The sequence below is a fragment of the Drosophila miranda genome, chromosome XR (genome assembly GCF_003369915.1).
Source record: "Drosophila miranda strain MSH22 chromosome XR, D.miranda_PacBio2.1, whole genome shotgun sequence".
NCBI lineage: Eukaryota > Metazoa > Arthropoda > Insecta > Diptera > Drosophilidae > Drosophila > Drosophila miranda.
In genome coordinates, this window is record NC_046674.1 from 20,225,208 (window position 1) to 20,292,051 (window position 66,844).

General features: G+C 44.3%; 11 protein-coding genes, 1 long non-coding RNA gene and 1 other non-coding gene across 18 annotated transcripts; 6 read left to right on the forward strand and 7 right to left on the reverse strand.

Moving 5' to 3' along the window:
• Window positions 1–569: 569 nt before the first annotated feature.
• Window positions 570–13,950, reverse strand: LOC108153586 (mucin-5AC). Its single transcript, XM_017283665.2, has 5 exons — window positions 13,796–13,950; window positions 11,512–11,564; window positions 1,817–2,019; window positions 1,439–1,742; window positions 570–1,144 (listed from the first exon to the last, which is right to left on the reverse strand). The coding sequence occupies exons 2-5, from the start codon at window positions 11,512–11,514 to the stop codon at window positions 704–706; spliced, it is 951 nt and encodes a 316-aa protein (XP_017139154.1). The 5' UTR covers window positions 11,515–11,564; window positions 13,796–13,950; the 3' UTR covers window positions 570–703.
• Window positions 13,951–16,945: 2,995 nt separating this feature from the next.
• On the forward strand, window positions 16,946–18,309 carry LOC117186078. Its single transcript, XR_004471252.1, has 2 exons — window positions 16,946–17,373; window positions 17,483–18,309. It is a non-coding gene; the product is annotated as an uncharacterized LOC117186078 (long non-coding RNA).
• Window positions 18,158–21,592, reverse strand: LOC108153025 (bromodomain-containing protein DDB_G0280777). Of its 3 annotated transcripts, none has more exons than XM_017282779.2 (4): window positions 21,315–21,591; window positions 20,980–21,114; window positions 18,835–19,491; window positions 18,158–18,781 (listed from the first exon to the last, which is right to left on the reverse strand). In XM_017282779.2, exons 1-4 carry the CDS (start codon window positions 21,430–21,432, stop codon window positions 18,378–18,380), a joined length of 1,314 nt encoding a protein of 437 aa, XP_017138268.1. In that variant the 5' UTR covers window positions 21,433–21,591; the 3' UTR covers window positions 18,158–18,377. The 3 variants fall into 3 exon arrangements, with proteins under 3 accessions (XP_017138268.1, XP_017138269.1, XP_033242063.1); XM_017282780.2 differs by lacking the exons at window positions 18,158–18,781; window positions 18,835–19,491 and adding exons at window positions 19,586–20,095; window positions 20,159–20,767 and having other exon boundaries at window positions 21,315–21,592; XM_033386172.1 differs by lacking the exons at window positions 18,158–18,781; window positions 18,835–19,491; window positions 20,980–21,114; window positions 21,315–21,591 and adding exons at window positions 19,586–20,095; window positions 20,159–20,767; window positions 20,831–20,936.
• Window positions 21,593–21,731: 139 nt separating this feature from the next.
• Window positions 21,732–22,394, forward strand: LOC117186077 (protein JTB). The gene has a single exon (XM_033386173.1). The coding sequence runs from the start codon at window positions 21,796–21,798 to the stop codon at window positions 22,252–22,254; it is 459 nt and encodes a 152-aa protein (XP_033242064.1). The 5' UTR covers window positions 21,732–21,795; the 3' UTR covers window positions 22,255–22,394.
• LOC117186076 (patj homolog) lies at window positions 22,297–25,498 on the reverse strand. Of its 2 annotated transcripts, none has more exons than XM_033386171.1 (2): window positions 23,776–25,498; window positions 22,297–23,717 (listed from the first exon to the last, which is right to left on the reverse strand). In XM_033386171.1, the coding sequence occupies exons 1-2, from the start codon at window positions 25,240–25,242 to the stop codon at window positions 22,638–22,640; spliced, it is 2,547 nt and encodes an 848-aa protein (XP_033242062.1). In that variant the 5' UTR covers window positions 25,243–25,498; the 3' UTR covers window positions 22,297–22,637. The 2 variants fall into 2 exon arrangements, with proteins under 2 accessions (XP_033242062.1, XP_033242061.1); XM_033386170.1 differs by having other exon boundaries at window positions 22,297–23,720; window positions 23,776–25,497.
• Window positions 25,499–25,685: 187 nt separating this feature from the next.
• Window positions 25,686–26,347, forward strand: LOC108152610 (protein JTB). Its single transcript, XM_017282075.2, has one exon. It carries the CDS (start codon window positions 25,749–25,751, stop codon window positions 26,205–26,207), a length of 459 nt encoding a protein of 152 aa, XP_017137564.1. The 5' UTR covers window positions 25,686–25,748; the 3' UTR covers window positions 26,208–26,347.
• Window positions 26,250–29,650, reverse strand: LOC108152609 (patj homolog). Of its 2 annotated transcripts, none has more exons than XM_017282072.2 (2): window positions 27,729–29,650; window positions 26,250–27,670 (listed from the first exon to the last, which is right to left on the reverse strand). In XM_017282072.2, the coding sequence occupies exons 1-2, from the start codon at window positions 29,286–29,288 to the stop codon at window positions 26,591–26,593; spliced, it is 2,640 nt and encodes an 879-aa protein (XP_017137561.2). In that variant the 5' UTR covers window positions 29,289–29,650; the 3' UTR covers window positions 26,250–26,590. The 2 variants fall into 2 exon arrangements, with proteins under 2 accessions (XP_017137561.2, XP_033242059.1); XM_033386168.1 differs by having other exon boundaries at window positions 26,250–27,673; window positions 27,729–29,649.
• An 898-nt stretch (window positions 29,651–30,548) lies between these two features.
• On the reverse strand, window positions 30,549–31,811 carry LOC108153071 (dnaJ homolog subfamily B member 13). The gene is made up of 2 exons (XM_017282852.2): window positions 30,803–31,811; window positions 30,549–30,736 (listed from the first exon to the last, which is right to left on the reverse strand). The coding sequence occupies exons 1-2, from the start codon at window positions 31,785–31,787 to the stop codon at window positions 30,621–30,623; spliced, it is 1,101 nt and encodes a 366-aa protein (XP_017138341.1). The 5' UTR covers window positions 31,788–31,811; the 3' UTR covers window positions 30,549–30,620.
• Window positions 31,812–31,869: 58 nt separating this feature from the next.
• LOC108153070 (hsp90 co-chaperone Cdc37) lies at window positions 31,870–33,517 on the reverse strand. Its single transcript, XM_017282850.2, has 4 exons — window positions 33,368–33,517; window positions 33,095–33,298; window positions 32,380–33,039; window positions 31,870–32,309 (listed from the first exon to the last, which is right to left on the reverse strand). The coding sequence occupies exons 1-4, from the start codon at window positions 33,398–33,400 to the stop codon at window positions 32,034–32,036; spliced, it is 1,173 nt and encodes a 390-aa protein (XP_017138339.1). The 5' UTR covers window positions 33,401–33,517; the 3' UTR covers window positions 31,870–32,033.
• Window positions 33,518–34,031: 514 nt separating this feature from the next.
• Window positions 34,032–35,765, forward strand: LOC108165300 (gustatory and odorant receptor 63a). The gene is made up of 3 exons (XM_033387046.1): window positions 34,032–34,330; window positions 34,387–34,536; window positions 34,590–35,765. The coding sequence occupies exons 1-3, from the start codon at window positions 34,091–34,093 to the stop codon at window positions 35,712–35,714; spliced, it is 1,515 nt and encodes a 504-aa protein (XP_033242937.1). The 5' UTR covers window positions 34,032–34,090; the 3' UTR covers window positions 35,715–35,765.
• Window positions 35,766–35,815: 50 nt separating this feature from the next.
• On the reverse strand, window positions 35,816–37,768 carry LOC108153072. Its single transcript, XM_017282853.2, has 4 exons — window positions 37,460–37,768; window positions 36,592–36,973; window positions 36,384–36,520; window positions 35,816–36,321 (listed from the first exon to the last, which is right to left on the reverse strand). The coding sequence occupies exons 1-4, from the start codon at window positions 37,577–37,579 to the stop codon at window positions 36,232–36,234; spliced, it is 729 nt and encodes a 242-aa protein (XP_017138342.1). The 5' UTR covers window positions 37,580–37,768; the 3' UTR covers window positions 35,816–36,231.
• LOC117186866 lies at window positions 37,127–37,362 on the forward strand. Its single transcript, XR_004471738.1, has one exon. It is a non-coding gene; the product is annotated as a U11 spliceosomal RNA (small nuclear RNA).
• A 5,968-nt stretch (window positions 37,769–43,736) lies between the features above and the next one.
• On the forward strand, window positions 43,737–46,155 carry LOC108165511. Of its 2 annotated transcripts, none has more exons than XR_001775968.2 (5): window positions 43,737–43,930; window positions 45,313–45,444; window positions 45,528–45,572; window positions 45,628–45,840; window positions 45,917–46,155. XR_001775968.2 is itself a non-coding variant. In XM_017301567.2 (5 exons), the coding sequence occupies exons 1-5, from the start codon at window positions 43,846–43,848 to the stop codon at window positions 45,995–45,997; spliced, it is 546 nt and encodes a 181-aa protein (XP_017157056.1). In that variant the 5' UTR covers window positions 43,739–43,845; the 3' UTR covers window positions 45,998–46,155. The 2 variants fall into 2 exon arrangements, 1 of the variants encoding a protein (XP_017157056.1); XM_017301567.2 differs by having other exon boundaries at window positions 43,739–43,930; window positions 45,313–45,434.
• The last annotated feature ends 20,689 nt before the right edge of the window (window positions 46,156–66,844 follow it).

Consider the following 66,844-nt stretch of genomic DNA (forward strand, 5'->3'; position numbering starts at 1 on the left):
TTCCTTTGTCGAGTTTCGTGTGCCAGAGGCTATGAAAAGTCGCTCAAGAAAGTGCCAATCAGTGGCCCGGGCTCCGTTAGTCCATTTGACAGCTCACCTTGTCCCGTTTGACCTTTTTGTTTGACCCCTGTAGGCAATTAAAAGACACTTTAGGCGCCATATCCCTCACGCTCTCTGTTGTGTGTTTCCACACATGCCCCCGACTCTAGTTCGTTGCCTAAGTCTTTTGTTTTTCGCCGAAAGATTGTACCCGGTAACAGTTGATTATAGCATAAGGCTATATTGTATTGGTGGAAGTTTATGTGATAGGGGAAAATAGAGTTTACGAGTCCATTTATTTCGATTCGTTGCAGCTCTTTCTGTCTGTCTTTCTGTATGGACTCCTAGATCGCTGAGAATTTAAAAATTCAACGATACGGAACTTAGTCACATTTATCCCAAAGGGTTATATTCATTCTCTTGTCAGACTTCTCATTATAAGAGGGTTTCTTAAAGAGTTCGCTAGCATTCTTTCTTTAGTGTTTTTAGTTGAGTATTACCCCATTAGCAGGTAGTTTATAGTCGAAAGGATTTCTTCATTTAAGTTTTATTACGGGGTGTTTTTCTTTATTAATAGTTATTTACAACATTTTGGGTAAGACTTAAGCTTAACTTTTGTTTCGTGTAGTTTTCCTCTGTTTTATATTGTTGGCCCGCCCATCGCTCAACTGGTCTGTAACGAGTTTTGCAGCTCCTGCTCCTGCTTCTTGGCCAGCTTCTCCTTCTGCCTCTCCATCTCCAGGTGCAGCTGATGGAGTCTCTTCTGCTTGGTGAGCTTCCTCAGGTGAGCGCTCTTCTCGTGTGCCACCTTGTAATTGGCAATTGTTGTGGGCTGTATTGCCGATGTCGATGTGGTGTCTGCGGTGTCTGATGTGGCAGATGTTGGGCTGGGGCTTGGGCTTGGGCTGGGGCTGGGGCTGGGTGCTGCTGCTGGTGCTGGCGTTGTGGTACTCGTAGTTGTAGATGAAGTGGATGTTGTTGAGGAACTGGTAGGCAGAGCCTGATCTTTGTGCTTGTGCTGCTGCTGGGCGGCCTCTTCTTCGAGCTGCTTCTCGAGCTGCGCCTGCCACTCCAAGGCCTTCTCCTCCACTGGCAGCTGCTGCAACTGCAACGATATGATGTATGCGATTATGACATGGACATGGACATGGACATGATTGCAGATGATTGTGAAAGGGACAGTGAGCGGGATGTGTACGAGTAGGAGTGGTTTGTTTTTTGGCAGAAAAGCATTTACAAAAGCAGTTTTTCTCGGGGGGTTTGTGTTTTGTGAGGATTGGCTTTAATCTCTTGTACAATTTCTATATAGATCTAAATGCATATCAGGTAGGTGTAAAGTATATATCGGTATTATATATCAGTAGCGGAGATACCGCTTGCGGCTCTCGTATTGCCTTACATAGTTCCAAGGATACGCATGCTTGGCCGCCTTCTCGTAGGCCTTGTACTTCTTGGTCTTCGCATTGTACTTGCCCTGCAGCTTGTCGGGCAACACAATGGCCGTGTACTTGATGCCCACGCCGGGGACATACTGTGCCGCCAATCCTGGCACCGAAGTGACTCCTGCACTGTACACGGAGCTGGCCAGCTGTCCATAGTTGATGGAGTTGCCCCTGGGCGGCAGATTGTTGTAGTTGGGTGGGGCATAGGGTCCGGCGGGTATGGCCCAGGTGCGAGGACGGGATGGCGGTGGCAAGACGTACCTATGCGAAATGGAAGAGTGAAAGGCAACAGATCAAAAGGTGAGCCTCTCCTCCCGAAACCCCTTTACACTTACACATAGGGATTGGGATTGGGTGTGTCATTGCTTTGATCCTCCCAGACAGGCGCCGGTTCGCGGTACGGCTTCTGCGGGGGCAGTGGCGTGGTTCGTGGCGGCAGCGGCGCTATCGGTCCCGTGTTCGTGCCCCAGTCCACCCGGATGGCCTGCGTCTGGAGGCCGAGGCTGGCGACTGTGACTAGCAGCAGGCATGGAGTGAGCTGCAAAACGAGTATCGGGTTTTTGGGGTTACAAAGGAGAGTCTTCATCTTCGACTACAAAGTGCTTTGCATTATCGTGTTTGACAAATTATTACACGGCTGCGAACAAACGGCCTTCAAAGGTGGCCCCCGCCCCCAATTCATCTCAATTTGCGTGTTGTTTGTTGTATGTTTTCGTATATAAAACTCACTTCACCTTATCAAATCAAATCGAAACCAAATCGATATTAATTAAAAAAGCTTTATATAGTCGCATGGCAAATTGTGAGACAGAGATTCAGATACTCGTACAAACACAGTCTGGACTTGAACTCGATTCGAGTTGAATCTCGTATGTAATAATGACAATTACATCAAGTAATTCCCCGCGTCTATAGGCCCCAATCTCCATCCAAAACAATGTCAAGTGTTAAATTGCTGCAGCTGTTTGTATAAATAGAGAGCCTCATTGTTGTCATGTTGAATTGTTGTTTGAAAAAAAGTTGAAAAAGTGCTGAAATGTTCCAAGAAAATGGATACTCCATTGCCTTGCACTTTGGCCGCCTGGCCTGCCTGTTTGGCCTATGAATTATAATTATTTATACATATTTATGGCCACTGTTTGTTGGTTTAATTGAATCTTTTCTCGAATCATTTGCTCGCATAATAGATTTATTGTTGATTAATTACATTCAATTCAATTCCAGTTTAATGCGATTCGTTATTGTTTGACACTTTTTCTGCTCTTTCTGCTCTTTCTGCGATTCTCAAATCGATTACAATGGACAACGCTGCAGAATGCGACATTATTTATTATTCTGCACTGCCTTGTAGTTATTTTTATTGCCGACTGGGTGTTTGCTTAACTAATGACCCATTAGGAAGTGTCTATGGGGCGAGAGCCGTACCGCGTCGCGCCGCGCCGCGCCGCGTATTGGAACCGCCAACAAAACGCACCCGAAACGAGGCGGGCGAGGAGCGGGTTAAACCTTTACTTCAAAGATTGGTCAATAGTTGTGTCATAGCTGGCATTTACTGCCCGCTAAGGAGGATAGGCATCTGGCAACAAATTTGTCAGCACAAGTAAATGCCAAAAATGGTATCAATAACAGAGATTTATAGATTCCTCTATTGAATAGCTGGAAAACGATTGAGGATTGTTTTCGCGGGAAGCCATGGGAGTGGTTTTCGCGCCATGAGATAGATTCAAAAATGGATAAATACATTGAAATATGAGTAGATTTCGCTATGATTGACTTGTAAGGAGTAGGTACATACATATATGGCGCATGGTATGAACACTTTCCTTGTCAAGGTCTTAAATAGATAGATTGATAAAGAAGTAGATAAATGGAAAAAACATAGGGTGTGTATCATGTCATCATTTGGATAGAAGGGCAGAGTGGTTTTGAAATATCTGATGGAAAGATACATACTCGCGTGTAAATACATGGAAAGGTACAATTATTCATCTAAAGGTTTTCCCATATAGAAGTAGGCAAGTGGCTAACATTCTTGTCAAATGATTTACGACACTTACATTGTAGGTTGGGTTAGATTACTATATATGTAGCAGCCATGGTAGAATCAGGTACATAGACTATTTCCTTATTAAGGAATTTACGAGAAAGAACTTGGGGGTTGGGTCTTGGCTATATTTATAAAGATTTATCGATTACTCAATTGTTTCCCTGGAAAGTGTGCATAACTTTAAGCTCTCTTTTCATCATGCAAATCGTAATCGAAACGCCATCTCCATTTGTATGCCTCCCGACATGCAAGCCAACCGAAATGCTTATATTACACAAGATTCCATTCCAACCGTTTGCCAGTCTTGTTTTGACTGCAACTTTTTTATGATATCTTATGAGAGACAGCAAAAAACTCGCTTCACCAATCGGTTAAGTAGAGTAACCCCCCAAAAAAAACAAGCAGCCAGAAAATAATTGTCATGAGCTGTGCATCGATCGTCGATCGTCAAATTGTGGCCTTGATATCAGCATGCTTTTATGATTGCACACACGAATGACACACAGACAGACAGATAGAGCCGATCGGAGCCCGGACAAGTACGGGTATTGCTGCAACTCAACCCGCATTGGCAATATGCCAATACTCGGTGCTCATGCAGTGTGCATAGCAAATAAATACTTGTCAATGCAAAATCGTCAATCAATTAGCCAAATCGGGGGGATGGCCGAGCCCCAGACCGTCGACAGGCTTACAGTCGACTCTTCTGTCGGTGTCGGAGCATAATTGCTGGCATTAGTCGTGGCACGATCCAGCCAGCATTGAGGTTAGGCTCTGGGACGGGGATGACGTCAAAATTCGATTCATGTGCCACCAAATCTGCGTGATCATAGTTGTCAAAAGAAATATGTATGTACATTTGTATGAATGTGTTCGAATACCAGCTCTTGCTAGTATTCAGTGTGATCTCAACGAGGCTTTGGCATAAACCTTTTAATGGCTCCAGTTTGACAAGACCTGTTATTAAGTAGCATGAGATGCCATAAACTCGAATTTGTGTAACAATGGTCGCCCTGTTGGTCTTTGGTCGTTGGTCGTTGATCGTTGATCGTGTCACTTCCGACAGACATAATGGGATCGACCCTGAACTTGAGAGAACACCATAATATACATACATATGTACATACCCCCATAGGAAGCCGCCAAAACAGTCAAGCGTGTTGGTAGTTTTCTTCTGGCATTTTTCGGCACAGGTATCTTTACGGCTTAATGGCTCCAAGAATTGCGCCGTTTGCAAAATTGTTTGCAGTTGAATGAACTGCCGGAATGGCAGAGCAGACTCCCCTCTTGTGGGACGCCTTAATTGGATGGGCCACTCCTTCCGCTCCGCTCCGTTTTGATCTTGATCTCGTTCTTGATCTGAGGCGGACCGAAATTCTGCTCACTAATTAAAAACAATCAATAAAACCCCCAAGTAATCGTATTCGTAATCGTCGCTCGTACCACACGCTCCATTACAGCCCCGGCATTACACCGCATTATCATTATCTTTGATTAACGCAGTTTAGTACGAAAATAATCATTTATTATCAAATGACTGGGCCGGCAACTGCTAGCTGCAGTTGTGGTTATGGTTATGCCTTGTCTATGGGTTTTTTTGCTTTGTTCCTTTTTGTTTTCCGATCAAAGCTCAAATTAAGTGCTTAGTCAAAAAATATTTTTTGCGAAATTTTGGTGCAGCCCGAAATGTACTTTTTGGGTCAAGCTTAGATTTAATTTAATGTGGAAAGAAAAGCAGCCTCCTTAGCCAGCTGTTTGGTTTTTTGGCCGCTTGGTGTGTCTGCTGTGGTGTGGTTAACCACCGCTAAGCAGCTGTTGCTGTTGCTGTGGCTGAGGCTGTGCCCCTCGGACAAATCGCTTGAGATCTCCCGTGCAGCCTCTCGTGCGGGTCTCCTAGTAAATCTCTTTTATTGCACAACATTATCAGAGATACTTGCGGTGCGAGTAGTCTCGCCGAGTCGTTCAAAAACAAAAGCCAGACAAAATTTAACGCTTGCATTTGGCGTGTTCAAATTGTAATTCGATAATAAGTATGCCATAATCATTTTTTAAACGCCTTAATTGAAATAATTTATATTGGCTTATGGGGCTTATGGGGGTACCCCAATCGACCTACTCCCCTATCCTCTATCGCCAAACCATCGAGGGATACTATACTAGACTGCTTGTGGGTCGTGCGGGCTGTAAAACTGCAATTTAATTATGAATATGGCTATCGTACTTCTATTGGGGAATTTTCGGGGCAGATCGTTATGAGCCTTCATTTGTGAATTGCAATTTTCGCAATGCGGGTAAAAGTTGCAAACAACAATCCACTGTGGATATGATAAATGGTTATTCCCTGAAATTATCACTCGCACAATGTGTGTGGGGGCGATGAAAGTAAGTCAATGATTCGGCTATTGAGGAACTGGGAATTGGGGTTAACGGGGTTCACAGACACCAAAGACCAACAGTGACAGCGATCTGATTGATGGAAGAAAAGCAGCGTTAAGTAAAGGGCAAAGCACCTCATTCATCAATCAAAATGCTTTCAACAGACTACACTCGCATGGGGGGAGAAGGTGGGGAGAATGGGAAGGTAATGAATGTACATTTGAGAGTAAGGGATCTTAACTGGATTACTCAAGTTATAAGCGGATTACTTTATTGTTTGATCCAATGATCTTCTTTATATTACAGCTTTTATAGTGGCATTAAAACAGTTAAAACTATCTATGAAGAATATCATATATTGATTTGGACCATGGATGATTAAAAAAAGATGACCATAAGAAGCTGAACATGAATAATCAAAAGGAGTTATTCCTAGGAAGCTTAGCTAAAGCCGATGATGAAATCGAGATTGATTGAAATAATTGATTCCATTTCAATGTCCAATGGAATGATATGCTTCCTGTCTACTGATCATCTTCAAGCCCATAAATATACTGGGGTTTTTCAGGAAAACACACATCTGTGTAACATCCGTTTCATATGCTTGTTATTCTGTTTGAACAAGAACCATCAGATTGCAGATTGTAAGCCATGGCATGGTAATAACATGGCACTATATCAAACAAAGTCAGAGCTATGATGGTGGGTGTGCTCTGCCGAACGCGTCAACGGGAAAATATCATCCATAAATCTGGCTTTCCACTTACGCGAGTCTGAGTCCGAGTCCGACTCCGAGTGTCTCATGTCCGAACTTAATCGTAAATTTTACATCTTAATGGGTTCTGGTGCAGAACGTGAGAAGACATCCGGCAGATCACTGAACTGGGTCCAACTACAGAGCCGGGTATGCCTGACTGACCGCCGGTCTGTCTCCGGCTGACCTTCGCTCGAATCGAGAATCATAAATAAAGGGTTTAAGAATAGCAGCACTCGCGTAGCAGCAACTGGAGAATGACTTCATCTGCCTGAAGTCGAACAGCCGAAGCGTGTCACGTAATTAGCTGCTTTATTACAACGCTGACTGGGCCATCTGGCCGCTGGCTCATTTGCATATAAAGTGCTTGCCTAGCCTCCCCGACTCAGATTCAGATTCAGATTCACTCTCGGATTTAGATTCAGTTTCAGTTTTTCCAGAGATACATACTCGTACATATATCCATCTTCATCAGCCGGTGCGGTGCCGGAGAAGTTCAAGGCTTGGCAAATTGTCGCTCACTCAATGCAATAACCGCAGCAAACCATCCATCAATTAACTCGCAACGACCTTGATAAATCAGAGAACAAACAACCAAACAACATGGCACATTGCCAGTAGCCCCTGCCGCCTCCCTTTCGCGCCACCCTCGGAGCGAATTAAAAAGCTGGCGTTAAATTTGAACATGGCTCTTTGACGCCAGACCATTATTTCTGGTGGCTCCATCCCCTCCCCTTGATGTAGTTTCGTTTTACTTTTTGGCTGCGCTCATTTGTCACAGCGCAAACTTGTTTCAATTTTTGATGTTTTCGCCAGCTTTGAGCATTTGTTCGCCAACATTTTGCTTGCACTACTCTTTATTTTTGTATACCCTTGCAAGGGTATATGTGGAGGCAGAGAGTCTGTTTTCTGTCTGTTCCAAGCAATTAAGTCTCTGATTTCTAAGATTTCTAGAAGACCTATCTTGGGGCTTCCGGAAGAGTTTTCATACAAAACATGGACCTGCAAAGCTTAGACCCCAAAAGTCTATCATTAGACTCGCTTTTCATTGCATTGCTTTTGCGTTGAAAGTACAAAGTACCCGTGCACAACAAAATACCAAAAATAATATTCAATTCAAGCTTCCTCATCAGTCAGAAGCCATGCAGTTCAACCAGGCCTAACCTTGTGCGGGAGAACGTACAGATCCGCGCACACAAGCCTCTTTGATCTGTCCGTGGATCAGCGAATTGGTGGCTCAGTGGATTGCTGGTGCTTCGGTGGATCGTTGGATCGTTGGAAGATGTGTCTTGAATTATGATAGTTGATTGGCAGCGATTTGTCTTGGCTTTGGTGAAGGTGCCGTGTTCGTGTTTTGAGGCTTTCCAAAGTGCTTCTAGTTTCATATTTGTTCACATTTTAGAATGTCTAGTATCATCTAACACTTGGGTACACTTGGGTATTGCATAGTTCAGCCAAGTGTTTGGCAACCGAGTGGATATTAAAATGTTGAAACCAGTCGAGGGTGCTCCATACAGATTTTTGACAGTAAATGGGCCATTGAGATTCAATAGAAGAATGCCCCTTAGCTTTCCCTCACTTTCAAAGCGAGATTTCTATGTTTCAATCTATTTAAGTCTATCTATTAAATCTGCATACTTTCCAAACCAACGGATGGTTGTGGCACTATGATAATGCACTTTGATTGATTGCCACAATGTTCCCATGCTATTTGATCGGAGTTCAGCCCAAGTCAAGTCCACATCCCAAAACAAAAGAATATTCAACAATGTCGATAAAATCGATGGCCAACAAAAAACAGAAATGATTTGCGAGTCAAATAACGAAATTTATAAGCAAACCAGACGTGGGAGTCAATCAGCCAAATAAATAAGCGCAAAAAAATACGAAAAAAAAGGTACAAAAAATTCCAGAAGGTAATAATATATAAGTAGACATCATGTTGATTTCAATTACGTTGGCAAAATGCTTGCTGCCCAATTAATGCGCATTTTGAACCTGCTCAATGGGGTTAATGAAATTTTGCGATGAATCTACGATATTCATAAGAAAATCTCTTGTTTCTCGTAGATCCCTCACCCTCAATGGCAATGACTCCGTGGGTGGATTCTACTTACAAGACCAGGCATTGTTCAGGTGCGTTCCCAGCCAGAAAACTTGACCTTTTTCGCGGCTGAAGCTGATTTCACTCGTACTCGGACAGAACATGCAAGGGGCGTAGCCGGCTTTTAATTAACGCAAAAAATTGGCAAATTAAATATGTACCTCCTTCGGTACTCGCAAGTAAACGCAATAAATGACTCAAGAAGCGGTTACAGAAGCTGTGGAGCATCATGAAGGCTAACAGCTTGTCTCTGAAAGGAATTCGACGGAGTGTCCTCAGTGAACTTAGCTTCTAGTGGATATAATTTCATGAAACTTCATTTAAACAAGTAGTGGATTTTCTCATTCAAGAATATGTATGAAATAATGTAATGGAATTTATAAATAAGCAAAGAATATCAATATAAATGTTAAAATAGCGGAATTCTTAGATATTTCCCTGTCAAATAATTGAAAATCGGTTGTATTAAACGCCTGTATTATTAATTTTTCAAAGGAAAACCTCTGCTTCTGTGAATATCCTCTGGAATTTGGTCTTTGTATTTTCGAAATTTTGTTAAGAGTGAACAAAACCCCCACTTTTATCCCATTGAAATCTTGGAAAGCTAATTTCATCAATCTTTTTTGTCAGTTTCAGGAATTTTTGGTTAATTGTCAATTATTCTAGGCTAGATTCCAATCTCCATAAATAAGGCTTAGGGTATGCCCCAGGGTATACAAATGTTTTTTTTTTTCAGTCACCCATTTCTGCCTTATGCTGGCCACTTGGCTATAGCCTGCTGTTTGCTGTCTGCTGCCTGTTGCCTGGTGCCTTGATTGACTCCATCTCGATAGCAGAGGCTCATTGAATTTCTGGCATTTTGGGCGGCACAGTTTCGCAAAAAGAGAAAAAGTGGGGGAAAAAGACCGAGACCGTACAAAAACCTTCAAGACGTAATAACTTGCATTTTGAGTAGGGCACTCAATGCGTCTTGCCTGGTCGTTCGCTTGTGGCCCCGACTAACCTGGGCGCTAATCATAAATCTGCAACGCAACTGCAAGTCAAGACGCCTAATCAGTGGTTACAGACCCAAAAGTTAATGCCTGTCAGGCAGTTAAGTGTTTTGAACTTTTCGACTGGAATGTTGTGAAAATGGGGAAAAATAAATAAATCGAAACAAATCGAATCGTATCGTATCGAATCGAATCAATCGAGTCCAAACAATGGACTCCGTCGTTGGGCCCAAGACAATGGATCGATTGGGCTTGTGTTCAGGAGGTCAATGTGCTACCGTTAGCGTTAAAAAATTATAGTTTTGGACCGTAGCAAACAGTCGCACATTGATTGTTTTCTAAACAAACCGAAATCGCCTGTTAATTTGTATAATTAGGGGCTTTGTTGGATTTTCTGCATAAAATAGCCATTATCCAGGGTATGTAATTCTGTTAACCATTATGCATGGATCCAAATATTTGTCAATCCAATGAAAATGATAACCGAAAGTGCATGATAAATCACTTGGGGAGTGTTGAAATTGATATTAATGATATTTTCATTTTGGAGCTAAAGATCATGCAACACCAATTCGAATCTTTTGATGAGTTTGAGGAAGTCATTTAAATTAACAAAATATGAAATGAGTAAATGGCATATTAATATACTTATGCTTGTCTGCGGTGCGGTTTGCTTCGGTTCGGGGCCTTTGTGAATATCCACAAATATATAATCGAATACGTTAATTGCTTAAATGATGTTGCACAAATACTGCCTCTTGCCTGGTGTATTTTGACAATTAATGACGCTGATTTCACCAAGACCATACAGGGGAGTGTGTGTTCGCATTTCGTTTCCGGTGAGACATCAGCTCGACAAGCCACAGAAATCATTATACAAACAAACTTGCCACAGAATACGAATACGTACCGAATGCGTATAGAATAAATACTCGTAAGAAGAATTGACGACAAACCACACACCAAGCACGAATTGTGGGTCATTGCCTTGTCGATTGCTGGCTTACAACAAAAGAGAGAGATATGTATGTACATTTGTTGTGGCTTGTCCTTGGGCTAACAGAAATTATGGGAATCCACTTGGACATGTGATATGTATGTATATTAGTTGGGATTGTGTGTTGTTTAAGGAAACCTGAGAGAAGAAATGTTCTCAGAGTTATGTATGTACATATCTTTAATTGCTAAAAGTATTTCCGAAATTATGGGAATCCCTTCTCGCATGTGATGTGGCAGACATGTTATTTGTGTTCTTTAATAACATATTTAAGACAAATTGAAAGAAGATATTATCTCAGAATTTATTAAGAATCATATACATAAATCGCAACAGAAAATTCCTCGAGATAATTCCTTTAGAAATAAAAATTCCCAGACTTATCCAAAATATTGTATGGAATCCCATAAGTACTCGAACTTCTCTGCCCCCTTTACGAGTATGAGGATGAGGCAAGGTCCAATGACACGAATGCCTGCGCAGTGCCTGAGCCCTGGTATTTAATTAATGCAGTTCCCTGGCGTGTGTGACAATTTCTGTTGTTGAGTGTGCTCACCGATTTAATTACTCCAAAAATTATGTGTGAGAAACAAAATATTCGAAACGTGCAAAATGTATTTGCATTGATTGAGCCACAGCACAACAAAAACAAACTAAAAATACAATCATCAGCTAATTTTCGGGACACATGTGTTGGAACTCAATTACAGAACGGAAATAGTATAGTTGAATAAATGAAATAATATTGAAAGTTACTTACCATTTTGTGATTCGATATGTTCAAATGAAACTCGAAGCTTCTAAGTCGATCAACTGAAAAAATATTAGGTATATTTGAAATGTGTTTAAGAGTGCTTTTCAGATTTGACAAACAATCACTTTGAGGGTCGGGTCGCAATGCGGGTTAGCACAGAAAGTTGTTTGGGTTGTCCTCTAGTACATGGATGTTTACCGAGATCTGGCTTTAGTTTTTCTAGCAACCAGCAACCGCTCAACTGGTCAGCCTCAATCAAACATCATTCCCACTCTAACTGACGCGTCAGATGCCTTGTAATGGTAGACGACTCTGGCATATCGAATGACATGTGGGACAATATCAAATCAGATTTAAAGTAAATATCAAATGGAACGAGCCTGAGCCGGAGCCCGAGCCCGGGCCCGGGCCCGCCGCCATTCATTATGCAATCCAATACCATTACTTAGTTGGACCCTAGTGAATGGTTTTTTTTTTTTTTGGCGCTGATTGTGTTGGCGATGACGATGTCTGTTTGGCGTCTCAATTGCCAAGTGTCCAAGTCCGTCCAGTGGCAACATTAGGGTATCGAGAGCGAGATCGCGACCGAGATTCGCTCCACAAATGGATAGGGCAGCCTGATAACAGGAACGACCGGACACTACTTTTGGGCGGTGTCCATTGAAGGCGGGGGTGACTGAATGTCTAAATGACCGAATGACGGACTGACGACCTAGTCGCCGCCAAGACACGATCTGTCGCGCATGCGTAAAACATTGGAACCAATTTAAATGTCCATTTTAATGAAAATTTAAGGTACGAGTAATTTTCAATTGCCTTTGGGGTCTCGCGGTCGGTTTTTGGTCGCGCCACCGCCACACAGTGTAGCAAAATGTAGCCAAATGTGAGCCACATGCCACGCATTTTAAGTGGTCGGCTAACTCTTTCGTTTTGGCATCGTAAATATCCCTGAGTTTCTTTGAAGAAGGCGTGCTAGTATGTGGTTTACGAGCCAGACCCAGGCGCAGACGCAGACGCAGGCGCAGGCGCAGACGCATATCAGGCCCAGACGCAGACGCAGACGCCGAACAGACCACGCCAACGACAACGCGAGCCCATGTCACGGCTAACACTCGGAACGTGACTATATAGAAGTAATATGTGAACGCCTCGGAGATTTCGGTACTGGGGGAGGGACGCCGAATCTTGGGCTGGAGGTCACGCACTAATCGCAGCCTAGAATCTGTCAAACCCGTTTCGAGGTGTACTCGTAACCTTTAGTGGGGCTCTTAGGCTTTTGAAACGATATGTGCATAAATTTAATTAAATGTTTATATTGCTGATAAACTAGTTGAGGATGCGGCGTTTAGTTCAATAAACAAAACAAACAAAAAAACTCCCAGCATCACTTGGAGTCCACCGACTCTTGAGAAACGCGAAACCAATTTGAGCAAATTAACAAGGTTTTTATAATCACACTTCTCTCGCTTGGTTTTATACATATTCATAGTCATATCCATAGTCATGGAGGGGCAACACCCAACTTCAAGTACCCACAATTATCTAAGAAAATGTTTCCGGCACATTAAAAAGGAGAAAAAACTATATACATAGATGATAAAAAAAACAACAAAAATGTAGGTACATATAAGATACACTCCTATTATATGATTAGCATGCATTATGGCCTTTTATCTCACTCATTTCAATGTTGTTGCATTTAAAAAGGCAATGAGCATTAGCGAATTTTTATTTTATATTTTCAGTCAGGTTTTCCCTTCCTTTTTGTTGCTGTGAAGTGAAATATTTTTGGCCAGTGAAAGATTCATGGGCGAGGTTTTATTTATGGCGTTTCTAGAAAACTGATTTTTCCTTCAGATTCGTTTTTTGGTTATTTTTGACAAATGTTTTGTTGCAGTGCGTGCAAAAAAGGCTGGAAAAACGCCTTCAATTTTATTTATCTTTTGTGGAATTGATTTATTTATTTGCATAAATTTAACACGCCTGCGACGGCAGCTCCAGCCTCAGCCCCAGCCCCACTCGGAGGCGTAGTCCAAGTCGGAGTCGAAGTTTTGGATTTGGAGCCTGTAGGCTATAAATTGTCTGCATTGCTGCACGCAAGTTTGTTGCCCAAGTCTTTTGTTTCTTGTTTCTTGTTTCGTACTCCTTTTTTATTCGTTTTTCGAATGTCGTATATGCTAAATAACATAAAAAGAAAAACATCGCGAGAACCTCACAATTGCGAATGATTAACACGGGTTTGTTTGAGCCTTTGCCTAATTTTTGCAACATCCATTGACTCGGCACATACTTTGCTGGTTACAGATGCTGGGTGGTGTACGAGTAGTATCTCCTGCTATGGACAAGCTGCTTCTGTTGCAAGTACGAGTATCTTTGAACCGGAGTTAGCGCTAAGGCGTGACAAAACAGTTGGAAGACCCGGGCCGCACTGAAAGCAGCGAATGTGGTAGCATCAGCACAAAGTCTCCGTCTCCCGGTTTTCATTTTCGTCGGCGCCTCCATCTGGTCATCAGCTGGTTTCGCGAACCCCAACCAAGCCGAACCCAAAGACCGAACAACAGCCCGAACCCCCAGCCCGAGCCCCATGTCCGAACTCCAACTCGACCCCAAGAGGAGCTTCGGCTGTTTTTATACCCTAAAAGCGAAAAGTTTTGGGGTATATTAGATTTGTTGTGAAAGTGGATGTGTGTGAATCCCAGAAGGAAGCGTTTCCGAACCCATAAAGTATATATATTCGTGATCAGGATCAATAGCCGAGAGATATACATATATATAGTTGTACGTCTGTCTGTCTGTCCGTCCGTCTTTTTTGCGCCTAATTCTCAGGGACTATAAGAGCTGGAGCAACCAAATTTTTGAGTGCAGACTCCTGTGCTATCACAGTGAATCAAGATTGTTCCCATATTTTTTCACGCCCCCTCCACCCTCATAAAGGGTGAAAATCTGTGGCATCCACAATTTTGAAGATACGGGAATACGAAAAACGTAGAATCGTAGATTCTACCAGATTGTCGAATACAGCTTAGATCGGATCAATATTATAGCCAGAAGAAAATCCACCCGCCGTCTCATTCTCTCTATCTCTCCATCTCACTCTTAATCGTGCAGGGTGTGCCCCCTTGCGAAGGCTAGTGAGATATAACGGTTGGTGTGAGAATAGAGAAAAAGAGATAGATGTACATATGTAAGGAAATGGAAACAGAAAAATTCTATAATTCATAATATAAGTTATCCATACATATACTGACTTAGTTCCAAATATAAAAGTAGTGCCGCTGCCCTTGCTGCAGTTCGTAACGTTCCTGCTCGTTCACTTTTTGTTTTGCTTACAAATGTTGCCAGAAAGCTTGTTTTCCACCAGCAACATGGTTGCTAGGGCTGCTTCCGGCTGCTGCTGCTCAACATGCTGCTAGGCTGAAGCTAAATTTTGAACAAATAATTTAATTGATTTTTTGTTTATATTAAAACCATATAAATGCTGTTAGATGAGTAACGATTATAAATTAATACTCAGAAATATGTAATTTAAAATTAATGATAATTTCAAAGATATTTATGAAGTGGCACAGCAGGATTCCCTGTTCAAATGTTCAAAAAAAAAAAGCTAAACAAATAAATATATGTACGAAATATTTGTGGTTCAATGAGAAAAGAGTATAAATAAATACTCAAATATATATTTTAATAAATATCGAAAGATAATTTTTAATATATTTATGCCGTAACTTTGCAAGAATGGGGAACAAAACCGTTAACACTTTGTTGAGGTTTGTCACTCTAGATATATGCGAATTCACAGACTTTTGCTAGTGGGTAGCACCACCTCCCATAATTATGAGGGAAAAACCTCTTAGCTCTTTTTAGTCCCCTCATTGGGTATGGTAGGGGTGGGTGGGCATCCCTGACCTCTTTTAACAAATCATTTACTGATAACGCTCACACAGAGACACACTTGTACTCGCACTCGTACCCGTACCCGTGCCCGTACCCGTACCTATGTATACCCGTACTCCAACCGCACTTGACTCACATTACAGAGAGCGATTACGTGAGCGACATTGAAATCGGATATAGTCAGGTCTTTACGCATGAACTGAAGGCTGACATATTTTAATTTCTTTCATTAAACATTTCAAAGCAGCCTACCCCCACACACACACACACACTCCCGCGTGAGCATGGATGGATAGAGTGGAGTGGTTGTCCCCATCAATTTGATTGGATGTCAACCGATTCAACTGATTTTATTGCTTTGCCACGTTAATGAGCCCCGGCTTGCCGCATGTCCGACTTGCAGTCCGCTCGACCAACACTCATTATCGACTGCCTAATATTAATGCAAAATATTTGTGTTTTTGCATTTACTTAATTTTATTTTATGAGTTCAGATCGATGTTTAATACAAATGCAGAGAGATCTTTGGCTTTGGGCGAGGATTTGTTTCCTCATTAAGATACAAAATTAAGTTAAGTGATTCTTTTGGTCAGGCGCGATAGTTCAGGTCAATTAAATTGTAAACGTAATTAAAAAGCCATATCAATCAACTGGAACATTGATTAGCATACACAAGTTTTTGCCATTATGTGTGTGTATCTTTCATTCGAATAGTAAATCAACAGATATGTCTGTTAAGATCACTTGGGTTTGACAAGTTGCCTTTGGTCTGGTCAGCTGCTTAGAGGTATGGTATGGTGTGGTGGGACTTGGGCTGGGGCTGGGGCTCCTAACTCTGGCTCTGGCTCTGCTCCGATCATTGCTGGGCAAAACAGGTCTTACAAAAGATTATTATCGCTTTTATGGTGTTTTTATCGTTTTTACAGCATTTTTGTATGTCTTTATGATTGATCTGGTGAAGTTTTCAGTCTTTTTTTGGGCTAAACTGTGATTTGCTGCTGGTCTTTATTTTTTGGGTGAGAGTGTGGGAGAATTTTTGGCCAAGCAAGCGACTTAATCGGATTTGATAATTTTGATAAATTGGTATTGAAAGTGAGCGGTTAATATATGGTAATTTCACGGGTAGTATGGCTCTGACTTGGAGCGGGAGATTGGATTGAAACTGGGTTGGGATCTACTCGTATCTGTATTGGAATCAAACTCCACCCAGTTCTGAAGATCGTTTCTCATTTTTCTGGTTTCAGTTCTACACTGAATGTACTCGGCAACCCTGTACCCTATATGCGGTTACCGTTACAGTTACAGAGTTGCGGCGGCAATGAATTAAACATGAACGGCGGTCGTTCAACAGCTACTAAGATTCGCATTGTTTTCCCCCACCTGTCATAATTCATACAGATATCCAATGAAAGCCACCTACCACACTGGCGTTGTCGTTGTCGCCTTTGACGGCCTACGAATATGCAAATTCCAAACACTGAAATATTGATATTGTACGCCTGACTGACTGCAACAGAGTATGCCAGAGTCTAGAGTCGAGAGCCTAGAGCCCAGAGCAGACAGAACCCAAGAGCAGAACAGTCAGAACAAACCAAGCGAACAGCCGCAAAAAGTCACAGCTAATAACCTAACCCAATGCCTTCGGTTCGCATTTATCTTTATGAGGAATGGGGTTATTGGAAACGCAGCAGATAACAGACAAAGTATGGGGAGCAGTGCGGAGTACGTTTACGAGTCATTTGCAATATCTCTCCCAAGCTGATACGCTCGCTTAAATTAGTTGTTTATGTAACACATATATTTCTGTTATTATTAAAACGAGATTTCCAACTGCATTTGCACACAATTAAGCGCAGTAATTTATGATAAATTGCAATTTAATCAGAAGAATAAAATATAATCGACGGCACAAGACAAAAGCCCACATTGAAAGCCACAGTCACAGCCACAGCTACAGTCAAAGCCAAACCCAAAGTAATTTCTTTTAATTAACAATATGTTAATCGATTGGTGAGCTCCCTTTTCAGATACAGCTACAGGTTCAGCAGACAGACACAATTTCAGGTTCACATCACTGTCTCAGAATCGATTTCAGGTTCAACAAACAGTGGAACTAATTTGCAGAAACCAAAAGAAGGAATTATTATCGGGATTTTGCCAATGATACTTGCGGCTTATACCCGTATTGATCCCCCCAAAGCCGTCAACCGGCTGTCGAGTGTGTGTCGCGGCATGAAGCGTATCGGATATGATTGAACGTATAATTAATGGTCGAGGGATTAGCGACAAGTACAAGCCACACATATATTGGATGCTGTACTGCCGCTGGCAACAAATTAATCAACACATGCGATACGATACGAGTACGAGGCGGGTGTGTGGGTGTCTAGACCAAATGGAGAGACACGTAGAGATGTGGAGTGGTAGCACAAAGCAACTGGAGCTGGTTCTGAAAGGAGTTTGGCCCCAGAGCAAACATAAGTCAATCCATCAAGGCCACCATAAGTTGGGGGGCAACTTATCAGATTCGATATCCTTACCAGCGCATGATGTAAGCCTTTTTCCGTCTGTCTCGTTTTGAGTTGAATAAATCCGAGAACAACAAGACGTTTCACTTAATAATTTCATAACCTGTTCAGCATTAAGGTTCATTTCATTGTGGTAATCATATGCAAAACATCGGGCAAATGAACTTCCCACCTGATTCTAAAAATAATCTCCTGCATATTTCCGATGACACTTCGACTATAATTAGAGCTTCATTCAAAAAAAACACATTTTTAATATTCATATAAGCATAACAATGACAAATTAAAGGAAAATGAATTCCCCGAAACAGGAAAAACATATACAAATACACAGTTAACGACGATTGAAACCAGGAAAGACAAGATAGACGACAAAAAAAAATATATATATATGTTCCATATCTATAAACTACGACAATGGCAATTTATGGAGTTCCATCCCAGGCGCCGCTAGTCCTGCTGCGCGGTGGTCTCCTCCAGATTGCAGAAGACATTCCGCATTTTGTCCAGATCGGGGGGCGCCGTATCCGGGTTGCGTATCCACATGATGTAGGCCTGCTTATCGGTGCGTGTCAGGGGCTTGAAGTTGCGCGGATTCTGGGCCTCCTCGTCCTGCAGCTTGGAGTTGTAACGTGCGTAGAGAAAGATGCGGTAACGCCAGTTGTCGAAGGTCTGCTTCCACTCGGTCACATGCTTGACAGCGCCCTGGGGCACTGCATTCAACAGATTGGCCAACTTCAGCCAGTAGGGATCCAGCACGGGATCGTTGCGGCGATGATCATTGATGAACTGATGCTGCTGCAGAAAGTGCACGTAGAGCTCTTTCTGTCGCTTAGACATGCGTTCCTTGCGTTCTGTGGGGTGAAAACCATTAGAGACACATAGATAGAATCGAATATATTCTTACGTCGAATGTTATTGGTGGCAGTCGTGCCCATGGCCATGCTCAAGACCTGTTGTTGGCCGGGCAATGCGTGCGCTCCAGTGGCTGCCTGCTGCTGTTGCTGTTCCTCTTGTTGCTGCTGCTGCAGGAGAGCCAAATGCTGTTGCTGCTGCTGCAAGTGCTGGTGCTGTTGCTGCTGTTGGATCATGTACTCGTGCTGAATGCGCTCCTGAAGCAGTTGTTGCTGCTCTTCCTCGTGCTGCTGCTGCTGCTGCTGCTGCAACTGATGATGGTGGGAGGTTGGGGGTGGTGGCAACGGCAAGGCCGCTGGCAAAGGCAATGGCGGTGGGGGCAGCTGCTGTGAATGTGGTGAATCCGGCAGCTCGTCTTGTGTATCGTAGTCCATCTTCGGGCTGCACGCCTCATAGGCATGCATCCCCAGATCCGCCGAGGCCGCTCCACTGCTGCTGGTCTTATCGATGCGGTACTTCATGCTCTCCTCGTGCTCCTCGTCTTCGCAAGGCGGCATAGCCAAAATGGGAGTAGGCGTCGTTTCCAATACGCTGCTGGGCTGGCATAGGTTCGTGGGTTCCTCGGGTGTGGGCGATTCGTTCAGTATTTTCTGCTCCGCGCAACGGCACTGGCGATTTAAGACGTAGTTATCCAAGGCCACATCGTACACTGCAAGAGGAAATAATATCATTAAAACAGTTGTACAATGCACAGTGAATCTAACAACTAGATAATGAAGATGTCAAGCGATTTGCTTTGTTGATTTTTTTAGTTTTGGCTTAAACATATTGTATTTTGCGCTTAGCATTAGTTAAAGTACACATTAACAGTTTTGTATATTGCATATAGATCCCAAATCAATAATCGTAGCTGTTGGTGGCTGTTGTGGCCTCGTCCAAAGGCACAAACAGATCCATTTTCTCATAGTCCTGCGGTGCTATGTGCTTGTGACTTGTCCACATGGCATAGGCCTTCTGATCGGTGGCAGTGAGCGGCTTAAAGTTCTTCGGATCACTTGTCTCCGACATGCTCAGCTTGGAGTTGTAGCGTGTGTACATGAAGATGCGATAGCGCCAAGCATCGAATGTCTGCTTCCAGTCCTCCACATTCTTCACAGCGCCCTGCGGCACACTATTCAACATGTGCGCCAATTTCGCCCACAGCGGCTCGGTGAGGCCATCGTGCCGGCGATGATTCGACAGCATGCAAGGATTGTCCTCGAAGAATTTCACATACAGCTCTTTTTGATCCTTCGACATGCGCTCGCCACGTTCTTTAAATGAAAAGGAGTTTGATTAGGCATTTATTAAAGAACAATGGGTGATGCTGTCCTCACTTCTAAAGCGACTCATCAGCCCCGGAGTGTAGGGCGACTGCTGTGAGGGATTCGGCGCATTCATTGGCGGCAAACTGTGCGTGTAGTTCGAAAAGATTTGCTGGGCGGGCAACGAGTGCTGCAGTGCGGCTGCCTGCTGCTGCTGATGCTGATGCTGTTGCTGCTGCTGGTGATGCTGCTCTTGCCGCGCCAGAAACCGAGATGTCCTTGCTAACCGATCCACCTCCAACTCGGACTCCGCTTTGGGTATAATGTCCATCGGGTCGATGGACTGTGTCAACGATTCAGGCGTTCGCTCAGCATAAGTTTGTGTGAGACGCAGCTTCTGGGAGCTATCCGCATGATCTGAGCTGGAGGTGTTGGCCTGCTGCTCCAGTGGCGAATCCACTGGCTCATGGCACACGCCCAGAGCTGGCGAATTGGGCTGCGAGGTGGGCACGTAGTCGTGCGTGTGATGGGAGGCACTCTCACTCGAACGCTGAGGCAGTGGTACATGGTGCTGAAGAGGATGATGTTGCTGCTGCTGCTGTTGCTGTTGCTGCTTCAAGACAGCCATCGAGCATGAGGGCTCATAAGACAGCATCTCCTTGGCATGACCATCGTCGAGGGCTGCAAAGGGAAGCATTTTACAATTTGGGTTTTATTACAAATGGCAAATTTCCATAGACTTACAAGCAAAAGCACGTTTACGGCTGCCGCGTCTATATACACAACAGATCTGATCTATATATATGTTTTTGGGGTTTCTTGACTCCGAGGGACTCGCTTAAACGCTAATTGAAACGCGGCTTAGCTGCTATACGCTATAAATGAGTATTTACCTTGACTGATTTCTATAACGAAATTGGTAAGGTCATGCCTTTGGGCCAGATAGTGCAGCAGCAGCTCGTCGGGTATGTTAAAGCCAATTTTCTTGTTGCGAAACTCGAAATTGTATATTCCGAAGGCGGCACGCACTGGAAAATGCAACAAATATTATTTGCACAAACACTCCGGGGCTCTTCCACTGCCTTTGGGTGTCGCCGCCAGCAGTCGCCACTCTGCTATACACACAGACTCGGAGGGCAATTAAGTTTTACGACCTGACCTGGCCGTGGCCGCCCGCCCCATCCATCCATAAGGCACGGGCACGGCAGGCAGCTATCGAAATGCTTACCCACGTTCTTCAGGTCCCATATGTTAAGATTTCGATTCTCCTCGGGCACGCCAATCATTAGCAGCTTCTTTGTGTCCCGAAACTGAAATGGAATTATAATCCCTGACCGCAGCACCATTTTCAATGCGCCACACACGATTTTCACAAATTTTCCACGTTCTTTTTGTGGTTATCTTCCGTAATTGTTTTGGTCTCTCTGTCCCTTCCTTCGTTTGCATGTTTACTCGTTCGTAAACAGCGTGATTAGGGATGGGACAAGTAAAACTGCCGTGAATAATGCTGCAAAACACCAAATGCAAAATGAAATTTTACAGCACTCACAACGTTGTTGGCAACATTGAGATACTGAGATACATTTTAAGATAAATATGCTGTCATCTCTAATCTTAGATGAAAGTGCATACACACTTTACAAAACAATGTGTACACTCCTACTTGCAGAGAATAATAATAATAATAAACAAAACAAACAAAACAAACTATGCTCGAAAACTGCCAGCGGTACCATATGGTACTGGGTCTTAGCGCCCTCACCATACTGACTATACTGGTGCTCATCATTGAATCCCGTTACGCAGCCGACGGTCCGCGCAGGCGAGAGCAGCAGTTCTTGATCGAAAACAACTCGACTTGCTGGCGCCACGAGCCGTACACAGTGGTCCAGGAGTGCCATCCTTGCTCGGAGTTCGACATAGTCAGCCGGAGTCTCGGCGTCTGCATCCACACCCACTATAAGGAGCTGCTCCGCTGCAAGAGCGGCGAGATCGTGACCAAGAGCTGCGATCGTGTGGCACTCATCGAACAGCGCAACTTCATCAAGTTCGAGTCCGCCTGCTTCGTGCTGGGCGTGCTCAGCTACCTCGTCGGCTATGCCAGGGATCGAGTGCTGTCCCGAAAGACCTACTTAAAGATCGAACGACAGCTGAACCGCGTGCAGTAGCCGGTGTTGGGGTCCCGCCCATCGAATGATATACTCAGTGCATGGGGAAGGTACATTATTTAATTTTAGTATTAAGTACATATACACTTGAAATACCTTGTTAAAGTTCATTCGCTAATACTAGAGGGAAAATATTGCAAGTGGTGGAATGCTTGTTTGTGGCAGGGGAGGACGATGGCGCCCCACATTTCCTGGGCTGGGCGCATCTGGTCAACACAATTCGGTGCTAATAATATGTATAACATTTTGATTCGGTAATAACAATATTCGGATACCTGCAAGACTTCTTTTTGGATTGTTAAAACTCCCAAATGTGGGATTTTTTCTTTCTTTGATCGATTGCAGTCATACCACCAACATCCCACTGCGGACCAGTCGGGTTTTCAATTGCGCCAGTCGGGTATTAGGTCGGGCTCCACACCTTTGGCAGCCGTTGGCATCGCTGGCGGTGCGACTGTGGGCAGGGCTGGCGGTGGCGGCGACATCTGTGCCTCCAGTGTCTCCTCGCTGGTGGTGCTCGCAGTGCTGCACGCCTTCAGCGAGTTGTCCGTCATGGGCAGCGGTTTGGCCACACCGATGCGCACCACGCCCTTGGAAGCTCCCTTCAGGGCCTGCACGGCCTGGTCCAGTGAGGCGTTCTCAAGGTTAATGGAATTGACAAACAGCAAGCGGTCGCCTGGAATCAGACGTCCATCCAACTGAGCCACGCCTCCCGGCACCAGGGAACGGATGACTATCAGGGTATCATTGGGGTCCAGGGGATCCTGGTAGTCCAGTATAGAGAACCCCAGACCGCGGTCTCCCTTCACAAGTTCAATGATTTGCGGCTGTGATGACCACATGGCCAGGCCGGTCAGCGGCTCCAGAGATCGAGATTTCAGCTTGGTGAACGAGTTGGCAGCAGCGGCCACCGAATCGGCGTCGGCCACAGACCCAGCGGTGGCCAAGCTGCCATCGGATTTGGCCTTCACCAAGCGATCGGTGGCAGGCAAAAGATTCTCAAAGTTATTGCTCAGCTTCTTCAGGGTGTCGTCAGAGAAGGGCAGCAGGGACGTGTTCTTGTTTCGTCCGCACACCATTCGCACGTCCAGCGGCAGCTCCTTCAATATGGCTACCACCTCCAAGTGATTCATGCCAAGCAGACGCTCGCCATTGACCTCCAGCAGCTCGTCGCCGGAACGGAGCACAGCATTAACACCCACAGGGCCATCTGGAAGAATGGAACGTATGTAATGGTGGGGTCGCACTTCCCGTCCACCTTCCACATCTACGGTTCCCTCCAGCGAGATTCCCAGACCGCCGACGGCAAACTTTTTGATTTGTGCCACAATAACCTCCACATCGGAGCCAACAATCTTTTGCCACTTGCGAATGATTTCCGTTTCCGCTTCGTCGGTGAGCTCCGGATCCGTATAGTACTTGTGACGAGTGATGACTGCACCGTTCTTGGCGTGCACCGGTGCCTGCTGGAGAGAAAATCATTTATAAATAACCCATCAGAGTGTTCTAATTATGACTTACCTCGATTTTTTCGGTCAAAGGCACAACATCAGTGGGTATAATCTTCGTTGAGCCATCCAGAGAATCCCTGACAGCCACTAACTGCTTTCCCGCACCGAAAGTACTCAGCGTGGTTGTGGTCATAGTGGTATTCGAGGGCGGAGTTGTCATGAAAGCCTCCGGGGCTGGCAGAGCTTCATCTTCCAGCTCTCTGGTCAGGCTGCGGGAGGGTGTTGTGGTGGCCGATGATGTGGTTGCCACGGGAGTGGGCAGTTGCGCCCGAGAGGGTGTGCCTGGGGCACTGGATGGCAGTTTATCGTTGGCAGCGATGGCCTGTTGCAGTTGCTCGTACTTGGGACCACGCAGATAGCGTTCCAGCCGGAGGTTTACCACTTGGCCAGATTTCTTGAGCAATTCGACCGCCTGGTGATTGGAGTAGCCCTGCAGGGACTGCCCGTCCACCTCGATAATGCGATCGTTGACTCGAATACGTCCACTCAGATCAGCCGCTGATCCCGGTGAGACGCTCTTCACAAAGATGCCCGACAGTTCTTCCTTCTCGCACACGTAGCCGGCAATGGTGATGCCCAAGCCGTTGGCGTCCTTTTTCAGTTCCACCTGTAGCTTTTCCGTTTCGGGCAGGGCCAACAGCTCCTCCAGATCGATTGTAGGATCGATGAGCATTGAAGTCTCGCCGCGGTAGACAAAGCGATCATCTTCCGTCGTAGTCTGCGGCGTGGAAGCTGTGGAACTCTCGCCAAAGATCTCCGGATATCCGGTGGAGATAAGGTAGCGCTCCAGCTCGGCAGGATCGACGAGAACCCGCGTCGGAACGACTGCACAACCCGGCTCCAACGCATACTGAGGTGTTGGCACATTTTGCTCGATGGGACGGGCCACAACGAGACGGACATGAGTTCCCGACTGTCGCAGCACGGCAGCCACCTGCTCCGAGACCATCTCATGCAGGTTCACGTCTCCAATTTGAAGAATATGATCTCCAGAGCGAAGGCGCCCGTCCCTATCCGCCACTCCGCCAGGCAGTATTGTCTTGACAATCACACCCGAACTCCTCGCTCCAATAATGCCGAATCCCAGGCCCGTGCCATCGTTGACCAACTCGATGGCCTGTATCTGTGCATAGTCCGTGGCGTAAAGATCCGCTCCAGCCGCTGTCTTGGAGTTCTGGCTTTGGGGACGTTGCTCCTCGCCCGCGGACTTGTCCGGACTTCCGGGCGCCGAGTGGGAGGTTGGGGATCTTGTTGCCGATATGGACTGTTGGTCGTCAAAGTCGTACATCACCTCGCCGCCGTTTAAGCTCAGGACAAGATTGCCAGCCACATCGATATCGAAATCATTGGGCAGCATAGACGGATGCTGGCCCAGCTGGGCATTCAGCTCGGAGAGAGTCCTGCACTTGGACAATAGTGTGACCTGACCTGGCCGTGGCCGCCGCCCCATCCATCCATAAGACACGGGCACGGGCATGGCAGGCCGCTATCGAAATGCTTACCTACGTTCTTCAGGTCCCATATGTTAAGATTTCGATTCTCCTCGGGCACGCCAATCATTAGCAGCTTCTTTGTGTCCCGAAACTGAAATGGAATTATAATCCCTGACCGCAGCACCATTTTCAATGCGCCACACACGATTTTCACAAATTTTCCACGTTCTTTTTGTGGTTATCTTCCGTAATTGTTTTGGTCTCTCTGTCCCTTCCTTCGTTTGCATGTTTACTCGTTCGTAAACAGCGTGATTAGAGATGGGACAAGTAAAACTGCCGTGAATAATGCTGCAAAACACCAAATGCAAAATGAAATTTTACAGCACTCACAACGTTGTTGCCAACATTGAGATACTGAGATACATTTTAAGATAAATATGCTGTCATCTCTAATCTTAGATGAAAGTGCATACACACTTTACAAAACAATGTGTACACTCCTACTTGCAGAGAATAATAATAATAATAAACAAAACAAACAAAACAAACTATGCTCGAAAACTGCCAGCGGTACCATATGGTACTGGGTCTTAGCGCCCTCACCATACTGACTATACTGGTGCTCATCATTGAATCCCGTTACGCAGCCGACGGTCCGCGCAGGCGAGAGCAGCAGTTCTTGATCGAAAACAACTCGACTTGCTGGCGCCACGAGCCGTACACAGTGGTCCAGGAGTGCCATCCTTGCTCGGAGTTCGACATAGTCAGCCGGAGTCTCGGCGTCTGCATCCACACCCACTATAAGGAGCTGCTCCGCTGCAAGAGCGGCGAGATCGTGACCAAGAGCTGCGATCGTGTGGCACTCATCGAACAGCGCAACTTCATCAAGTTCGAGTCCGCCTGCTTCGTGCTGGGCGTGCTCAGCTACCTCGTCGGCTATGCCAGGGATCGAGTGCTGTCCCGAAAGACCTACTTAAAGATCGAACGACAGCTGAACCGCGTGCAGTAGCCGGTGTTGGGGTCCCGCCCATCGAATGATATACTCAGTGCATGGGGAAGGTACATTATTTAATTTTAGTATTAAGTACATATACACTTGAAATACCTTGTTAAAGTTCATTCGCTAATACTAGAGGGAAAATATTGCAAGTGGTGGAATGCTTGTTTGTGGCAGGGGAGGACGATGGCGCCCCACATTTCCTGGGCTGGGCGCATCTGGTCAACACAATTCGGTGCTAATAATATGTATAACATTTTGATTCGGTAATAACAATATTCGGATACCTGCAAGACTTCTTTTTGGATTGTTAAAACTCCCAAATGTGGGATTTTTTCTTTCTTTGATCGATTGCAGTCATACCACCAACATCCCACTGCGGACCAGTCGGGTTTTCAATTGCGCCAGTCGGGTATTAGGTCGGGCTCCACACCTTTGGCAGCCGTTGGCATCGCTGGCGGTGCGACTGTGGGCAGGGCTGGCGGTGGCGGCGACATCTGTGCCTCCAGTGTCTCCTCGCTGGTGGTGCTCGCAGTGCTGCACGCCTTCAGCGAGTTGTCCGTCATGGGCAGCGGTTTGGCCACACCGATGCGCACCACGCCCTTGGAAGCTCCCTTCAGGGCCTGCACGGCCTGGTCCAGTGAGGCGTTCTCAAGGTTAATGGAATTGACAAACAGCAAGCGGTCGCCTGGAATCAGACGTCCATCCAACTGAGCCACGCCTCCCGGCACCAGGGAACGGATGACTATCAGGGTATCATTGGGGTCCAGGGGATCCTGGTAGTCCAGTATAGAGAACCCCAGACCGCGGTCTCCCTTCACAAGTTCAATGATTTGCGGCTGTGATGACCACATGGCCAGGCCGGTCAGCGGCTCCAGAGATCGAGATTTCAGCTTGGTGAACGAGTTGGCAGCAGCGGCCACCGAATCGGCGTCGGCCACAGACCCAGCGGTGGCCAAGCTGCCATCGGATTTGGCCTTCACCAAGCGATCGGTGGCAGGCAAAAGATTCTCAAAGTTATTGCTCAGCTTCTTCAGGGTGTCGTCAGAGAAGGGCAGCAGGGACGTGTTCTTGTTTCGTCCGCACACCATTCGCACGTCCAGCGGCAGCTCCTTCAATATGGCTACCACCTCCAAGTGATTCATGCCAAGCAGACGCTCGCCATTGACCTCCAGCAGCTCGTCGCCGGAACGGAGCACAGCATTAACACCCACAGGGCCATCTGGAAGAATGGAACGTATGTAATGGTGGGGTCGCACTTCCCGTCCACCTTCCACATCTACGGTTCCCTCCAGCGAGATTCCCAGACCGCCGACGGCAAACTTTTTGATTTGTGCCACAATAACCTCCACATCGGAGCCAACAATCTTTTGCCACTTGCGAATGATTTCCGTTTCCGCTTCGTCGGTGAGCTCCGGATCCGTATAGTACTTGTGACGAGTGATGACTGCACCGTTCTTGGCGTGCACCGGTGCCTGCTGGAGAGAAAATCATTTATAAATAACCCATCAGAGTGTTCTAATTATGACTTACCTCGATTTTTTCGGTCAAAGGCACAACATCAGTGGGTATAATCTTCGTTGAGCCATCCAGAGAATCCCTGACAGCCACTAACTGCTTTCCCGCACCGAAAGTACTCAGCGTGGTTGTGGTCATAGTGGTATTCGAGGGCGGAGTTGTCATGAAAGCCTCCGGGGCTGGCAGAGCTTCATCTTCCAGCTCTCTGGTCAGGCTGCGGGAGGGTGTTGTGGTGGCCGATGATGTGGTTGCCACGGGAGTGGGCAGTTGCGCCCGAGAGGGTGTGCCTGGGGCACTGGATGGCAGTTTATCGTTGGCAGCGATGGCCTGTTGCAGTTGCTCGTACTTGGGACCACGCAGATAGCGTTCCAGCCGGAGGTTTACCACTTGGCCAGATTTCTTGAGCAATTCGACCGCCTGGTGATTGGAGTAGCCCTGCAGGGACTGCCCGTCCACCTCGATAATGCGATCGTTGACTCGAATACGTCCACTCAGATCAGCCGCTGATCCCGGTGAGACGCTCTTCACAAAGATGCCCGACAGTTCTTCCTTCTCGCACACGTAGCCGGCAATGGTGATGCCCAAGCCGTTGGCGTCCTTTTTCAGTTCCACCTGTAGCTTTTCCGTTTCGGGCAGGGCCAACAGCTCCTCCAGATCGATTGTAGGATCGATGAGCATTGAAGTCTCGCCGCGGTAGACAAAGCGATCATCTTCCGTCGTAGTCTGCGGCGTGGAAGCTGTGGAACTCTCGCCAAAGATCTCCGGATATCCGGTGGAGATAAGGTAGCGCTCCAGCTCGGCAGGATCGACGAGAACCCGCGTCGGAACGACTGCACAACCCGGCTCCAACGCATACTGAGGTGTTGGCACATTTTGCTCGATGGGACGGGCCACAACGAGACGGACATGAGTTCCCGACTGTCGCAGCACGGCAGCCACCTGCTCCGAGACCATCTCATGCAGGTTCACGTCTCCAATTTGAAGAATATGATCTCCAGAGCGAAGGCGCCCGTCCCTATCCGCCACTCCGCCAGGCAGTATTGTCTTGACAATCACACCCGAACTCCTCGCTCCAATAATGCCGAATCCCAGGCCCGTGCCATCGTTGACCAACTCGATGGCCTGTATCTGTGCATAGTCCGTGGCGTAAAGATCCGCTCCAGCCGCCGTCTTGGAGTTCTGGCTTTGGGGACGTTGCTCCTCGCCCGCGGACTTGTCCGGACTTCCGGGCGCCGAGTGGGAGGTTGGGGATCTTGTTGCCGATATGGACTGTTGGTCGTCAAAGTCGTACATCACCTCGCCGCCGTTTAAGCTCAGGACAAGATTGCCAGCCACATCGATATCGAAATCATTGGGCAGCATGGACGGATGCTGGCCCAGCTGGGCATTCAGCTCGGAGAGAGAGTCCTGCACATGGACAATAGTGCGGAAGACGGGGTCTTGCAGGATTCCCAGAATGGTGTTAAGGCTCTCCGCCGTCTGCATTTGCAGTTTGGGGTCATCGCTCTCGTCGATGCCCTTTTTGACGGCCTCGATTTGCTGCAAAGCGCTGGAAATGTCTGCACTCAGATGCATGGTCGATACTGTTCTACTCTTGGGTGCGCCCTGCTGCAGCCACTGGAGCGTATTCTACTTCCGTTGTGTTGGATTTGCGGGGGCGGGGGGCGTGTGCTGTTGGCACACTTTGTCGTCCAATCGACTCGAATCGCGTAAGTGGCAGCTCCCGAACCTCTCTCGGCGCGTCACTTTCCGTTCCTCAATTTGCCTTTTCGTTTTCCAATGATTTTAATCCGTTTCAATGGGACTTGTTATGCGCTGGTTTTTGCAATTGATTTTTAATTATCCCACAAATGCATAGCTCATTTTAATCACAAGCGAGATCCAAAATATATATACAAATACATTGACACACGTTACGAATGGGAAGAAAAATAGGGTATGGACAGCAGGCCACACTGCTCGGAAAATGCAACGCATGCAAGGTGAAATCCACCCCATTTGCCCAATCTATCTTGAAAAAGTTGATTTTGTCTTCAAGGTATATTCTCCTCATACGCGAGGTGAGGTTTGTACGAACCTTGCAATTTGCCTTGGCTGTTTTTGCCTGTTTTCCATACCCATCCCGATATACCACCACTGCATAGTTAATGTTGTGTTGCAGTGTGATTTATCGATAGGCCGTCTAACCCGTCTAAAAAAACGAACTTAGCCCACTTGAACCCTTCTATTTCAACAGGTGAACAATTTGAGTTAAGCCGGGGAAATAATTCTGTTTGTAAATGTTTCTTGTAGCTTCATCCTATATCTTTCCTTACAAAAAAAGTTGCCACGATATCTTTTATCTGAACTGAGCTAAAATTCTTCAAGCTTCATATGTTTTGAAGATCACTTTTTTTAATACCCACTGGCTAATCGTTCTCTTTCCATGATCGGAAACCATATTCCTCGATTTTGATATTCAGTTTAATATTAATAGCTAAATAAAACTTTCATCCCTGAACACATAATTTTATCCGATTGATTAATCAATTTTCTACATGACTGATTCATTTTAAGAACTCTCTTTTATTTGATTGTACCTTAATTAAGGTTTTTTGATTAAAGGTCAAAAAAATATTATAGTTTTGTTGTTGTCTTACCGGTTGGACTAAAACTATGAACATTTTTATACCTACATATACATTTATACCTAGCCTATTTTTTTTAGTTATAGTCCTGTTTTTCAAGCTGCTTCGAACCCTACATACATATGTATAATGACTTTTGATAGATTGTCTTGTTTTTAGCCAATTCATGCATTTTATGAGCTTGATTGACATATAATCTAAAAAAGTATTTCAACACAGAAAGATATAATTTATTTTAAAGGTACTTGAAATTTCTTGGTTTAACAGGCAAAAATTCTTACTAAAGCATGTTATTTTTTTCCTCCTCCTCGAGTTCCACTTCCAACTTGTGGAGCTCGCGGAAGAACTCACGCGTCATGCTTTTCATTGTAGGCGTCAAATATTTGGGGAAAATATCTGCAATGCAAGAAAAGAAGAATATATTTTGGGGCGTAAATTCTCACCTAGCAGAGGTTTACGTACAATTAAACTCGATTATGAGGTCGCCAAACTGATCATTTATCTTATTGGCCTCCTTGATCGCAGTCACAGCATCCAGATTGCGGCACTTGGGCAGACCCTCCAATGGAATCACCTTGCGGTAGCCCTGGTGGACCACATCCGTGATGACGATCTTAAGCTGGCGCTTGTCTAGCGTGGAGATGAAAAATATGAAACCAGTCATTGCCTGGCCTAAATCAATGTTATAGCGATAGACAAGATCGTGGAGATTCCTGCGCTCAAATTCTGGATGCGGCTTGTCGGCGGCTATAAAGATAACGTCGCCCGGAATGGAGGCGGGATAACGATCCCCCTCCTCCTTGAAGCAAAAGCGAGTCCCAGCCGTAGTCCCTGGGGCGATGTTCAGTTTGAGTGTATGCTTGCGCTTCTCGAGGCGTGACTCCTTGGCGTCGACAATTTCCTGACGCCACACATGCATCAGCTTCACACAGCCCGAGCGCACTTCCTCGAGGGACAGCTGAATAATCTTCTCTGTATCGGCATCCTTGCTGCGCACGCCAATGCCCAGGTTCTTGGTTGCATACAGACTGGGAGGATTGGTTATGGCATCGATGACATTGGCATAGGGCGAGTAGCTGGCAAAGACGCTTTCGTAGACCTTCATGTGCTCGCCGTGATATTGATACGGCGGAAAGTAGCCATTGGGCAGCATCACGCCCTCAAAGAGACCCGCCTCGCCATAGCGGTCGTAGATGGCGCGATACAGATCGTTCCCCAGAACATCAAAGGCCATGTTGACGTAGGCCCATTGCTTGGCCTCTCCCATGGGCGAAAGATGCGTCAGTCGACCTTCTTGGGCGAGGGGCACAAAGTCTTGCGCATCCTTCTTGTCCCTGTGCGGACAGAGACGTATGGCGAGGCGACGATAGGCCAGTGTAATGTCTTGCTTGGTGGCACTCCTCGGCATATCGAGCACCGCATAGTAGTCCAGCTCCGGACGATTCATGTTGCAACAGAATTTGGTTTGGTTGTGGGAATTACTTACGAAAGAATGTGACAGAGGAGATGCTGCTATCAAAGGCAAAGCGTACTGAGAATTTAGTTGACTTTATTCAAATTATATACAAAAACTCAACTTAGAAAGGCTTTGGATGAATGAATTTGGGTATTATATATGTGTGTGTGCGGGGGACAGGACATTAAGATTAAACTTATAGTGAAGATGGGACAGGCAAAGATTCGCCGCAGGCAATCAGTCAACATCTTCGGTGCTGACGCCAGTGTATATGGGCTCCTCCTTGGCACTTTCCGACTTGGCATCGTCGGTTTTTTCCACGCTGGCACCGCCTTCATCAGCTGTAGCAGCAGCCTCTGCTTTATCGGCTTGCGGCATATCTGCAGCGTTTGGCACCCATAGACCCGAATCGACGCAACGCTTCATATGATGCTTGGCCACATCCACTGGCATTGCGGCAATGGTCTTTTGCAACAGCTCTATGTCACGCGACTCGAAGCAGGCCTTCAGCTCCTGCAAAACGATAGGCAATAAAATGTTTCGTTTGGTTAAATTGTATGAGAAAATCTTATTTCTAACTTACGTCGGGCAGGGATTCAAAGACATCGGCTGGGTCCAAGCCCCCGGGGCCCATGCGCTCTTGACGTTCCTCTTCCTCTGCCTGGGCCAAGGCCTCCTGAATCTTTTCCTGTGCTCGCTTTTGGATGCGTTCCTTGAATCCCTTGATCTCGCTCTCGAACTGTTGGCGGTACTCGGGCAGACAGGACTGGATCTTTGAAAAGAACGAGCTGACGCAGGCCCGCGGATCCACATCCAGCTGCTTGGCCAGCTCAAGGATGTACTGCATGCAGATGCACTGATGTGCCACATGAGCCATCAGGTCGTGCTTCTCCTCCATCTCCAGGTTGATGGACCAAATCACCAGATAGTTGGCCGTCTCATCGCAGACCAACTGCAGATGCTCTTGAAGGAAGCGCTTGGAGTCGTCGTATTTGCGCAGCATTCCGTATTGTTTGCACAGCTTCTCGTTCTCCTTGACGAACTGCTTCATGCGCTGCTCGCGCTGCTCCTCGGATAGGTTCTCGTCTGGCTTGCGACCGGCCTTCTTATTGATCACGGTCTTCTCGAAACCCGGCTTGCTGATTGTGTCTACATTCCATGGCGTTTTCTTCTCCTTCTTCAGCATGTCGTTCTCCACGCGATCCAGTTCCTTGCCCTCGTTCTCGATCTTTTCCAGCTCTTTCTGCACAGAATCGCTTATGGGTTACTGAGTTTTATAGCTTCAGGAAGTGACTCACCTTGAGAGCGGCTTCATCGCCATCTTTTTTGCTGATGCGCTCCTTGACACCCAGGAGGCGAGCCTGGATGCTCTGTCGTTTCTTCTTCATCGCCTCCTTTTCCTTGTCCATTTCCTCCATGCGCTCTACACGAGCCTGGTGCCGCCAGCGGAACAGGGAAGGGGTATCAATGTTCGGGTGCGTGTCGTCCTCATCATCCGAAATCTGCAAAGTGCACGAGGCAGGCGCCGGCTCGTCAACATGCTCCCATTTGCAATTATCGTTCGCACTCACCTCAATGTTCTTCCATTTGCTGTAGTCAACCATTTTGATATCTTTGTTCACGTAAAAGTTCGTAAATGCTTTTTATTTTGCCCTGGAAAAACCAAATTTTGTTGTGGAACTTCTGGAAAAATCGTACTTATCGATTGTGAGTCCTATCGCTATCGTTAGTGCTGTCAAGTGTTTTGAGATTTATACTATACCGTATTTACACTGGGCTTGAGCTATTGAGTTATTGAGTTTTTGGCAAAACTCAGTTTCCTAGTGCTGGCGAAAAGTTGCGATATGGTTGTCTATTTCAGTTATAGGGCTGTTCTGCCAATTGTGTGAACTATCGCTACTAACAACAACAACGGTAACAACAAAGAATAAATTCGCGTATAATCCTAAAAAATAATAGATAGATATTATTTATATATTTATGAAACTTTGTTGGAAATACATGAACGTATCAGCTCTCAAAGTCTATTGTTTATTAACACGAATTCTGAGCTATTGAGTTAACTCAACTATCGATATCTTAAATTGCCTATCAGTGTTTGAAAGTGTCTGGGGCAGAGGCGCGCCATTGACACAAATTCGAAATTGGGACATCAGGCTAAGGTTAATGCATTCAAAAGACAAACAATGCAAATCAACAGGAAACTAAAACTCTATCGGCAATGTAAATAGGGCGTGGTCAATACGGGGCGTGCCCAATAAATTCCTAATGCCAATGTCTAGTTCTAAAAGGCCATGGACATGAAATTTCCTCACAGTTTCTCTAAGATGGCCAACTATTACAGACGTAAAAAGGATGCGGTGTTTCACAATGCCAAGCCCATCAACAGTGGCAATGCCCAGGCCTATCTATACGGAGTGCGGAAGTACTCCATTGGGCTGGCCGAGCGCTTGGACGCTGACTACCAGCCGCCTCCAAGTGACAGGAAAAAGAGCTCGGATAGCACTGGTTCCAACAATCCAGAATTTACGCCAGTGAGTGGAGTCTTTCAACTTTGGTGTGTTGAATAATGCGATGATCGTTTTTCTAGAGCGTTTTCTACAGGAACATTGCTCCTGTGAATTGGTTTCTGCGTATCATTGGTGTTCTACCCATCGTCCGACGTGGTCCGGCCCGAGCCAAGTTCGAAATGAGCTCGGCCTCGTTTGTCTACTCTGTGGTTTTCTTCATGCTGCTGGCGGTGAGTCCTTAAATTGTTCCAAGATTCAATTCACAAAGCTGTTCGTCCTGCAGTGCTATGTCGGTTATGTGGCTAACAATCGCATCCACATCGTACGCTCGCTGAGCGGTCCTTTCGAGGAGGCGGTGATTGCCTATCTGTTTCTTGTCAACATTTTGCCGATTATGGTTATACCGATACTGTGGTGGGAGGCCAGGAAGATTGCCAAGTTGTTCAACGACTGGGATGACTTCGAAGTGCTGTACTATCAGATCTCTGGGCACAGTCTGCCGCTCCGTCTGCGCCAAAAAGCCCTGTACATTGCCATTGTGTTACCCATTCTCTCGGTGCTGTCGGTGGTGATTACCCACATTACCATGTCGGACTTAAACATCAATCAGGTGGTGCCCTACTGCATTCTGGACAACCTGACGGCCATGCTGGGCGCTTGGTGGTTCCTGATTTGCGAGGCCATGAGCACCACGGCTCACCTTCTGGCGGAGCGGTTCCAGAAGGCCCTCAAACACATTGGTCCCGCCGCGATGGTGGCCGATTACCGAGTGCTCTGGCTGCGACTGAGCAAACTTACCCGGGATACGGGCAATGCCATGTGCTATACGTTTGTCTTTATGAGCCTGTACTTGTTTTTCATCATCACGCTGTCTATTTACGGCCTGATGTCGCAGCTCTCGGAGGGATTCGGCATCAAGGATATAGGACTCACCATCACGGCTCTCTGGAACATTGGTCTGCTCTTCTACATCTGCGACGAGGCTCATTATGCCTCGGTTAATGTGCGCACCAATTTCCAAAAGAAACTTCTCATGGTGGAGCTCAATTGGATGAACTCGGATGCCCAGACGGAGATCAATATGTTTCTCCGCGCCACCGAAATGAATCCCTCGACCATCAACTGCGGTGGTTTCTTTGATGTAAACAGGAGTTTGTTCAAGGGCCTGCTCACCACAATGGTTACCTATCTGGTGGTGCTGCTTCAGTTCCAGATAAGTATTCCCACGGACAAGGGAGACTCCGATGGCGGCACAAATATTACCGTGGTGGACATGCTCATGGATAGTCTCGGCAATGATATGACTATATTGAGCGCCTCGAGCTCCACCACCACCCATTCTACAGCCACATCAAGCACAACCCCGCCACCGGCAAGCGCCAAGCATGGTCGTGGTCATAGGGGATAAGATATACATATATATACAAACATGTTTTTTTTTTTGGTGGGTTGGTAGGTTGGTAGGTAGTACCACGCTCTAGGCCAAATAGTAGAAGGTTTTTGTGAGGGTTTCCTCTATTTTAGAACTTTAATTAAGTGCTGAAGTTTAAGTAACGACGATTCACAAACTACACGGATTAGATTTATAGGCGTCTAATTCGCAAAGCACTACTGCATAAAAATAGTTTATGAAGTTGCCAACAAAAGATATGGCTGATCGATAGTTGATCGTGGGATCCACACACCCCTTATGCACCGCCAAGGGGCTATGGTATATGTATGTATTAATAGGCCTCTCGATCCATTGGCTATCTAAAATAGTACTCTGCTGTTTCCATATCACACACATTTTGAAAGAAAAAAACAATAAGAAAAACCAGAATTTTTAATAAAACTTCCCAGACACCTGATAGGGAAGTTTGAGAACTTGTTTAACGCTCGTTTAGTTGGATCCATTAGCCAGGAGTTTCGATGGATACTTGGATCTAACACTGTCCATCTGGTGATTCGGTGAGTATATGCTTATAGCCATTGCTGCCCAAATACATGTGCTCGCGACGGAAGTGATAGGGAATCTGTCAAGCAAAACAATGTGCATTATTTCCAGCTGCAATATTAGGTGAATGTGCGGACTTACGGCTCCTGGAGCTGGACAGGGAATGGCCACTGTGGCAATCTCCCTGAGCTTGTTCATGGTGCGCAAACTCTGATAGAAGCTGTGCATCGAATACCACTTGATGCAGTCCATGCTGAGCAAAGTATAGCAGATGATAACTACATAAGAGATATCAAAGGATCGGTGTCAGTGTCAGTATCATTCATGGATGAGGCCTACAATAACTCACAGTAGGGCACATTTCCGCAAAAGATCATTGTAAGCTTCGTATCCCTCAGCATAAAGATTAGCACACCGATGCCCACGATGCACAGGAACTCTGCGACCAGCCAAGGTATGATCAAGCCCGGTCGGCTCTTGTAGACTCCAAAGAACAGGGAGATGGCGCACAGGGCATAGGCTGAAGAGACACCAACCATCACGTACAGGAAATTCTCCATGGCATCGGACAGCTGGGCCGCCGACCGGAGTCTCAGATCGTTGTGAAAGGGTGCCATAGTGTAGAAGCCACTATCCTTCTGATCCAGTATGTCCAATTCAAGCAACCGATGGATCTGCTCCGCATGGGCCAGGCAGAGCAGCATGAAGAACAAAATACAATGGGCAATCAGCTAAGTAAGAGAGAGAGAGAGAGACAGGGAGAGGGTGAAATATTAGAAAAGCTTAAAAAGCAGCGATCTCTTTGTGCTTTCTGTGCGCTTTAGAATTCCCAACTGGTTTTAGCCGCGCTTTCATCGACCTCCCGCTAAACTGCCTCTTGCATCAAAAAGGGTATCCGAGTCAGGCGTTCGCAAAGCGCGCCGAGTCGCACTGCGCCTTGGGACCATCTAGCATCCTTCGGGGAGCGGGGGTCGAGTTTCCAATCTGCTCACCCTTCGATGGGATCCCTATGTGCCCAGTGGGGTATGGCTTTGCATATCCGAGGCTCAATTTTTGAATGTGGGGCTGACAGCTGCACCTCGTACGGTCCGAATGGTACGGACCTGTGCGCTGCGCCCCGCCTGATTAATACATTTGTTATATAAAGGAGTGATATATCAGCTCCTTATTCTGTCCCATATCTTAGTTAGCCCTCACTTCCAGGTTCCTTCACTCACCAATTGAAATATGCTGGTGAGCATGGCCGTTGTCCTTAGATTCTTTGGTGTTAGTGGTGCCATCAGGAAGTCCCAGAGGCGACGGCAACAGCATTGCAATTTTCCAGTGGAGAGCAGCATTTTCCTGGATTTTCCTTAACGTTTCCCAATCAATTTATGGATTTTTCTTTTGCACAAAATGCGTCGCAACTGCTCCGCGGATGTTTCGTCATGCAATTGAGGTCTGGATTGTGTCTCGCGTTCGCGGAAGGGAAGGTTAAATTGGGCCAGTAAGCACCCACGCAACCAAAAGCTTTCCTCCAAGTGCCGTGCTTGTGGGGTCAAATTGCACTAGGAAAAACACGACCGACGCTGGGTGCCAAGGTTCTCTAACGGTGGTTTCGGGTTCATGCACTTTTCTAGGAAGTTTGAGCTTTTGTGCGCGGACCCTACCCTTATCGAAGCCATAAGGGTGCACAAGCATCGGCGTGGATTCTATTTTATGTTCCAACCTTGTTGTTGAGCATTTTTTGGGGTTGATTTTTATCGCGCGATTTGAAGAGCTTTTGCCGTCGCCAAAGCTTCCGCCAGAGTTGCCACACCGCGGCACTAAGAAAGCAATTAAACTTTGCCTCTTCTCCCTCCCCCTTTTGCGACCAGTCCAGCCAGCCAGCCAGCCACTGTCCGTTGCTATGATAAATTTTTGCATTTTAAAAGTCAATTTACACTGAACTATAAAAATGTAACATAAATTTTGCCAAAGCAGCTCATAAAACTCCCGTCATGGAGCTGGGGCAGAGTCTTCGGCAAGAGTCGGCAAGCGAAGGGAATCAAAGTCGTGTCGTTGCCACTGGGCAACCATCCTCATCCTCATCATCATCATGGCCCTCATCCTTATCCTCTGTAGCAGCACCACCACCACCACCACCACCAGGCGCTTTCACGATGGCGCTCCCGCTGGATGGCCAGCTACTTGTGGGCCTTAATTGATTGTTTTTCTACGAGCTTCGAGCGGAGGCTGCCTGCCAAATGGAAACCGATGCCGATGCCGATGCTTTTGCTGTGGCTGTTGCTGGTGAGGATGTGGATGTGGACTCCAACTTGGTTTAAGATCAGAGAGAGAGAGAGGGCTCACAATGTTGGCTGGCTGGATTGTTGGCCTGGTGGATGATGAAGACCTCAGGGGCAAAATATGCGTTGGTTGTTGTTGCTGTTTGCGGGCTTGTTATCATTGGGCGTGTTTTATTAACTTTTAAGCTGCCATGCACGCGAGGGGCCATAAAAGTGCAACTGGCGGTGGCGGTGGCGGTGGCGCAACAGCAACAACTAAAAATCCAAAAGTCAATTAAAAATTTTTTACATTTGTTTGCACACACAGAACGGAACAGAACGAAACGAAATGAAACGAAACCGAGGGAAGAGTTCAACTCTTCCAGCTTCGGAGTCCCAGAACCGAGCCTGGCGCGATAATCATAACTGCAAAAAAGTAAGAAAACTACGCGCAGGCGTCGCCCGGCGATAATTTATGGCCCCAGTGGATCCAGAAGGTGGGCCAGGGGTAGGGGCAGGGGCAGGGGCACAGTTGCAGGTTGCAGGTGAGTTGAGCTGAGTGTATTGAAATATCATCTTGCAACCATTTGCCGTTCAATTTGCGTTCGCAACGCTCTTTTGATTGGTTTTTCCAACCCATTCCCTCCCGATTGCCGTTGCCGTTGCCATGTGCCTCCCGAAGACTCGGGCTCCGATTCTGACTCTGACTCTGACTCCGACTACAAATTGATTGCCTTAAAGTAACTTGTAAAATGCATCTAAGAGCTGGAACAACTGCAAGATGCTACTTCCCCCCTCTGGAGTCATCTGCCTCTGGTGGCTTCTCTTTCAGCAAAAAACAGAAGCAACATTACAAATGTGTGGCGTTATTGCCACGGGGGAGGAGCGCGCAAACTGCAGCATGAAACATGGAACGTCGACTGCTTTTGATTAAAAAATAAAAAAAAAAAAACAAGAAAGAAACCCAAGGAGTGGGAGATCTGAGATTCGAGAGTTGGATCTGGAGGCAGGGGATAGCGAAGGGTGGAGAGTGGAGAGTGGAGCTCCCAAAAGCAATCGCCGTTTGTTAACAAGCATTTCAGCGCATGACAATTGGCATGCACACCTCCGGGCCATTAATATGCAACCGATGCTGACACATTTGGAGCTGCAGCCTCTTGTCATTCCAGCCATCGAGTGGTGGGGCACGACCGCAGAGAGCTTTAGTTATTTAATCACAGAAAATCTTATGAACATAAATAACATTTCCTCGACTTATTTGCACAATTTGTTTGCCTGTTTTGACAGTCTGGCTTGGAGGCTGTGTTGAGATAACCAGAGGTAACCAGAGATCCATGATATGAAAGCAGTTATTGTTGCGGTGGGTCGGGGAGTAGGCGAGAGAGTGTAGACACTAGACATGTGTAACGTAAAGCAATTACATGGAAGGCAAAGCAATAAATGGGATCTACATTTAGTCCAACAGATAATCACCATGACACATATATCCCCCCCAAAACTACACCATTTCCCGCACTGTTCTACAGAAACACACTTGCCCATCCTATCATTTACATAATTTCGCTAAACATTTCACACCTCTCAATGCATCCATTTTCGATGCCGCACATTTGGCCCCACCATGGGGCGATGTCACGTTTTCGGATTCGCATGTTTACCCAAAATATCAATTGTCGCACATATTTGCATAGGCCAAACACAACGGAGAGGATTGAACGATTGAAGGATTGGGGGCTTGTATTGTCATCTGCATGCCTCGGATACATTCGCATCCATCCATCGATGACTTTTGTCGCGCATTTTTGTGGCACTCTTGCCATGTCAGTTTTTGGCCCCGCGCGCTGATGATGAAGATGTTAGCATTTCCGATTAAACATGCACCCCCCAAAACGGCACCCCACCCACCCCTCGGCAGACACGCACACACACTCAAGTCTCAAGGGGGTGTTCAATTGTGTCAATTTAACGCCTTTTATGCCACACCAACTCTAACCCCCGGCTCGGTTGTTCGTTGAGGTCCTGCCGCACGTTGGGCATATTAATTATTGCAGGGATTGCAAAGGATTCAAATAGATCGGAGCATCAGAGCTACTGGCTGTTGGCTACTGGCTGCTGCTGGCTGCTGCTGGAAATCGTGTGGCAGTTGCAACAGTGTTTAGCCCACACACAAGTGTTAATTACGCCCCGAATGCGATGTGGGCGTGGGCAGAGGGCCCGTCCGATCCAATGGATTCGTCTATTTGCAAAATGCATGCTCGCTTTACGCTTATCAAACATGATTATTACTAGTCGCCGTCGCCTGTCTAAATATTGGAAATTGACAATATGCCGGCGATGCTTAAATGGTTTACAGATGCTGAATGGAGGATGGTACTCGTATAGGATGCTGATGAAGGACTCGTACTTGTGGGTGTCTCTACAGCAAACATTAGCCAGGGATTAAGGAAGCTTCTCCATGGCAAATGTGGGCGGGGTTTTGTCTAATAAATTGTTATTTAATTTATAGTCTTCTCAGGCACTGGCTGCGAGCAATATGAGCATAAATATGAGGGCCTCTCCTCGAGAGGAGATATATTTACTATTCGTATTCTGGAAAGGGTATAAACCTATTCCCAATAGCTATTTGTTTTCAGCAAAAATTATGCAATATTTAATCAAGTCCCTTGCTGCCCTTTGGCTATATCTAATCAGTGATGTTCGAAAGGTAAAGTATATCCAAAATTTCACCGCTTAGGCTTAAAGACACTTGCCTCGCCTCGCTGGATTGACTGTCTGTCTGTCTGTCTGTCTGTCTTTATTTCTGTCAGGAGCTGTCGTTGCGCTGGTCTGGCAAATATCCTTGATATCATTTAGTCAACTGGAAAAAATTCAATCAGCATACTTGGCAAATATTCAACAACGATGTGGATGTCGATGTCGATGTCGACAGGCAGCGATTGTTTGACTGAATGAGCAGTGGGTGGTTAGGGCCTGGCAGCCCTGCCAGGAGGCCTTATGGGGTGGGGCGGGATGTGGTGTTGTAGTCGTCCTAGGGCTGGGGAGACCGTGTTCGCTGCATAAATCAACAGCAAATAAATGCTGATACGCTGAAAGTTCGTCTTGGGATGCTGCTTTTGGCTGAAACAAAAAATCATGCGAAGCGGAAACGAAAAGTACAAAAGGAACAGCAGAAAGAACACAGAAAGAAAAGCGAGTGGAAGAGAGAAAAATTCGCATTCGATAATTGAATTTTCCGTGGAGGAGAATAGGAATAGGAAAAAAATATCTAAAAGAGAGAGAGAGAGGGAGTGGGAGTGGGAGAGGGAGAGGGAGGTTGAACCCCCAGCAGGCAGCGTGTCCAGCGATGCATGCGTCGCACGTAGCCCCGAGGAGCAGTCGAATGGGTAGCGTCGAATGGTAGCTTCAGATGGAGGAGGAGCAGGTCCTAGAGCTTGGCCAGAGATGGAGCTGCTGCCATATTATGTGCACAATAAATAGACGTGATCAGCATGAGCAAGGTGAGGGAGCATCGCTGTCGTCCTCGTCCACGTCCTCGTCCTCGTCTCTGTCGTCGTTGTCCTTGCGCTTGGCTGAGCGGCCACATCGCTGGCTGCATGCTGAGAAGTAGCTGGGATTTGGGGGGAGGCCATGCCACATGCCTCGAGTGGCAGGAGGCAGCGAAGGAAGCACTTGAGAGGATGTTGACTGAGTTTTTCTTCAACTTCTTTTTTGCCGACTGTTTCCGGCTTTTGTTGCACGAAAAGTGCTCGACAGAATCTTTTGTCCGTCTGCATCTGTGTGCGCGCGTGTGTGTGTGTGTGTGTCTGCGTGTGGGTGTTCGCTCAGGGGGTGGTGGCTAAGTATGCCAGGCAGCGCCCAGCACAGACCCCACCCCAGCCTCCGTCCCTGTTGCTCCTCTTTTCCAACCGCCCCTCGAGATGTTGAAACTTCCGAAAAACAAGGCGCCGCTAAACTTTTTTTATGCTAACTTACTTTGTAGTTTCTTCTTATTTGCAACTTTGATTTTTGTTTATTTTTGCTTTCAACCCTCCGACGTGGAGAAAAAAAGTAGCTCCAAGCGGGGGTGGAATAAGCACACACAACCCCTAAGAAGGTAAGGGAGACAGAGCGAAAGAGACACAGAGAAAATGGCGGCAAAATGGCAGAGCAGCTTCAACTTTGAAACATTTCTTGACATGGAAAATGTCCTTGTACTTTGTTTTTCCTTCTGTCTTTCGAGGCTTTAAAATGCGCCATTTTCTTGTTTGCGGACCCCAGCCAGGCCTACCCTGCCTCGCTCTCCCCCTTGCACACCCCTCCGTTTTGGTATCCCACTCTGCCAACCGGAAGTTTTATGAATTTTCTACAAAGCATCAAAGTTTTTTCCATCCTCTGGATGTCCTTTGGGTTTCCATCTTCGTTTTCTTTTGCTTTTTAAAAAGTGTCGCTCCTGCTGCTGCTGCTGCTTCTGCTTCTGGGGAATCACTGCAGTGTGAATAATGACAAAAAGCCGAGCCAAGGAAGTGGAGGAAATTGTACTGGGGGGTGCTGTTGTGCTGCTGCGTCAGGAAATATTCATAAAAAATCATCAAGAACTTCTGGAGCTGAGAAATGGTTGGGTCTCTTTGCTTTCATGCGGGCTGGAATCAAACGAATTTCAAACATTTCACTCTAAGACAATTAAAACATAGCTAAAAAAGGGAAATTTTGTCACCCTATCTTGTGGGTTTTTCGATCAAATTACGAATAACATCACCTAATGAAGTTATTAGGCGCGTCAATGAAGGTCAACGAATTGACATTTAATGAAGTGAAAGGCCCAGCCCGCACTCTTCAGAAATGATCTTTTAATTGCCAAGGAGAGCACCTAACTGCAATTAGCTTTAAATATCAAACTCTTCTATATTGTAGGGCTGATGATAATGATGTTGCCCGGACAATTGACAGAGCATGAAGCGTGGAAACTAATGTGTGGAAACTAATTAGAGAGTGTCATTTGTTGAAAGGGTTGAAGAGGGTCATCACAAGGGACATTTGCTAGGGAAGGTGTTTTTCTTTCTTTTATTGTAAATATAAGTGTAACAGTAAGTAACAGTAATCTGCTCATTTTAGTTTTTAAAAAAATCTCTAATAGTTTTCTTTGCACGGTTTTCTTGTAGCAGTAGCTCGTTTCGTGTTTCCTAAAATTCAATTCAATTTTAATCAGATTTTCAAATTCTTGAGTGGCGCTAAGAGCGCCTTCGATAGTATCGATAAGAAATCAGCTGTGCGCATGCGTAAATTTTGCAAACAAGTTTATTCTCCGGCGGCGCGGCGCGTTTTGGATCGACTTTGTGTTCTAGTTGTGTTTGATAACCAATAATTCTCAGCAAATTCCAATGGAGAAACGTGAAGAAGAGTACGAAACTCTTTGGGAGTTCTTAAAGAAAATTAAAATGGAATCTGTGTTTGAGGACTTGAAAGGTAAGCGATAAGACGTGGGCTACATACATACATGTATCCATGTGCATATGCATACGCACATGCATACTATGCTATACTCGAACATGATTGATCATGATCAATCCACAGTCAAAAGCAAAACGCAGAGGCACAACAATAAGACGCCAATCACGCCAGCTTCACAGCTGTATGTATGCATATGTATGTATGTACATATGTATGTTGCATGCATGTGTTTTCTAATCATTAAGTGTACAGCACATGTGCTGCTGTGCTTTTTAAAGTCGAGCTATAGCTTATTGAGACATACATACGTAAATGTAGATGGTGCATAGTGTTTCCGACCACATAAATTGTATATATATATTGATCAGCATCAATAGCCAAGTCGATGTAGCCATGTCTGTCTATCCGACTGCCAGTCACGATGAGCGCCTTAAGCACAGACTACAATTAACCATGACTAGCAGGCTGCTGATCATTATTGTAGCCAGAAGGACCAAATGCAATTTCAGTGGCTACGCAACCCCCTTCTACGCGCTTTCTCATTCTCCCTATCCCACTCTTAATCGTGCAGTGCCCCTCTTCCTAGGGAAGGGTAGCTCTCGATACAGTTATCACGGATGGTGTTTGTGTTAGAATAGAGAAAAGGAGGTAGACGTAAAAAATAGAAATAAAATATTCAATATTTCTGATCAATGAGGTCATTACCTGTCACCCAGTCAGTACCTTAGTACTGGGTATAGAAGTAGAGCCGCTGCTCGTAGCGCTTGTTTTTTATGAAATCACTCAAGACCCATCCGGTTTTACTAATTTTCTTACCTATTTTCATTATTGATGGACCTACTTCATTCAATTCTTATATTTTCGATATTTCATTCTTTGAAAAATACTTACCACAACCCATATACATATGTATAATGTCTCTCTATTACATAACATAGGTCGTTGTCATCGCCCGACCTTTTATTTTCACAGATACAAATGACCCGACTCGTTAACTTCTATAAAATCGCGGTCAATCGAGGCTATTTTTTTTGGGTTTGCTTTTGAAACTGTCATCTGTGTAATGTTATTAGATATAGTTAGTACTACAGTAGTAAATCCTGCGACAGAATATTTTCTGCATTTAATTTAATTGCTAGTAATTTTAATAAATGTATGCTTAAAAAAAAATTCACATTCAACGATTTCTTTAGATTGTGCTGTAAATATTTGTGGTTTTATGTGGTTTGGAGTGTATATTCGAAGAATAATTAGTTTAAAATAAACTGTATGTGTCCTGTTCGAGTGTCTCGGAGTGTGTATTCGAATCTAAATTAGTTTAAAATGCACTTAAAATGTATCCTTTTAAAGTAGCATAATTAAAAAAAATATTTTACCCAAATATATGAAATTTCCAGCTGTAGAAGTCACATACGATCGATTGAAATTTTTAAACAGTGAGGATGTCAAAGATGCCATACGTTTGGTAGGCCCACGCGCCGAATTTCGTGAAAAACTTTTAATGATGAAACGGACAGAGGTAAATAAATGTAGGTAGATTTAAAGATCTATGCACAATCAATTTGAGAACTCAACTACATTCCATTACGTTTTCCCACTCTTTTGATTACAGTTTGGAAACATTAAAGGATACATAGATCTTAGAGTACAGCACAAAGTAATTACATTTTTTGATCACATTTGTGTTATACTAACAATTTTGCTTTGCTTAGAATTTGGAACAACTTATAAATAGATCTCCTGAGGGCCTGACTGTGCTTCAGTCTTTCAAAGCAAAAAATTGCCTAAGCCAAGAACAGAGAGAGTTTTTGGTTCAACTTCTCTTAGGTGAAGTTGATAACAATCGCAATGCCATCAAAATGCAAACATTATGCACTTTACTGGACGAAATAGTAGCTTTATTTCCCTCCGAAGAATCCAGGAAGGTAACTCAGTTTGTTCAATCTGAGCATTATTTTATTATCTAAAGAAATGCATTCGTAATTGATTTTTGTTTTTTAGATCTTTGGAGCCTTGGAAGTGCATCCTCTATTTTTTGGCCGCAATGGAATTCCAAAGCATTTGCATAACGATCTATACTAAATAAGTTTTTACACCATTACAAAGTACATTAAATCATAATTAATCTCATAAATGCTTTAAGAATATCTGTAAGAAAATGTAGGAAAATCAAAATAAATATGTTTTATGGGAGGGGTGGATCCGATCCTTCTCATTGTTCCATCGCACTCAAATGAAAATATAGCCTATTTAAGGTCTGATTTGATGGTTTTTCAGATAGCTATGCATTCTAACCTCTTGCACTTTTATTTTCTTTAAAGTTTAGGCATTTCCCTTGCCATTTATCTAGGTTTTTTGGTTGGGTTTCTCAGGAGAATCAGCATAAATTATGCACGCCCACTTGCGAATGCAGTTCGTGCGTGCGTATGCCTCCCGCTGTCTCACATCATCACTCTGTGCTGCTGCACGTGCCTCGCTGTGTACACAGCACAGTACAGGTGCGAGGCGACGCGACGCACAATTAAGCGGCAAGTGGCAAGTGGCACGGAGGAGGCTGCTCAAGGACTGCGCTGCTTATTGAATTTTCATATTTTATGCCTGGGCCTCGGCCTGGGCCTGGGACTGGAACTGGGACTCGCTCAACTATGTAAAGTGGATTTGATAAACGAATTAGGCATCTCGCTGGCTCGAAACTTTGGCCAAACAAACAAATCAGCGGCAGCAGCAGGGAAAAAAGTGCCACGCCACGCCACGCCACGCCCCCGCCCAGGAGTGGCGCCTCAGCAGGGGGGCCCCTTCTGTGGGCGGGTCGGGGCATAATCGAATTTATTTGTCTGAGGGTTTCTTTCGGCCAAAGTTTTTTGCAAAGCTTGCAGCGGTTTCCAGCAGCTACTCTCAGGGTTTTGAGTTCAGCCTCCCTTGGCCCTTCCCTGTCGAATGCTTGGGCCCTAACCACATTTGCACACGCTCGTCCTCACACGAGATTTGATTTTATTTCGTAGCTGAAATTTTCGGCTGCGGACTCGGATTCGGATACGGATTCGGATCCGGATCGGGCTGCTCTTCCAACTGCTGCTGTGTAAAATTAGCAGCATAAGATTGGATTATCTTTATGTGTTGTACAACTTGCTCGAGTCGAGTCGAGTAGTATCTGCTCTCAACTCTCAACTCCCATCGTATCCGCATCTCCATCCCCATCCCCCTTCCCCATCCCGATCCCCGACCCGGAGTCGACCCTTTTTTCCAGTGGCAGACATCGCCGCCCTGTGATTATATATGTCGAAGCACGTGCCACGATTAGGCGAACGGCGTTGCGTTGAAGCGTGAGAGGATGGCAGGACAGAGGCAGGAGGAGGCGGAGATAGAGGCGACACTTTTGTTGAATTGCTAATTTGCTTAAAGTCAGCCTTTCTCTCGGTTGAGTGGAGGACAACGGTAGCGGTAGCGGCAGCGGTTCCCTTCTCAATTGGATTAGGTCGAGAGTGGCATCAGTTTTTGGGCATTGCCATTCAGATGCGAGCTGATAACGGAAATAATGGCTGTATTATGGGGTTAGTCACACGATTTAATGCGAATCAATGAGTGTATCACTGGAACTGTTTACAAGGGCTTCAAGCTGTTTCAGAAAAATCCAGAATATCCATCAAAATGGGATGAACGTGAACGCGAAGGTCTCTCCATATTTGTGATATCGGCTATTTTGTTCCATCCCATCCAGCAATTCATCTCTCGGGTTGGGAAAGACTTTCCCAGCTGCTCTGGCAACCACACGAAACCCCTCTCTAATTGGAACCCCATTACTGGCTCTATAATATAGCCATCTCCATCCGCTTCTCGGACTGCGGCTATAAAGTCAATTAATCGACTAAAGTGCGGGATAATAATTCAGAGCTCAGAGAAACCGCGACAACCGCCAAAAAGCGGCGAGCACCTCGAGACGTCTCTATATAAATGGGCCCCCGGACTGGGCAAGGGAATATCTCTCTATGGAGATGGGGATGGCGATGGCGATGGGTATGGGTATGCGGATGGGTATGGGCATGGGGATGGGGCTCTTGCCAGTCAATGTTTGTGGTGGTGCCTGGTGCCTCGCGCCTCGCGCCTTTTGCTGTTTGTTTTTGATGTTGATGAATGTCGGTTGCCACAACTTTCTGCTCTTTCTGGCTGTTGTTTTAGTTGGGTATACAAACACGGGTATACCTTTTATTTTCTGACCGTTTTCCGTTGTTCTCGTTTAATGTTTTCATTTTGTGGATTTGTCGGTTGTTTTGTTGCGTGCTGCTTGATGCATGTTCCCTCACATTTCATGGACCTAAGGAGTGAGAGAGAGAGAGAGATCCACTTAACCTTGTGATTGATATGTTGCAATAATTCTTATCAAACAATGACCAAAAAGCAATGAAAAATCGACCGCAGCGCCTTTCCCATAGATGGATATCACTCCCTCTCCCTGCCCCTCCCCTTTCCCCACCCGAAAAAAAAGCCAAAGGAACAAACAACAAAAAGCTCAATGAGAAAAACATTCCGAAATTTCGTGTGTGCACAATTCTCACTTTTGTAAACAGTATTAAGAAATATTAATTTTCATTTATCATTTTGATTGAGCGATCAAATCACAAGAGATGAAGACGAGTCTCGCTTCCCTCGCTGTCGCTGTCGCTTCTCTCTCTCTCTCTATCTCTCTTTTATTGAGACTCTGTCTCATTCTCGGTTTGTTTTCTCGTGTGATTTCTTTATTATGATAGCAGAGATTCTCTTTTAATGATCTTTCGTCGTCTTGATTTATGATCCCCAAGCCCAAAACCCAAAGTCCAAGCTGAAGTCCGAGTGGAATCGAGCCCATCCTAACCTCAGCTTTTGGCCGCAAGGTGTCGAAACTGCAACCGTTGGGGGCAGGGGCCATCGCCCATCGCCATCGCCATCCCGTGGCCTGGGAAAGGGAGTACACGAAGCAGTCGTGTGGGCGTGGATTGGCCTGAAAATGTATGTTAAATCATTTCCCAGGCTCGGGAGTAGACATAGTCTTGGGAGGTATCAAGAAGATATGTTTAAAAAAACAAATAGTAAATTGATTTAGATTGAATTGTGAGCTCCAAAAGGCTGATGCCAATAGAATTGGTTGAGTTATGATGTATGGAAGAAATCCATGAAATCGCATAACATTTGCTTGATTTATGATACGGGATTGATGGGTCTCTAAGGATATGATGAAACCAAAACAAAATCAGAGAGATTTCTTAGGACTTTCGATGAAAACTTGAAAGTAAAAGCTGGTTGTTGAAGGATTTACAGGATGGAGGGACTCTCAAGTGTAGTATGACCTCTGAAGCTGTGCCCCCGCCCTGTTCCACCCACTTCCCACACCCCTTCCGTGGCACACGAGTGCCGTGCCGTGCCGTCAACTCTCTCGACTCTCGACTTTTGTTCTTTTCTTTCCTGTTCAGCCAAGACTTAACTTAATTATACCCTGTAAATGGGCGTTCGAGTTGTGCAATCCCTTTTGGCCTTTTGAGAACCAGAGGGCTGGGTTGGGTTGCGAGTGGGGTGGGGTGGGTGGGTTCGTCTGATTTCCTGCCGCCAGCGAGTGAAAAGAACCTTTTTGTAAGCCGCTTAGATCCCGAGGGGTTCCGTTCGGCGAGAGGTCCCTGGGACCAGTTTTATCGACTAACAAATGCTGCAAGCGTGTAAATTAAAATTCGGTTTTTGTGGTTGCCACACTTGCATAACACCCCGTACTCCGCACAAACACACAGATACAGTGGCACCACCACCACCAACAACACCGACACCGTCACCGTCACCGTCACCGTCACCAACGGGCGGGCAAACAACCCACACTCGCAGAGAACCACACTTAACCACATAGAGACATGTGCTCTATAATTTATTTTGACATGTTTGCCAACACATTTCAATTGATTTTATTGTTGGCCGGCAGTCGACTATATAAAAATGAAATAAACTGGAATCAGATGAAATGTATCACAATTATTGAAATATGAGAACCTTGCTCCATAACTCCCTACAGTGCTCTCTGATACGCACAGAGAGATATGTACATACATACGTGTATGTATGTATGTACGTGTCGGACTCCCTCATCTGCCAAAAAACCACAAAGCAGACAGAGGACGCCACCCCCAGCCAGCTCCTCCCTAGGCAACTCCCTCGCTGGCAAATAGTTTTGCGGATTTGAAAATTAACAAATTGAATTAAATGCGCGACTGGGCAGCAGAACAGAACAGAACAGAGCCCAAACCAACGCAACCAACCCTGGCAACCAGTACCCCCTCTGGCAATCTGGTACTTGTGTCTCTCCATAGAATACACCCCTTCTACACCCCCCTCTATTACCCTCCTCCAGGCAGTAGTTTAGTTTTATTTTGGTTGGATTTACGCCTGTTTGCATTTTCTGGTTGGGTTTTTGAGTTTGTCATAAATGTATCAAACAATTTTGCATATTTTTGTTGTCGGCGCGATGATAATCATCGCGATGATAATCGCTGCATATGTGTCTTCATGTGGCAAATTGCGGCAATTGTTGTTAATGATTAGGCCATGAAAAAATTATACAGATCAATGGCCTTTGATTGCGGTTACAGTTTGCTGCTGGGGTTTGCTCTTTGGCAGGTGGTCTCTAGGGGCAGGTGCTCTCATGGGGGGATGTGCGGCATCAAAAGGGTAGCTCTAGCAACGGATTTAAAGCAAAAGAGGAATAACTTTTCTTGTGAGATTTTTTAAAAAGTGGAAAATTTTGATATTTGTGCATATTTTAAAGCAAACAATTTGCATGTAAATACTCATACACATACTCGTATGTGGGTGGAAAAGTTCTTGTGTGTTTGCTATGGCATATGGCATATGGAATATGTCTGTATCTGTGTTTGTTTGTATTTGTGATGCCTTCCTTCGCCAGTGAAAATATTCGACAATATTTTCCAACAGCCAAAGCAAACATCAAAAGGATTCAAGCAAACGAATGCCAAATGCTCTGGATGATTACAGTAGAGACTTTTGTTGGGCTTACACTTTCATCTGGATTCGATCTGGGACTAGAAGGACTAAATTGAATAAAGATTTGAGTAGGAAATGAAAATTCTTCCAATAGAATTGCGGGAAGGATGGATATGGATACATTGAGATCTTTTGGAACCAATAGAAAATATGTATATTCTATGTTGCTTTTATGTGCCACCAACTGCTTCCAGATACCCTTTCCTCGGCCTCTCTCTCTCTTCCATTCCTCTACACCTCTTTGGCTGGCAGTAAATATGCATTTTGTTGAATTTTCCATTTCCCCTTTCCATTTGGACAACCATTTTGCGCATTTTTATGTTGTTTATTTTTGGCAGCTTTTTAAAAAAACATCAGAACTTTTCATTTACATATTCGCTTTGTAAAGAGACACAGAGCGACGACACAGAGAGACAGAGGGAAGAGGAGAAAAGCCAGAGAAGAGAGATGGAGATGGAGACAGAGACAGAGACAGAGAGAGAAGAGTGAGAGCTCTCTGGCCTGTGTCCCTGTGTATCCTTCGGAACGTTTGCCACATTTCGCTTGGTGCCGAAAATTTGCATAATATGCAAATGATGCCAGCCACCAGGAGTGGCGCCACAGAGCCCCAGCACCATCACCAGCACCAGCACCAGATCCTGTGGGGATGGGTAGAAGGAGAGGAGTAGTCCTTGGTGGCGGGGAGATGGAAGGATGAGCTACCTCGGTTACCGCTGTGGCTTTTTGTGGTCCTTTGCGATATCATATTTATTAAAAGGATTATTGGTGCTTCACTGGCATATCCTGTTAGCGCTGCTCAACCATCACCCACCAGCAGCCAGCAGCCAGCAGCCAGTCACCTCGTCCCAGTGGCCACCGCCACCACCCACTCCCCTGTCGCATTTATGCAAATGAACAACGGCTGCCTTTTGTTTCAGGTACAGCCCCCTTCCACCCACACCCTCACCCACACCCACACCCATTCGGAAAATATGTTGAGCCACAGAAATGTTCTTCTTTTCGTTGCTTCTTTTTCGATGGCGGCGCGCCGCCATATTTGATTTAAAAGTTGACGCCAAATTGTTCAAAGTAAAAAATTACTAAAATACAATTAAAATACGACGAAACGGGGAGCAGCAGCTCCCTTTGCCACTTCGGGGGAATTTTCTTCGGTAGGGGGCTCCTCTCTGTTCACACCTGGCACTTAGCGCCTGCCCCGAAGACGGCGCTATCTTTTGACTTGGCGCTTTGTTACGATTTCACTCTATTTACTTGGATTTTCTCACCTCCAAACTCGGTTTAGTTCTAATGAAGTTGAACGTTTTCTTTTATGGGTTTTATGGGGCACACAGAGCCTGGGATAGCGCCTAAGGATTCCATTGGGATGTTAAGGATGGCCATGGGAATCAGTTTATGGGGGTTTCCTGGTAACTTGGGTTTTGTTTTGGGTAGTGCGATAATTGATTTGGCTTTGTATTTGGTTTCCATTCCGTTGTAAGAATACGAAAGAATTCAAGGATCTCTGCTTCAAACTACGAAAATATCAAAGAATCCCAACGCATAAGTGGCTCTAAATTATTCTCTGACCTTCCAATGTTATCCTCTTTCCTTTAAAGACATTCATTTTCCATTTCAATACTGATTTCTTGAATTTAAACTTCAAGCTTTAAGCAGGAATCGCTCCACTCCGGAGAGAGGCCAGGACCCAGAACCATTTTAAAGTCTTCCATTTCCCCATTTAGTATGTCAATTCAAGAGTCCGGGACACATGACATATTGTTGCAGCAAGTGGCAATTGCTCAATGCCTGCCTGCTGGCGCCCCAAACCACTCCGTTAAATGCCGCCAACCCCCATATTCAGAGGCTGCCTCTTGCCACATGACTGACACCCACATGTGGCACTAACACCGCCAATTTGACGCCGACTGTATGCCTATGTGTGTGCGTGTGTGTATCCCTCCCCCTTTGTATGCTCCTCTCTGTGGCACCACTTGTCAGTCATTTTACGAAAATGTTAAAGTATCAAAATCATTCGAATGGCGTTGAGAATGTTTGACAGTTCATAAATGCTCGACGCTTGACTTGCATAAATATTTTGCACGGCCTCTCGGATGGCCGAGAGGAGAGTGTAGTGGTGTCGGGGGTGGCACGTGTGGGTGTGTGTGTGTGTGGTGGAGCACTTGAAAAAGTTTCCATCCAAAATGCGAAAAGTCAAACAAACGTCCGCGCCGAGGCAGTCTTTTTACAGTTCCAGCATTTCGGATCGGATATCTCTTGCATCACTCGTCCCGTCCACGGCATAGCGGAGCATTTTCCTCTTTCATGGTTGCCATTTTGTTTTGAAACCCATAAAAAAACGAACAAGACACAGCAGCAAAAACAACAGTAAAGTTTCCCCCGTTTTCTCTTTGCTTTCGTTTCGTTTTTCAACGCTCTTCACTTGTTGTTTCTGTTGGGGCTTGCCTTTCGTTTGCTTCGTTTTTTTTTACACTCAATTTCGGCGCAGGCGCACACCAACAGTCACTCGAAAAAGTCACTCAACAGCCAACTAGGGGCGGGGCTTGGACTCAACTCTACTCGTGTGCGCTTGTGTGCGCGTTTCGTGTGAGTGTGCTACACTCCCCAGTGTGTGTGCGTGCGTGTCTGTTTCGTAGTGTGTTTCTGTGTAATTCCGCTTTTCAGCTGCCAAAAACAGCTGTTAACAAAAGAGCGAGACAGAGAATGTTGAGTTATGTCTAAAATGTTGGTTCCTCTGATGTTATGGGCCTTTTCTTTATTCTATGGCCAGCGCCAGAGCTCTGTTCGTGGAATTTTGACTACCAGGAGGCGTCGTCGTCGTCGCCGCACGTTCCAAGCGATCCGATGTGCCCCTAGCGCCGGCAAAACAATTCAAGAGCCTGGAAATGGCAGGGTTTTTGTGGTTTTGAAAGAAGTGAAAACCTTGGGGGTTCCTAACAGTATGTAATTTGTATTAGGGAGATGTCAACTGATAACACCTATAGCTTTCAGCAGAGCTTCCCTTCCAGACACTTTTGATACACATACCACAGGTGTGTTGGCTCAGGGCACAACAATTTATGCGGCTTAAAATATTGTGGGTCTTAGGAAATTAAACTATTTTGGGGCTCTCATAAAGGTGGGTGTTTTTCTCCCCATTCCTAAGAGATTTCTAATATTCCGAAGAGCATTCTTTGGCAAACTATATACTATTTACAAATGAGCAGCTGATATTATTTATCCCATAAACGGCATGGTTATGTGATATTTAAGATAATATCAAGTTCTTGTGGTTCTGTGGAGCAATCACATTACGGTTTGATATGCCCCTAATCAGAGATTCCTTAGTTTTATAGGTCTTGGATGATTTTCAGTCTTTGTCTTTATTTCTGTAAAAATAGTAAATGGAAGCTTACAGTGACTTCAATCAGAGATTATCTAGATTTCGAGCACATTTTCCTCTGCAACTTCAAGATTTATACTTCCTCCCGAACAGCCGCTGTAACTACGATCTATTGATACCTACACTGAGAGAAAAGGCTTAGTAAAAAGAAACAGATCCATTTAATCTTAAATATAAAATAATTTTTAAATATAAAGCACTTAAAAATAAATATATTTCATTATATTTGTAGGAAATCTATTTATTGTAAACATGAAATATATTTAGATAAATTACTTTTAGAAATGTAACCATAATCCTACTTCCACTTTTGGCTGAAAATGAATGGCTTTTGGCTAAGTGAAAATATGTATTCAAACTGGAGGGCTTTTTTCTCTGGGTGCACCCACTCCACCATAGAATACCTGCCATAATTCCTCTTCAAGGCTTAATCCTCCACCTGTTCCCATTCGCTGCTCTTCAGAAGTTCACTTCAACCTGAAGCCGCGCGTTCCCGTTAGGACGGGCCCGTTCTTCATTCACCTTCAAGTGGGACGGCGGATGGGCAGGAGGGGGGTGCTGTGTGGCAGGCGCCTAACAATTCACTTCCGCGTCTACAACCATTTCCGCTGCACTATTCAGCAAAACAAAGGAAAACCCAGCAACAGAAGGAAGAAAAGAGAAGAAAGCTAGCAAAACGCAAATAAATAATATCAAAAGTTGCGAAAGAGTCAAAAGTACACACAGAAAACAACAAAAAAAAACAGGAAACGACAGGAAAAAGGTGAAAAATTCATGTTGGAGCTTACGCTGCCACATGCAAAAGTTCGAGCACTGCCCCACGTCGCTGCCCCGTGCCCGTGCCCGTGCCCCCGCAATATTGATGGCTTCTGCACACGAAACGGGAGGAGAAAACAACAAAAGTATGACGCGATTAGAATCTGTAATTAGTTTTCGTGTATCTGCAATTGTTGTTGCTGTTTGTTTGCCGTTGGTTTGAATGCGGTAGCGGGGGCGAGTGGCAGGGATGGTGGGAATTGCACTTGTTTGGCGGCAAAACTTAAAAAGGCGTTAAAATGTGTGCCCCAACGCTTCTGACACGCGATGTTGGCCTCAGCAGCGGCAGCAGCAGCAGCACCTTGGGGGCGGACTGCTGTGCCTTCGGCTTGATGAATGGCTTAGAAGATGCAGCAAGAGGCACAGAAACAGCAAGCAGCAAGCAGCAAGCAGCAGAAGCCTTTCTTGAAAGCCAATTGCCGCTGTTTGCCCCTGGCGCTGAATGCAGCCGACAAATTGAAAAGTCAACACGGCGGAACACGGCAAAAAGTGTAGGAGAGGGTGTACGGGAAGTCCAAAGGAATGCAGTGCAAAAACAAAGTCAAATAGGTCATCCGGTATGTAAAGTTGTGATAGGAATACCCAGAGATACGGATAGATCTTCTCAGAATGTCACCAGCCAGAGTTACAGTCTCCACTATCCCATGAAAACCTGCAACAGTAGGCTGTTCTGCTATGCAAAGGCAATAGCTCTCTCCACTCTTCTTGCAGGTTTTGGCTTGGTCATCGTTTAAATTATATCGATTTCGTATCATAATCAAATGTTTGCCGCTTGTCGTTTGGCGGCATCATCATCAGGCGGAATAACAACTACAAAAACAACGGCAACAGCAACAACAATAATCAACGCACGACAACAGCAACAAACAACATGCAACAGCAACAGCAACAACAATGGCAAACAGTAGTGGCAACAAACAGGCTCATTTGCATATTTACCAAAGACACACTCGCCCACAAACACATATATTCGTTGATATATATGTACATATATATATACATATATACACATATAGGGAGCCCATTCTGCATCTGTATCTGTATCTGTGGGCATGCCAAAATATACGATATCGTATGCTCATAATAAGTATCTGATAAGTAATGATATACAAACACAGATACAAAAGCTATAGATACTCGCACAAGCAGTGTGAAAGCATCCACGAGAATGTGTTGTGTGTGTGTGTGTCGGAGATAAATGCATTCACAAAATGGCTGAATGCCACAGAGCCAACAGACACACACACACACACACACACACACACACAGGCACTGGCAAACACTGGGGACCGTTATGCAAAGTGCAATGGCTGCAGTTGTTGCAACAACATGGATGGATGTTGCTATTGCTGCTGCTGTTGCACTTTGCATTGGCTGCTGCTGCTGCTGTTGCTGCTGCTTCAGACCAGCGCTCGTTTGGCTTTGTGGCGCATTTTTGGTGTAACACAAAGTGTAACACACACACAATGATAGAGAGAGAGGCAGAGCAAACCAAAGTCAATGGCAACAGGAAGTGCAACGGCCACAGCCACAGCAATCCCCAACATCCATCCACAAGCCACCGAAACGAGAGCCAACAATTTAATCCATTCAAACGTGCAGCAAAGAGTTTGGAGATATAAATGAAAGATATATGTTATGTCGTATCTGGTGGATTAAGGCCAGATCTGATGCTGGAAAAAGAACCTCATAGGAACCAAACTGAAGCACATACTCGTGCATACTCTCATATAAGACCTTGAACTTTTGTCTAAAAATTAGTATTTTCAAGATACAATACCATTACAGCCCACATAAACCTAGATAAACCCTAATCTTCCAGCTCTCAGAGATACTTATTCTGCTTTTCGGTGATGATCTCTCCCTCTCTCTGACGCACAACTCATCTCCCCATTGGAGCTCGAAAAATATCATTTTAGTAGCGCTGCGTTATCAAAATTCATAAACGATTAAACATTTAAAAGCCCATAAGAGACAGTGGAGATTTTCATAAAAAATCGATTTAACTTTGTTGCGCCGTGCCGCCCCACGCTTCCCATTGTCTTCGCCGGCCAGAGATGTGACCCGATCGGTCAGGGGACTAGTATTAATATTAAACAAATCTATGGGTATGGGTGTGTGTGTGTGCGTATATGGTAGGTTTTTGTTATTATTATTTATTTTTTTGTATTTTTTGGTTAAACAATAAAACACACAAAAGAGATTTTTCAACGCAAAAGCCACAGAAAAAGACGCAGACACAGACGCCGACAGAGAATTAATATGAGGATGACTCTGGACGGGGACGACGACGACGACGAAGAGGAAGACGCCGCCGAAGAGCGGACAAAATTAAAAGCGCAAGCTCAAACAGAGACAATTAATCAAAATTTCTGGGGTCCACTGATAACTCTATTATGCACGGTCGATCGGGGGGACATTTTAGTAGCGACTAGATATGGATTTACAAGCATTTAACATTTTCTTTCTCCGCTCGGGTTGTCCAGATCCCAATGCGATTAGATGGCCCCTTTCTTCGGCTTTGCTGTGCTGTTGTTCTCCCATTTATCTAGATGTGGCAACTTGTCAACAGGTTGCCACAGACGTTACCTGATACTGGACTTGGACTTTCCCAAGTCAAATGAAAGAAATGGAAATCGGTAGGGCTACAATTTATCTGAGCAGCGGGATCGGGCATAAATTAACTTGTTACACCGCTACCATGGGAAAGGAGAGAGAGAGATTTCTATATTTCTATTGCCGGAGGCTGATCCAACTGTCCAACAGTCCAACAGAATTGTATCTTTTGCGCCCAAACCACAATCGCAGGCGAGTGCTGACGGCATGAGCAGAGGGGGAGAGAGGCTCTGGACTGGGATTCCCAAAAGCCATTGTAATTACCGGATTAAGGACACGTGCCGGCAGCTTCCTTTTGACTCAATGCCCTCCGTGTGCACTTGGCTGTTTCATCTTTTGTTTACTCGACTCCGACTCCGACTCCTTGCCATATCGTACAGGACACTCTCCCCCCGCGGTCGTAGGCCGCGTGCGAGTCTCACTTGATTTAATCATAACTATATGCGATCTATCTAAGGCGCGGACAATTTGTATGCCAACGCATTAAAAATCAATCAAACGAAATTAACAAGTTAACAATGAGGCAAAGACACAGTAATGTGGGAAGCACCCCGGGCCATACTATGTTACGAGTATAGCCAGGATCTGAACCTGGAACTGGACTCAATCATTGTGCAATTATACGTTGCGACAATGCCGCCCCGTCCTGTCCCGTGGCAGTGCCGTCGCAGCCCCTGTCCATCCCTGTGACACAGAAAGTCAACGAGAATCGGATGGGAGGGTACACGGCCATGTACTGTAACCATAGCTCGAGGGCTCTCGACTCATTTGCTTTGATTCTTTTTAGCAATTTGCGTGGGATTCAGGGGCTAGTATGCCCCCGAGGATTCGATTTCTCCATCCCCAGAAACCATATATGTATCACGCTCATTTCGGGGGAGGGGTGGTGAGGCGAGGGGGAGTTCCAATAACTTAAAATATCATTAGGTTTTGCTCTAGTTTTATGACGCCCTCAAAGGGGTTTTTCGAAGACAGTCAAACATTCTTAAAAATAGATAAAACCTGAAAACCAATAAACCTTATAATTTGTATGAGGGAGATATACCCCTTATGCACGAAATGACTCTATTCTTCGGAATTTCATTTTTTAATTAAACCCCCTCCCCCCGCCACGAGTTCCACGCGCCATCAGGTGGAATTGTTTTTTAATTGATTTTCTATAAACAAGAATCTAGTTTGGAAGAAGTATTTCCCAAATATCTATCTATCCATCTATCTATCTATGTGGATATATTAAAAAAAGAGCTTCCCCCAAATTTGATGGCTCTTTAATGTGTTGGAAAACGATGTTGCAGGCAGGCAAGGGTTATGTATGTGGAACCGCTAGACCACGACAACGACCACGATCTATGATCTATGCTTGGACTCATGAGCAATTTATGCAAAGAAAAACATAAATAAAAAACAGAATAACTTTTTGGAGTGTCATAAAAACTGGAACAAAGTGTCAAGCGGGTTTTGGATATACATATAACACGTTCCATACCTCAGTCTTGATTAATGTGAAGAGGTTCTGAAAAGAAGGAGACTATAAAAAAGTTTCACAGCTCTATAATCCAAAGGAGCACGATGCCATTTCTTTATACATTCATATATCAGCAAACACCAGATAAAGATGCCACTCAATTTTTTTCCGTTTTTCACATAATCCAATACGTCCCACACAGCCCTCATTCAGTTCCCATCTCCTCTCTAATAAGCCTCACAACTTTTTTGGGTTCTGCCTAACAATCATAGGTACATATTTATGGGCTTCTGCAACCCACCCACAGTTGGGCTACCTCAAATCGAATCTATGGCCGTGGCAACAATGTGGCGGCGCCTCGGCCATTTGCCAATTTTATGGCCCATCCCGACATACAATTTTCCAGTCGAGTGCGGAAATGCGCGCATCATTCGACGGCTGATGACTTGGACTTGGACTCGGACTCCGACTCGGAGTGGACTGGAGGAGAGGAGGGTCCAAGCGAGTGGATTCAGAGTTGCAACTGGAGTCCAACTGCACCTTTCCAATGCCATAAAATGTTCAACGGAAAGGGGTATCTTTTGAGTTCGTCTCCGTTGCGGTTTGGGGGCTATCAGCACGATGGCATCATTGTAATAGACTCTTCACAGTGCGCATTTTTATGATGCTTACAAGCATTTCAACAAGTTTTACAGCTTTTCCACTAAAAAGCCAGCCCCCGAAAAGTTGTCGGCCCACAAATCTTCATGGCGCTCTCGCGGCATTCAAAATGAAAATCCAAGAAGAGAACCAGAGATCCAGAGAACCAGAGAACCAGAGACCCGGACCCCCTTACTCTTCTTCGGTGTGGTGTGTCTGTCTCTGAAAAGCAAAAGAAATCAATTCGAAATGAGCCATTAAATGCTGCTAAACACGCGGGCATTTTCCACCGTTTCCACAGTTTCCACCGGTGGCTCTGGTCTCCGGATGGAATGGATAGATGGCCATGGGTTCTGCCTCCCGACGACTCTCCGGTCCAGCCATAAATTTCCAACAAAAGAATGTAACCCGAGGCCTGAGAGTCATCGGCTCGGCAGGTTTTTTGGTTTTTCAGTTTTTCGGTGTTTCGGTCTCGGTTTCCCGTTCGATATCAGCAGTCCCGATTTCTTCTGAATAAATTAAAATTAAAATAAAAAATCTGTTGTGTGTGTGTGTTTTTTTTTGCTGCTCCAAACGTGGGAAATGTGTTCATCGCCCAGGGGCAGAGATACATTATGGATCTTCGTCTTATGGCTTACTCGAACACCCGCTTCTCCATCTCCATCTCGTTTTATTTTCCCCTCCTTCTCTTATGTGTGCACAACATAATTTCTTAAAAGTGCAATAGAGCCAAAAAGCTTGACCAATGTAATGTCCATGATGTCATAATACTCGTGTCCGGATAACCTAAAGAGGGGGAACGTTGTGAGTTGCTGCGGCGACCGCAACTCTACATTTATACCCGATACTTAGTCAGTATGGCTCTCCTCCACCAGACGGCGCTAACATTGCACGTCACGACAAAGAGTGCGTGCGAGAGAGACAGAAAATCAGTCTGAGCGTGTCGTCGGGTGCTGCGTAGCGACTGATTTCTTACTTTTGACTATAATAATAATCCGATCCGATCCAGATTCGGCAATCTGATAGATATGGTTATTGTCTATGATTATGCGTTTGTAATTTTCTCGTATCTTCAATATTGTTGCCACAGATTTTCGTCTGACTGACGGACGGGATGACAGACGGTTAGACAGACAGGGCTCAGTCGACTCGGCTATTGATGCTGATCAAGAATATATATCCTTAATGGGGTCGGAAGCTGTTCCTTCTGGACGTTACACACATCCACTTTCACCACAAATCTAATATTTTATTTTTATTGTATGATTATTATTACTGAATAATATTTTTATTGAATAACTATTATTATAATTGTTATTCTTGATTTTTATTGAATAACTATTATTATAATTGTTATTCTTGATTTTTATTTAATAATTATTATTATAATTGTTATTCCTGATTTTTTTCGAATAACTATTATTATAATTGTTATTCTTGATTTTTATTGAATAACTATTATTATAATTGTTATTCTTGATTTTTATTTAATAATTATTATTATAATTGTTATTCCTGATTTTTTTCGAATAACTATTATAATAATTGTTATTCTTGATTTTTATTGAATAACTCTTATTATAATTGTTATTCTTGATTTTTATTTAATAATTATTATTATAATTGTTATTCCTGATATTTTTCGAATAACTATTATTATAATTGTTATTCTTGATTTTTATTTAATAATTATTATTATAATTGTTATTCCTGATTTTTATTGAATAACTATTATTATAATTGTTATTCTTGATTTTTATTTAATAATTATTATTATAATTGTTATTCCTGATTTTTTTCGAATAACTATTATTATAATTGTTATTCCTGATTTTTATTGAATAACTATTATTATAATTGTTATTCTTGATTTTTTTCGAATAATTATTATTATAATAGTTATTCTTGATTTTTATTTAATAATTATTATTATAATTGTTATTCCTGATTTTTTTCGAATAACTATTATTATAATTGTTATTCTTGATTTTTATTTAATAATTATTATTATAATTGTTATTCCTGATTTTTATTGAATAACTATTATTATAATTGTTATTCTTGATTTTTTTCGAATAACTATTATTATAATTGTTATTCTTGATTTTTATTGAATAACTATTATTATAATTGTTATTCTTGATTTTAATTTAACATTTATTATTATAATTGTTATTCTTGATTTTAATTTAACATTTATTATTATAATTGTTATTCCTGATTTTTTTCGAATAACTATTATTATAATTGTTATTCTTGATTTTTATTTAATAATTATTATTATAATTGTTATTCCTGATATTTTTCGAATAACTATTATTATAATTGTTATTCTTGATTTTTATTTAATAATTATTATTATAATTGTTATTCCTGATTTTTATTGAATAACTATTATTATAATTGTTATTCTTGATTTTTATTTAATAATTATTATTATAATTGTTATTCCTGATTTTTTTCGAATAACTATTATTATAATTGTTATTCCTGATTTTTATTGAATAACTATTATTATAATTGTTATTCTTGATTTTTTTCGAATAATTATTATTATAATTGTTATTCCTGATTTTTATTGAATAACTATTATTATAATTGTTATTCCTGATTTTTATTGAATAACTATTATTATAATTGTTATTCCTGATTTTTATTGAATAACTATTATTATAATTGTTATTCTTGATTTTTTTCGAATAACTATTATTATAATAGTTATTCTTGATTTTTATTTAATAATTATTATTATAATTGTTATTCCTGATTTTTTTCGAATAACTATTATTATAATTGTTATTCTTGATTTTTATTTAATAATTATTATTATAATTGTTATTCCTGATTTTTATTGAATAACTATTATTATAATTGTTATTCTTGATTTTTTTCGAATAACTATTATTATAATAGTTATTCTTGATTTTTATTTAATAATTATTATTATAATTGTTATTCCTGATTTTTTTCGAATAACTATTATTATAATTGTTATTCTTGATTTTTATTGAATAACTATTATTATAATTGTTATTCTTGATTTTTATTTAATAATTATTATTATAATTGTTATTCCTGATTTTTTTCGAATAACTATTATTATAATTGTTATTCTTGATTTTTATTGAATAACTATTATTATAATTGTTTTTCTTGATTTTTATTTAATAATTATTATTCTTGATTTTTATTGAATAATTATTATTCTTGATTTTTATTGAATAATTATTATTTTTGATTTTTATTGAATAACTATTATTATAATTATTATTCTTGATTTTTATTGATTAATTATTATTTTGAATTTTTATTGCATAATTATTATTATAATTATTATTCTTGATTTTTATTGAATAATTATTATTTTTGGATCAAAAAATATTTATAACATATTTATTATTTTGTTTGTATTGCTTTTGCTTAAAATAAAACTAAAAAAATGTAAAAAAAAAGAGTGGGAACGAAATTTTGAAAGATACGTTTAATAGTGAGATCTAACAGGAGTGCGGATATCAAATTTGGTTACTCTAGCCTTAATAGTCTCTGAGATTTGTGGATGCCCCAGATTTTCGTCCTTTGTGGGCGGAAGTGGGCGGGGCGAAGTTTTGAAATATACTTGTAACAGTGACACATCACAGAAGTTCGGATATAAAATGTCGTTGCTCTAGCTCTTATATAGCTCTTTGATCAAGAATATATATACTTTATGGGGTCGGAAACGATTCCTTCTGGACGTTACACACATCCATTTTCACCACAAATCTAATATACCCCTATACTCATTTTGAGTATCGGGTATAAAAAGAAAACGGACATATAAGGAACACCAGTCGCCTGTCTACCCTCATCGAACTTGCCCTGTCGTGTACTTTGTCAGCTAAGCATGACCAACTGATCTAATTAGGATATTATGTCACTTACTGGAACACAGGATATATACTCATATCGGGGGATATCCGAAAAGAGGGAGAGCGCAAAAGGGAACCCAAAAAGATGGGGAAAAAAGAGAGAGACCGAAAAGAGACAGTCATGTGTCTTCTTTAGGGAAAGGATCTTAACGATCTTGCCTTTTTAATTTGAGTACTTTATAAAAGAACAAAATACGAGCTATATTTGAGAATACTCCTTTGGGGTAGATGGACAGGATGATACAAAAAGAGACATAGATGGATTAATAGAGATATACATATATTGAGGATGGATCGAATGATAGATGCATTCATATAAATACAGCATAATAGTGAGAATAATTCAGAGATAGTTTTCTATGTCTATGAATAAGAGTATATTAGAATTTCTATCGATGGGAATTGGTTTAAGTTTATATCGACTTACAGATATGCAATACTGTAGAATATATATTGATTGTGTCTCTTACTCAGCCCCAAAAGCATTGCTTATATCTAAACTTCTCCCAAATTCCTTATACAATAGAGTGACGGCATCATAGGGAATTATACCAAAATCTCTGTCATAGCTTTTCCAACTTCTGCTGGATTCCTGGACCTGGATGCTTCCTCCTGCCTTATCTCTGGGGATCCACTTGTAAGTTGTCACCGGCCAACAGCCACTAGCTCAATGTAAGCACCCGGCTAAGCTGCCACTTCCACCTGCCCACACCATCAAGCAACAACCAAAGCCAGAGCCAGAGCCTACTCCAACCTCAGAAGCTGTCAATCCAGACCTGGAGAGCTCAACCCCAACTTCAATCTTCTCTCAGTTCCTTAAAAATTCCAACTAAATATGCGCGTGAGTCCGATAAGATTTTTCCGCCTTACACGACGATCCGTTCGGAGCTAGGGACCAATGGAGCTAGGGAGCAATGCCGGGGGACCATCAGTAGTCAGTAGTAGTAGTAGGTTCGGGCAGCTAGCTCCCAATCTCAATCGCCAGCCCATTTCCATTTCGATTCTCATCTGGTGCTCACATTTGACATTTCGAAGCGAGCATATTTCTCTCAAGTCTATGCCGCATGGGCCGCCAAATTGGTATTAAATTACTCACTTTGGTGATAATCGAAATGGACACGACACGATTACAGCAACAACAGAGGGACCCCGAAGGGGCACGGGGGGAATGCAAGCCATGGGATCCCACTGTGAACCAGTTCTTTGGTCTGGCCGGAGATCGTAAAGAAAGTAAAAATATTGAGACGCAGACAAGTTGAAAATGCCACCACATCACATTTTGAGCGTTTTCAAAACGATCAATTTTGTAGATAAGACAAGGTAGAGTCCATGTCCGTCCCCACAGTCGGGTTCCATCTGCAGCAGCAGTGGTTTGGATCGCATCGGATCGGATCGGATCCCCAGGTATGCAATCGGAGGCAGTTCTGGCCGAACAACTATATTAAAACGGGGTAAAGTGACAGAGAGGCTTCGAAGTGTTGCCTGTTCTGTTCTGTTCTCTCCTGTTCTGTCCTGTCCTGTCGTGTCGTCTCCCCAGTGGACCCAGTCCGTTCAGGGTCCAGTACAATCTCAACATGTGTCAAATTGGGCAACTAACTGACTAATCTCCCGGACAAACAGAGGAGCAGTCGAACAAGTGTTATTATTTCTCTAAATGCTCGGGATCAAAACAATTCAACTGTCAAATGGAATCCCTCCTCGCAATCGTAGACAAACGTGGGCAAACGGAAATCCTATTTGCATTTCAAACATTGCAATCCAGGGACTATTAAAAACAAATATTTGTGGGCACTACAATAAAGGAAAAAAAAGGCAAGGGATGTGGTTCAGTAAGAGGGTTAGACCATGGGATACTCATTGCTTATTTAGGGGGATGTTTCGCATAGGATTTCAAAGGCAAAAATCTGATGATATAGAATTGAGCACGGACTAGCTTCTTGGTATATAAAAAGGGAATCCAAGAACAGCCAAAGAACCCAAGTTGTTGAAAGAATTTTCTGTGGAATCAGGGGATATATGATTCCATTCCTTGAACAACTCACAAGAAAGGCAAAAATACAAAGAAATAATAGAAAAGATAATAAAGTAGAACGGAATACAAGGTTCTATAACTTGTTTTTTTCCATATAATATTCATTTAAAATATCTTCAAAAATATAACCCACTTCCTTCCATCTCATCCTCAGCCAATATACCCTCACAATATATTACTGCTGGATATCAAAAAAGGATCAAGGCGCGAACACAAAGTGAACATATGTATTAGACGGTGGCAGGATGGATGGACGGACACCCCTTTTGGCTGCCTAATCCTCCAGCACAGCCGCACTCTCCCTCTCCCCCCTGTAGTCCTGTAGCTCATGACTCTGCCCGCACAGTGGACATCGGAGTGGAATCCGAGCTGGAGCTCGAACTATCCCTGGCAGCGTTTCCGCCTTGACAATTTGTACAATTGTCGCTCAATTTATATAGTATGAAAAGGAGGTTGAACGAAGGTTGAACGGAGGCTGATCGAGGGGGTGGGTGAGCGCTGACAGGGGGCATGAGGCATGAGCAAACGAACAACTTCCGATTACAACTTCATTTGTAAATGTTTCCTTCGAACAATTTTTATCCACACACACAAACACAATGCCCTTTGGCACACGTGCCCCCGCCACCGTCACCGTCAACGCCACCGCCACCGCCACCGAATGGGTTTTTGTTTGTAGTCGTCCTTGTCGAGGGTGCGACGTCCCACCAACCCACATCTGTCAACTTCAATGAAGTGTCGAATGGGAAGTTCATCATCATCATCAGCATCACCATCATCATCCAGAAATAGTTGCCGTTCTGATTCCACAGAGCCCGCTCAACATTTTTTTGTTGGTTATTTGTTTCTGTTACTGTTTTTATTGCCGGCTGCTGTGCGGGGATTTGGCCAGGGAATTGGGCCCACCTCCCCCCCGTGCGGGAATGGGGGTGTGGGAGTTACGTAAATTAAGCCTCTGGTGTATTTGGATCCCCCAGATTTGGCCACGCTTCAAACTCCCTCTTTCTCTATGGCTCTGTTGCTCTGTTTCTCTGGATGTTTCTCTCTTTGAAGGCTGCTA

What these genes read in the sequence shown, in the direction of transcription:
- LOC108153586 (XM_017283665.2), bottom strand. An exon ending in CCCAATCCCAATCCCTATGT is followed by an intron (nt 1,743 to 1,816) that starts GTAAGTGTAAAG and finishes CATTTCGCATAG; the next exon opens with GTACGTCTTGCCACCGCCAT. An exon ending in ATGCGTATCCTTGGAACTAT is followed by an intron (nt 1,145 to 1,438) that starts GTAAGGCAATAC and finishes ATATCGTTGCAG; the next exon opens with TTGCAGCAGCTGCCAGTGGA.
- LOC108153025 (XM_017282779.2), bottom strand. Translation starts at nt 21,432, where the DNA reads ATGGTGCTGCGGTCAGGGATTATAATTCCATTTCAGTTTCGGGACACA. An exon ending in ATGGGACCTGAAGAACGTGG is followed by an intron (nt 21,115 to 21,314) that starts GTAAGCATTTCG and finishes TGCATTTTCCAG; the next exon opens with TGCGTGCCGCCTTCGGAATA. An exon ending in TGCCACCAATAACATTCGAC is followed by an intron (nt 18,782 to 18,834) that starts GTAAGAATATAT and finishes TTCACCCCACAG; the next exon opens with AACGCAAGGAACGCATGTCT.
- LOC117186077 (XM_033386173.1), top strand. Translation starts at nt 21,796, where the DNA reads ATGCTCGAAAACTGCCAGCGGTACCATATGGTACTGGGTCTTAGCGCC.
- LOC117186076 (XM_033386170.1), bottom strand. Translation starts at nt 25,242, where the DNA reads ATGCCCGTGCCCGTGTCTTATGGATGGATGGGGCGGCGGCCACGGCCA. An exon ending in CTTTGACCGAAAAAATCGAG is followed by an intron (nt 23,721 to 23,775) that starts GTAAGTCATAAT and finishes TTTTCTCTCCAG; the next exon opens with CAGGCACCGGTGCACGCCAA.
- LOC108152610 (XM_017282075.2), top strand. Translation starts at nt 25,749, where the DNA reads ATGCTCGAAAACTGCCAGCGGTACCATATGGTACTGGGTCTTAGCGCC.
- LOC108152609 (XM_033386168.1), bottom strand. Translation starts at nt 29,288, where the DNA reads ATGCATCTGAGTGCAGACATTTCCAGCGCTTTGCAGCAAATCGAGGCC. An exon ending in CTTTGACCGAAAAAATCGAG is followed by an intron (nt 27,674 to 27,728) that starts GTAAGTCATAAT and finishes TTTTCTCTCCAG; the next exon opens with CAGGCACCGGTGCACGCCAA.
- LOC108153071 (XM_017282852.2), bottom strand. Translation starts at nt 31,787, where the DNA reads ATGAATCGTCCGGAGCTGGACTACTATGCGGTGCTCGATATGCCGAGG. An exon ending in CCTCATAATCGAGTTTAATT is followed by an intron (nt 30,737 to 30,802) that starts GTACGTAAACCT and finishes CTTGCATTGCAG; the next exon opens with ATATTTTCCCCAAATATTTG.
- LOC108153070 (XM_017282850.2), bottom strand. Translation starts at nt 33,400, where the DNA reads ATGGTTGACTACAGCAAATGGAAGAACATTGAG. An exon ending in GCAAATGGAAGAACATTGAG is followed by an intron (nt 33,299 to 33,367) that starts GTGAGTGCGAAC and finishes TGCACTTTGCAG; the next exon opens with ATTTCGGATGATGAGGACGA. An exon ending in TCTTTGAATCCCTGCCCGAC is followed by an intron (nt 32,310 to 32,379) that starts GTAAGTTAGAAA and finishes ATCGTTTTGCAG; the next exon opens with GAGCTGAAGGCCTGCTTCGA.
- LOC108165300 (XM_033387046.1), top strand. Translation starts at nt 34,091, where the DNA reads ATGGACATGAAATTTCCTCACAGTTTCTCTAAGATGGCCAACTATTAC. An exon ending in ACAATCCAGAATTTACGCCA is followed by an intron (nt 34,331 to 34,386) that starts GTGAGTGGAGTC and finishes TCGTTTTTCTAG; the next exon opens with AGCGTTTTCTACAGGAACAT. An exon ending in TTTTCTTCATGCTGCTGGCG is followed by an intron (nt 34,537 to 34,589) that starts GTGAGTCCTTAA and finishes TTCGTCCTGCAG; the next exon opens with TGCTATGTCGGTTATGTGGC.
- LOC108153072 (XM_017282853.2), bottom strand. Translation starts at nt 37,579, where the DNA reads ATGCTGCTCTCCACTGGAAAATTGCAATGCTGTTGCCGTCGCCTCTGG. An exon ending in TCACCAGCATATTTCAATTG is followed by an intron (nt 36,974 to 37,459) that starts GTGAGTGAAGGA and finishes TCTCTTACTTAG; the next exon opens with CTGATTGCCCATTGTATTTT. An exon ending in TTGCGGAAATGTGCCCTACT is followed by an intron (nt 36,521 to 36,591) that starts GTGAGTTATTGT and finishes TCTCTTATGTAG; the next exon opens with TTATCATCTGCTATACTTTG.
- LOC108165511 (XM_017301567.2), top strand. Translation starts at nt 43,846, where the DNA reads ATGGAGAAACGTGAAGAAGAGTACGAAACTCTTTGGGAGTTCTTAAAG. An exon ending in TGTGTTTGAGGACTTGAAAG is followed by an intron (nt 43,931 to 45,312) that starts GTAAGCGATAAG and finishes TGAAATTTCCAG; the next exon opens with CTGTAGAAGTCACATACGAT. An exon ending in TAATGATGAAACGGACAGAG is followed by an intron (nt 45,435 to 45,527) that starts GTAAATAAATGT and finishes TTTTGATTACAG; the next exon opens with TTTGGAAACATTAAAGGATA.